The 72089-nt window shown below is 42.8% G+C and overlaps 1 protein-coding gene across 1 annotated transcript; it reads left to right on the top strand.

The window, feature by feature from the left end:
* The first annotated feature begins 16656 nt into the window (after nt 1–16656).
* wt1b (WT1 transcription factor b) lies at nt 16657–51490 on the top strand. The gene is made up of 9 exons (XM_034161540.1): nt 16657–17391; nt 19726–19848; nt 33224–33323; nt 36847–36927; nt 38202–38337; nt 38456–38603; nt 38930–39019; nt 50023–50115; nt 51223–51490. Exons 1-9 carry the CDS (start codon nt 16980–16982, stop codon nt 51342–51344), a joined length of 1305 nt encoding a protein of 434 aa, XP_034017431.1. The 5' UTR covers nt 16657–16979; the 3' UTR covers nt 51345–51490.
* The last annotated feature ends 20599 nt before the right edge of the window (nt 51491–72089 follow it).

Below are 72089 nucleotides of genomic sequence, written 5' to 3'. Positions count from 1 at the left end.
CTCTTTTTTGCTCTGTATGCACCACTCTGCATTTAATCATTAGTGATCGATCTCTGCTCCCCTCCACAGCATGTCTTTTTCCTGGTTCTCTCCCTCAGCCCCAACCAGTCCCAGCAGAAGACTGCCCCTCCCTGAGCCTGGTTCTGCTGGAGGTTTCTTCCTGTTAAAAGGGAGTTTTTCCTTCCCACTGTAGCCAAGTGCTGCTCACAGGGGGTCGTTTTGACCGTTGGGGTTTACATAATTATTGTATGGCCTTGCCTGCAATATAAAGCGCCTTGGGGCAACTGTTTGTTGTGATTTGGCGCTATATATAAAAAAAAAAATTGATTGATTGATTGAATGATCATTAATAGTAATTTGGCATTTTGTTATGCAGTATATTTGAACATTGATGAAAATTGTGCAGTTTGCTTCTCACTGCCGTGGCGTACGGACTGATGATCCTCCACCTGTTGTGAGAAGCTGCTCATTTACATAAAGCTTAAATTCAGACCTGAATGTGTTGCTGATAGTCTGTGCCTCTGAAAGATATTTGCTGTAGCTCTGTTGACTTACCTCACCTTTTCCATCCTACACAGAGTCAGTTTGTCGTGTCCACCTGGGGGGTGTTTGGCGGTGAATCTGAGTCCAGAAACGCCGAGGCTTCGATCCTTTTGGGTGCTGGAGAGCGCGCCGTCCTTCACTCCGCCAGACAAACCAAATATTTATGTTGTACACTAATTATTGCACTGGGGGGGAATAAAATCGTTTTGTTTGTGGAACCGCTTTCTGGTTATTTAGCGCTGGGTTCGGTCAGACGTTGGTCCGCTCCTCAACCTGCGTCTGCACATAACACATCCATGTCTTTAAGTCTGAAAGACATTCCTGCAGTTTAACTAATTGGTGTGTGTCCTCTGGCTTCATGGATAGATAAAGCTGGGTATCATCTGCGTAACAATGAAAATTTAAGCAATGCTTTCTAATAATACTGCCTAAGGGAAGCATGTATAAAGTGAATAAAATCGGTCCTAGCACAGAACCTTGTGGAACTCCATAATTAACCTTAGTCCGTGAAGAAGACTCCCCATTTACATGAACAAATTGTAATCTATTAGATAAATGTCAACAGTATCAAAAGCTGCACTGAGGTCTAACAGGATGAGCACAGAGATGAGTCCACTGTTTAAGTAATGGTTTAATTACTGCCACCTTAAAAGCCTGTGGTACATAGCCAACTAATAAAGATAGATTGATCATATTTAAGCTCGAAGCATTAATTAATGGTAGGGCTTCCTTGAGCAGCCTGGTAGGAATGGTGTTGTGAAAGTGTAGTGACACGGACCCACAACAGGGGGCGTTAATGAACGGACAATGGATAAGCCAAAAAATAACAATTTAATGTTGTGAATTGCACAACGGAATACAGACAATAACAATTGAGGAGTACAGTCAATCATACACAAGGTGACGTGTGGGCAGGCTCAAGGATAGAAGACGTCTGTCCAGAGAAGAGCCGGATCCCACACAGCTTCCACCACCAGTGGATCTGAAGAACACCGGAACCGCCAGGTCCCGAGTCCCAGGTGGCCACCGTCTCCAGCTGTCAGACCTGGTACTGCTGGCAGAAACAGAAACAGTTAATGGTGGGTGTGTGAAGACACACCCAATAATCCTTTCTTGCTCAGTTCCTCCGGGAGGGAGAACCTCCACCTCCAGAAACAGAGTCACCCGTGCAGCTCCTGTCAGTCACTTCCCTGGAAGGGGTGAGAGGTGAAGACATCGCGCTCACACTTTCCGCCAATCCAGCTTCCGACTGTAGCCACAGGAAAACGGCTGCGCACAGAACAACATTTAGTCACAGATAATTACCGCAGAGAAGGTTACCTTGAGTGGTAGCTGATTTCTCGGAGGGGAGGTGGAGTGGCAGTCCGGCCTTTATTGTGATGGTGATGTGTGATGAGTGACAGCTGGTGCTGATGACGAGTGACAGCTGTCACTCCCGGTTGCTATGATGCCCTCTCGTGCTTGAAGCCCGCACTTCAAGCAGGGCGCCATCTGGTGGTGGGCCAGCAGTACCTCCTCTTCAGCGGCCCACACAACAGGACCCCCCCCAACTGGCGCCTCCTGGCGTCCGACGAGGCTTGTCCGGGTGACGCCGGTAGAAGTCGGCCAGGAGGGCCGGGTCCAGGATGAAGCTCCTCTTCACCCAGGAGCGTTCTTCAGGTCCATACCCCTCCCAGTCCACCAAATACTGGAACCCCCGGCCCTTCCGACGGACGTCCAGGAGCCAGCGCACGGTCCAAGCCGACTCCCCGTCGATAATCCGGGCAGGAAGCGGCGCAGGTCCGGGGGTACAGAGAGGTGAAACGTGATGAAGTTTGATGCGTGACACATGGAAAACCGGGTGGATCCGCAGTGAAGCTGAAGCTGCCAGCTTCACTGCTGGACTGAGGACTTTGAGTATGGTGAAAGGTCCAATGTATCTGTCCTTCAACTTCTGGGATTACACTTGCAGGGGAATGTCTTTTGTGGAAAGCCATACCTCCTGCCCAGGCTGATACGTAGGGGCCGGGGCACGCCGGCGGTCTGCATGGTTCTTGGCCCTCATCCGGGCTTTGAGCAGAGCAGAGCGGGCGGCACGCCACACCCGACGGCACCTCCTCAGATGGGCCTGGACCGAGGGCACCTCGACCTCTCCCTCCACTAGCGGGAACAATGGGGGCTGGTACCCCAAACACACCTCAAACGGGGAGAGACCGGTAGCAGATGATACTTGGCTGTTGTGAGCATACTCGATCCAGGCCAAATGGTTGCTCCAGGCCGTCGGGTGTGCGGAGATTATGCAGCGGAGGGCCTGCTCCAATTCCTGGTTCGCCCTCTCTGCCTGTCCGTTCGTCTGAGGATGGTACCTGGACGAGAGACTCACGGTGGCCCCCAGTTTCCTGCAGAGACTCCTCCAGACCTGAGAAGAAAACTGAGGACCACGGTCTGAGACGATATCCGATGGAATCGGGCCTTGTGGTGGTCGGCTTTGCCCCTGGCGCAGGTGGTGCAGGCCTGGACATACTCCTGGATGTCGGCTTCCATAGACGCCCACCAGAAGCGCTGCCGGACCACTGCCACAGTCCTTCGCACCCCTGGATGACAGGAGAGCTTGGAACTGTGACAGATATCTAGGACCGCAGCCCTGGCCTCTGGTGGGACGTACAACTTGTCCTTCGGACCTGTCCCTGGGTCCGGGCTCCATGTCAGGGCCTCCCGGACGGTCTTCTCCACGTCCCAGGTGAGGGTGGCCACGACAGTGGACTCGGGGATGATGGTTTCCGTAGAGTCTGACAGCTCGGTCTTGACCTCCTCTTCGTGCACCCGGTACAGGGCGTCAGATCATTGGTTGTTCGTCCTGGGGTGGTAGGTGATCCGAAAGTCAAAACGCCCGAAGAACAGTGACCAGCGGGCTTGCCTGGGGTTCAGACACCTGGCGGTCCGAATGTACTCCAGGTTCCGATGGTCCGTGAAAACCGTAAATGGTACCGATGCTCCCTCCAGAAGGTGTCTCCACTCCTCCAGAGCCTCTTTCACCGCTAGAAGTTCCCGATTGCCGACGTCATAGTTCCTTTCAGCCGGGGTCAACCTGCGGGAAAAGTAGGCACATGGATGGAGAACCTTGTCGGACTCCCCGCTCTGGGATAGCACGGCTCCTATCCGTGAATCAGAGGCATCCACTTCAACTATAAACTGGCGATTAGGATCGGGCTGCACCAGAACTGGTGCAGTCGAGAACCGGCGTTTGAACTCCCTAAATGCGGCTTCGCACCGATCCGACCAGGTGAAGGGGACTTTTGTGGAGGTCAGGGCTGTCAGGGGGCTAACTACCTGACTGTAGCCTTTGATGAACCTCCGGTAGAAATTTGCAAAACCGAGGAACTGTTGCAGTTTCCTACGGTTTGTTGGTTGGGGCCAGTCTCTCACCGCCGCAACCTTGGCCGGATCAGGGGCCACGGAGTTGGAGGAGATTATGAACCCCAGGAAGGACAAAGAAGTGCGGTGGAACTCGCACTTCTCGCCCTTCACAAACAGCCGGTTCTCCAACAACCGCTGCAGGACCTGACGTACATGCTTGACATGGGTCTCAGGATCCGGAGAAAAGATGAGTATATCGTCTAGATATACGAAGACAAACCAATGCAGGAAGTCCCGCAAGACGTCATTAACCAATGCTTGGAACGTCGCGGGCGCATTGGTGAGACCAAACGGCATGACCAGGTACTCAAAGTGACCTAACGGGGTGTTAAATGCCGTCTTCCACTCGTCTCCCTCCCGGATCCGAACCATGTGATAAGCATTCCTGAGATCCAGTTTAGTGAAAATTTGGGCTCCATGCAAGGGCGTGAACACTGAATCCAACACAGGTAACCGGTATCGGTTGCGAACCGTGATCTCGATCAGTCCTCTGTAATCAATGCATGGACGGAGTCCGCCGTCCTTCTTGCCCACAAAAAAGAAACCAGCACCCATCGGGGAGGTGGAGTTCCGGATCAACCCGGCAGCTAACAAGTCCCGGATGTAGGTCTCCATTGATTCGCGTTCCGGACGTGAGAGGTTGTACAGCCTGCTGGATGGGTACTCAGTGCCCGGGATCAAATCAATGGCACAATCGTACGGATGGTGCGGGGGCAGCGTGAGTGCCAGATCCTTGCTGAAGACGTCAGCAAGGTCATGGTACTCGGCGGGCACCGCCGCCAGATTGGGGGGGGACTAAAACCTCCTCCTTAGCTGTCACACCGGGTGGAACCGAGGATCCTAAACACTCCCGGTGGCAGGTTTCACTCCACTGAACCACAACCCCAGACAGCCAATCAATCCGGGGATTGTGTTTTAACACCCATGGAAAACCCAAAATCACTCGGGAGGTAGAAGGTGTTACATAAAACACAATCTCCTCCCTGTGATTTCCAGATGCAACCAATGTCACTGGCTGTGTCTGGTGTGCGATTAGTGGAAGAAGGGTGCCATCTAGTGCCCGCACCGACAATGGTGACGGTAAGGCCACTAGAGGGAGCCCAACCTCCTTTGCCCATCTGCTATCCAGCAGATTCCCTTCCGACCCCGTGTCCACCAGTGCTGGGGCGTGAAGGGTTAAATCCCCGCTCAGGATCGTGACTGAGATGCGTGCAGATTTTCGGGGTCTCCCCGTGTGGGTATTGTGACCCAGCCTTAGCCCAGTCTCTAAGGACGAGTGCTGCTGTATTGACCGTTTGGGGCATTTTTTCTGTGTGTGCTCGGTTGAGCTGCAGAGAAAACACTCCCCACGGACCAGCCTCCTTTGTCTGTGATCTGGTTGCCTTTTGGCCCTGCTCGTCTCTCTAACAACGTCAGCAGGGGGAGCTGTCGTCATGTGGAGTGCCCTGGCTGTGGAGCGTGGGGAAGACGGCTCTCTTTCGGACCCGGGAGGAAGAAGGACGGCTTGTGCCTGACCACGCCCTTCGTCTCGCTCCCGTCGGTGTTCTGTTAATCGGTTGTCTAACCGTATAACCAGATCGATAAGCCCATCTAAATCCCGCGGCTCGTCCTTCGCCACCAGGTGCTCCTTAAGGACCAGAGACAGTCCGTTTACGAAGGCGGCGCGGAGCGCAACAGCATTCCAGCCAGCTTGCGCTGCCGCAATGCGGAAGTCGACTGCATACTTCGCTGCGCTCAGACACCCCTGTCTTATCGACAGCAGCACGCTTGAAGTGGTCTCGCCTCTATGAGGGTGGTCGACACCTTCGGAACTCCCTCACAAACCCAGCATATGTCGTTAGGAGCCGTGAATTCTGCTCCCAGAGCACCGTAGCCCAGGCGCGTGCCTCTCCACGAAGCAAATTTATAACGTAAGCCACCTGGCTAGCGTCTGACGCGTACATGACAGGGCACTGTGAAAAGACGAGCGAGCACTGCATCAAGAAGTCCACGCATGTCTCGACACAGCCTCCGTACGGCTCCGGAGTGCTTATGTATGCTTCAGGGAAAGGTGGGAGGGTTCGTTGAACGACCAGTGGAATGTCTGTTTCTGGCATTCGGTCAGCAGGAGGAGGTGCTGCAGCTTCCCGATCACCCCCCTCCAGGTCTGGCAACGCCAGAAAAATGAAGCATCCAGCCCCTCTCCAGGAGTTGGGTACCAGAGCCCAAGCTGTGCGTTGAGGTGAGCACGACTATCTCTAGTCAGTATCTCTCAACCTCACGCACAAGCTCAGGCTCCTTCCCCCCCAGCGAGGTGACATTCCACGTCCCAACAGCCAGGGGTTGTAAGCATGGACCGGGCCGCCGGGCCACCCACCCTCGACCGCCATCCAATCCTCTCTGCACCCGACCCCCATGGCCCCCTCTGCAGGTGGTGAACCCACAGGAGGGCGAGCCCACGTCGCTCTTTCGGGCTGAACCCGACTGGGCCCCATGGGCTAAGGCCCAACCACCAGGCGCTCGCGCGCGAGCCCCAACCTCAGGCCTGGCTCCAGGGTTGGGCCCCGGCTCCGCCATACCGGGCGATGTCTCGGTCCTTGATTTTTTACTGGTCATGGAGGTTCTGAACTGCCCTTAGACTGATCCGTCACCTTGGACCTGTTTGCCCTGGGAGACCCTACAAGGGGCACAAAGTCCCCGACAACATAGCTCCTAGGATCATCCGGGTGCGCAAACTCCCCCACCACGATAAGGTGGCAGCTAGAGGGGGAGCTGAATAATTGTTGATCAATTATTATATCATTTACTAACAGGGACTTAGAAGAGAGAGACCTAATATTTAATAAACCACATTTAACATAGGAGGTCGTTTTAACCGTTGGGGTTTTTCTGTAATTATTGTATGGCTTTTGCCTTACAATATAAAGCACCTTGGGGCAACTGTTTGTTGTGATTTGGCGCTATATAAATAAAATTGATTTGATTTGATTTGATTTAACTGTTTTAGTCTGTGGTGCAGTTAAAGGTGCTATATTATTTTTTCTTTTTGAATTTTTATGCTTAAATCCACTGAGCTACTACCTGCTGCTAACTTCAGATACAAAAACATAAATGTAAAATAAATATAAATAAATGTAAAAAGGTATTTCTTTGGTTTCTGTGCAGTTTATCATGGGGATGTGATTGTCTATTTTTCAATTTCAATTTATTTTCATTTATATAGCGCCAAATCACAACAGAGTTGCCTCAAGGCGCTTCATACAAGTAAGGTCTAACCTTACTAACCCCCAGAGCAGCAGTGGTAAGGATAAACTCCCTCTGAGGAAGAAACCTCAAGCAGACCAGACTCAAAGGGGTGACCCTCTGCTTGGGCCATGTTACAGACATAAATTACAGAACAATTCACAAAACAAATATACAGGAAATGTTGTTGGTGCACAGGACAAGAGGGTCACCAGCACAAATACTATCTCTGGATGGAGCTGCTCCTTAAATAGAGAGAAAAAACAGAATCAGGCATCAGAAAGACAAGAAATACTGTATAATTTGTCAGCATTAAACAACAAGAAAAACAGGAAATACGAAGGTGATCGCCAGCCACTAGCCCTAAGCTTTACTAAAAGACCCAGAATTTAGGTAAAGTTGAGGCTGCGGCATGCTTCGTTTCCTAATAAAATGAATTAAAAGAGTAAAAAGTGTAGAACTATGCTATACTATGCCAGTATGCTATCCAGATGAAAGGGAAAATAAGTGCATCTTCACTGGACTTGAAAGTCTCCACAGAATCTGACTGTTTTATTGACACAGGGAGATCATTCCACAGAACAGGGGCACAATAAGAGAAAGCTCTGTGACCCGCAGACTTCTTATTTACTTAAGGCACACAAAGTAGTCCTTCACCCTGAGAACGCAAAGCCTGGGACAGTACGTAAGGTTTAATTAGGTCAGCTAGGTAGGGAGGTGCCAGTGCATGAACAATTTTATAGACTAGTAGCAGAACCTTAAAATCTGAACTCACTGGGACAGGTAGCCAGTGAAGGGATGCCAAAATGGGTGTAATGTGGTCAAACGTTCTGTTTCGTGTCAAAAGTCTGGCTGCAGCATTTTGAACCAATTGGAGGGCCCTAATGCTGGACTGCGGGAAACCAGAAAATAGAACATTGCAGTAGTCCAATCTCAGCAGGGTCTCAGCATCAGTCATAGACAGGATGGGACAAATCTTCACTATATTTCGTAGGTGGAAGAAAGCAGTCCTCGTAATATCTCTAATGTGGAGGTCAAAGGACAATGTAGGATCAAAAATTACCCCAAGGTTCCTCACTTTGTCAGTGTGATATATGACACACGAGCTTAGGCTGAGCGTTAACTGGTCAAATTGATGCCGATGCCTCACTGGACCAAGAACCATCATTTCAGTCTTATCAGAGTTTAAAAGTAGGAAGTTTCTAGACATCCAACTTCTCAATGATGCAAGGCGATCTTCTGAGGATTTGATGTGAATGAGATTACCAGCAGTTATCGGCATGTATAACTGAGTATCATCAGCATAGCAGTGAAAGGTAATCCTAAAACGGTACAATATGTGCCCAAGGGGTGCTATATAAAGGGAGAAAATTAAGGGGCCTAAGACGGACCCCTGTGGAACCCCAAATTTCATGTCACTAAGGTTAGAGGTAGTGTTACTGTACAAAACATAGTGAGAACAACTGGTCAAGTATGACGTCAACCATGCAAGGGCACTCCCAGTAATCCCAAAATGATTTTCCAGCCTATCAAGTCGAATATGCTGATCCACGGTATCAAATGCAGCACTGAGATCTAACAGCAACAGAACCGCAGTGGTGTCCGAATCCATTGTAAGCAGAAGATCATTCATCACTTTCATGAGAGCCGTCTCTGTGGAATGATACTGGTCTAGTGGTTAAGCAGTGGGCTAAAGACCAGTGGATTCTTGGTTAAAATCCCTGTCAGGCTGGATAAATCCCTAAGGGCCCTTGGCCAAGGTCCTTTATCCCCAAGTTACTCCCAGTGTGTAGAGAGCACCTTGTACTGCAGCACCCTGACATTGGTGTGTGAATGAGTGAATGTGAGGCATCACTGTAAAGCGCTTTGAGCTCCTGATTCAGATGAAAAAGCGCTATATAAAAGCAGTCCAAATGCAGTCTGTCCATCATGACATTCTAACTGAAAACATTCCATGTAAAATAGCATCTTACACGTGATTCCGGAGAATGTTGCAACCTTTTTGGATTTCTTATTGAGGGTCACAGGCAGCACTGACCATTTGCCTTCGTCTCCACACTGATGTTGTTTTAAACTCAGAGTTAACCAGAGATTGATCTGAAGAATGAATGTATTTGTGGACTGTCATCCGTCATCGGGACTGAAAGCGTTTTCTCTTGGGCCGTCACCTTTGATGAATCCCTGCTAAAGACTCCGCCGGGGAAGCCACAGCCAGCGTTTGCCTTGGCTCATACATGCTGCATTTATTTTCTCTCTAGTTTTTGCAAAGATGCTTTTAATTGTGCCAGAACCTTTTGTCCAGCCAGAACATTATTTTAGGTTTTACATTCATGTTTATTTGTAGTAAGTGGACCACAGAAGGTTTTAAAATTGTTTGGGGAGTAATTAATTTTCTTTGCTACTATTTTCAAGTCCACTACATGGACATCTTCGGAATGCCTGGGCGTTCCTCGGGGATAGAGATCTGCCTTTGCACTCATTTATTTCCCAGAATAGTTAGAGAGAATTCTGTGTTTTCCGTGAACAGAAACCACAGAGTGGAATCTGTGATTGGGTCTGTATAAGTACACTGATATCGAGGTACACTGCCTTCACAAAACAAACCATCTCTGCAGAGCTCAGGCAAGTAAACCATTACAACGGAACTTAAAGCAGAAACGCTTAAAGCAGCCAAACTTGTATTTACATATTTACACGTACTTCATAAGATATTTCTGTGCAACTGAGCAATAATGACGGACAACAACAGCATTCCAAGTTATGGCAGTCACAGTAGTTTCATCACTTGAAGAGTACAGTATGATGTGCTTCTCTCTCTCATCCTATCAACTTTTCCTGTTTTGACTGCCACTTTGCGGTGTCCCTCTCCTGACCTCTCTACTTCTCTTTAAGATGAAGTAAAGGTCACTGATGTTCACCAGAATCCTCCACTAATATTCCATTTGGAGATGACAGGAACTTGTTAAAATTCTCTACTTTGCCACATTGGCTCATAAGTTGTGGATTCTTATTGACATGTAAAAAGATAAGTAAAGAGCAAGTACTTTTTCATTTAAAATTATTCTTAATGAAAGAAGTACTTGTTCTTATCTTTTTACAGGCAGTCGTTTTTTTTTAAAGTAAAGTCAACTTGTCAGGTTTTACAGTCTGGTCTTTTGTACTGCATGAAAAGCTGCTGCTGGTAGTAATACCAGAACTACCAGCAGCAGGTAGTTCTGGTGGGGAGATGATGGTCTAGAAGTTAAAGTGATGGCTTAAGACCAGAAAGGATACTTGGTTTGGTTGAGAAAAGTCCCTAATCACTGAATTGCTCCTCATGTGCAGTTTAAATTCTGACCCCTGTGTAATTTTTTAATTGACCCCTTCTTGGCCACCTATTGAACGTTCATGTGGCCACTCGGCATTTTTAAAAGAGCAATGTCTAAGGAGTATGTGTGCTAAATTTGGTGCTTGCATCACCATTTGAAGGATCCCTCATTAAATATTCACTTATCTGCTGCACAACAGTTGAACGCCTTGGCATCATTGTAAAGCACTTTGAGCATCTGCATCAGATGGAATAGTGCTATAGGAAATGCAGTCCGTTTAACATTATATTACTACAGTGATAACAAAATTGTTTTTACAGAGAAGAGAATTTCTTCTATCAGCTAAAATTTGCAACTACTTTAATTCAAGGATTCAAAGGATTCAAAGGAATTTTACTGTCATATGCACAGAAGAACATGTTCCCTGCACAATGAAATGTGTGTACTGCATTTAACCCATTCTATTTGCCAGTAGGAGCAGAAGTCGCCATTAGGCGCCCGGGGACCAGCTCCAGATGTACATCCCTGCCTTGGTCAACAGCAGGGCTGAGCAAACCAAGACCGACCCATAACAAACGACACACACACAACACACAACACACATAGGCCGGCCCGGTACATAAACATATATTGAAAAGCAAAACATGAGGGAAAACGAGAAAAAAAAAAAACCCTCATAGACGCTGCGTTACACAGCAGCAATGAGGAAAAAAAAAATCCCCATCAGCACAGAAAAACAATAAACACACAGACAAAACAAGGACGCAGGACGACAACTGAGATTTGAAAGGTCCAGTTTATCAGAATACGAATCCAACTTTAATATTTTTAATAAATACAAGCGCAATCCGAGATTTCGTCCGCCGATCCAGATCTGGATCACCTCGAAAATTCAGTGGAGTCTTCCATGTGCTAATATCTATCTGTGGTGCAAATTTGGTGCAAATCCTTCAAAGCCTAGATAAAGTGAAATCTTGACCCTGAATCCGGATCTGGATCACCTCCAAAATGTAATGGGTTCTTCCATGGCTTAATATCTATCTGTGGTGAAAATGTCGTCAAAATCCGTGCAGTAGTTTTGACATAATCCTGCTAACAGACAGACAGACAGACAGACAAATAAATAAACAAACATCAGTGATTTTATTATGTCCTTGGTGGATGTAAAAATCAGAATTACTACGTTTGTTAAAATCACAAAAACTCATGAATCTAAATAAGATAAAAGCTTGTATTATATTACCAGGAAGAGGCAGAAGCTGTTTTCCAGAACTTACAGAAAAATGTGTTCACCCACTTATTTCAGATAAACATCATCGAGGTTAGAGCCAATCCCAGGAGACACTGGGTGAGAGATGGGGTATACCCTGGGCAGGCCGCCAGTCTGTTGCAGGTCTGACACACACACACACACATATATATATATGTGTGTGTGTGTGTGTGTGTGTGTATGTATGTATGCGACCTCTGAGTGGTGCTCTGATATGTGAAAAGATTCACAGCAGCTGTGTTGAATTTATAACCATATTCCAAATGACTGCATTCCTCTGCAGTTCTACACTGTGTCAAGCCTGAGTTAAGGTCACCACCTCTATCTCCTAAGCACTTACTCACGCACGCAGGAACACACACACACACACACACACACACACACACACACACACACACACACACACACACACACACACACACACACACACACACACACACACACACACACGTCCACTCATTTCAACTCCCCCTCACCACGACCAATAAATAATTATCCCTTTGTGCGATGTGGCGTTCCTCCAAGGCCAAGCAGTTTTTGAGCAGCTTTAACGAAACAATATTTCTAACATGGGACAGTTTTACCGCCAATAGTTTCTTATTGATTTTTTTCTTTTATTGTATTTATTGTGAAATAGCTGTGTATCTTATTTAATGCAGTTGGAAAAAGTCCCACTATAGTTGTAGTACCATAATAAGCAGACACACAGGCTACTCAAAATGAACCTGCAACGAGATATACAAAGCAGTAAAAATGAAGCAGTCAACTTAAAAAAAAAAAAAAAATCCAATAGAATTGTAAAATTGAGCTTTCGAAACATGCATATTATTTCCAACTCATTTTGCTCATGTGATGAGAATATTTTCACAATTACGACAACAGCAGTGTAAGAATAAGAGAAGTGAACCAATATCCTTAAAATGATGAGTAATATTTTTTTAGTGTGCCAACTTTTAATTCATCATTATTTTGCCAGAGAATATAAGGCACCCAATGCTTGAAATGGAAAACTGGTATCCAGGGCCGCTTCAAGGCATTTGGGGGCATTACCAGGTATCATGGATCAGTTTGGATATGTCAAAATAGTTGAAGAGGTCATGTTGCCTTATGTTGAAGAGGACATGCCCGTGAAATGGGTGTTTCAACAAGACAATGACCCCAAGCACACTAGTAAATGAGCAAAATCTTGCTTCCAAACCAACAAAATTAATGCCTCGAAGATGTGAAGAAATCATGAAAAACTGTGGTTATACAACTAAATACTAGTTTAGTGATTCACAGGATTGCTAAAAAAGCAGTTTGAACATAATAGTTTGAGTTTGTAGCATCAGCAGCAGATGCTACTATTATTGTGAAAACCCCCTTTTCTACTTTTTTTTACTAATAGCCCAATTTCATAGCCTTAAGACTATGCATATCATGAATGCTTGGTCTTGTTGGATTTGTGAGAATCTACTGAATCTACTGGTACCTTGTTTCCCATGTAACAATAAGAAATATACTCAAAACCTGGATTAATCTTTTTAGTCACATAGCACTACTATTATTCTGAACACTACTGTAACTCATTGGTCTAGTGCATGCTGTGATAACATAATATGTTGGACTTGTACTAAAACTTGTACAAAAACAACAGCAGCATGACCATTTTGTCAACAGAAAACCTCACAGTGATGTTAAGGCATGTACAAGCTCCACAGAAATGTACAGAATTACCAAAATAAGCCAAAGGTTCAGACTCAAAAAGAAACATTTTTGAACATGTTAAAAATTCAGCCATAGTTTAAACAGTAACACACCATAATGATATAATGACAAGCAAATAGGCTGGTTCACCACTGCCCTCTAAGGTTTTCCAAGGTAAGAGCAAGGTTTCAAAGCTTCTTGTATGTAGTTTTGTCATAAAACACAATTTCTGAGGGAGCATGCATTTGACATGCTGACTGCAGAAATGTCCACCAGAGCGGTTGTCTGTGAAGTGAATGCTCATTTCACTACCATAAACTGCCTCCAGTGTTGTTTCCATCCAGTCTCACAACTGTAGACGTGGAACCATGCAACATATTCTCACACCGCATTTCATATATGATACAAAATGTTGAGTGCAATAGTTTGTTCGTATTACTACAAATTTCCCTGTGAATGCACAACAGTGCAGCAGATAACAGAATATTTACAGAGGAATCCTTAAAAATGGTGATACAAGCACCAAATTTGGAAACATACACCTTAGATATTACACTTTTGAAAAAACAACGGGCCACTTGAATTTTCAATAGGCGGCCACGTAGGGGTCAACTGAAGAATTACATAGGGGTCAAAATATAAAAATGCTCCAGTCATATTGAAAATTATATCACATTATTTGTCTGATTGTAAAGATTCCTAAAAGGTATAGTTTGGAGTATCTATGACTGAATTCTATAGAATTATGGGGTAAAAACAACAAGAATGGTGACAAAGTTCACTTTCAGTTTGTACAGAGGTCAAAAGTTAGAGTTGCTCCTATTTTGTTCAAAGGTGATGCAAATTAATGGTTGAGTTAATAGGGTTTCAAAAAGTAATAGTTTGCACCATGTATCATGCTTAGTTATCACGTTACGGGGTAACATATGTCACATGTCATAGAATTCAATGGACGTCAACATTATTTGACCTTTACTTTAGAGACCAATCATTCAACACAGTCAAAACTATTCCATTTATTAATCCAAGTAGCTCAATCAACAATTTGCACCATTTTTTACTAAAACTGGAGCAACTTTAACTTTTGACCCCTATACAAACTGAAATTGACCTTTGTCACCATTCTTAATGTTTTTACCCTATAACTCCATTCAGTCATAGATAGTCCAAACTATACCTTTTTGGAATCTTTATGATCAAACAAATAATGTGGTATAGTTTGCAATATGATTGGAGCATTTTATATTTTAACCCCTGTATAATTCTTCAATTGACCCCTACGTGACCACCTATTGAAAATTCAAGTGGCCCGTCAGTTTTTTCAAAAGAGCAATGTCTAAGCAGAATTGGTGCTGGCTTTGGTGCTTGTATCACCATTTGAAGTATTGTTTCAGTTATTTGCTGCACTACAATGTGTGTTTCACATTCAAAATAGCGTGTTTGTGTTTTTGGGTAACATTAGTGTTAGAATAACAGTGACAAAAAGATGTTGTTTGGCTGCCCCAGTTTGTACAGGCTCACCACAGTGGACCCAGTACAGATCCTCTTTGAGATTTGGCACAACTTTTACACCAGATGCCCTTCCTTATTCAACTCCAGTTTTACCATATTTTTTTACCGTATTCCGGTTTTACTTATATTTTGCTGCCATCCTGTTGTTAGAGACGTCATTGCTGTTTCTTGATGGAAAATATATGAAATATGTACAAATTCCAGCTCAAAAATCTGTACAAATATGTATGGATTTTAGTGCATTACTTTTTTGTACATTTTCCTCTGAATATTTTGTTAGAATAGTTTGAACCGTGCTAGCACAGGGCTGCCATGTCCATCTTATTCACCAAATAAAGACTTTCTGCACTTTTTAGAGTGGCTTTTCATTATGAGCAGTCTCAAGTGCACTGTAAACCCCAACAAGTTAATAGAACTCAAAAATATTGAGGCAGTCAATTGCCACAAAATTTTTGAGTTCATAAACTTATAAGTCAATTGGTCCCAGAACTTAAAAGTTCTGATTATATGCTACTTGTACCTCATGATTACTATTAAATTATTCATTGAGTTCCTTCAGCTGCTCCCTTGTTTTTCACTCAGGATCGCCACAGCAAATCCAAGGTGGATCTGTATGTTGATTTGGCACACGTTTTACACCGGATGCTCTTCCTGACACAACTCCACATTACATAGAGAAACGTGCCAGGGGCGGGGCTTAAACAAGGAGCCTTCTGCACCGGAACCAAGCGCACTAACCACTTGGTCACTGCTCCTCTTGAAATGTTCATTAAGTCAACTCAATTATTTTCATTTTAAGTTGTGCTTAAGTTATGCTTTGAGGTTTGCTTACTTAATATCCAATTAGTTCAAGTCAATCAAAAATTCTGAGTTTAATTTACTCCAAAAGTGAAACCATGTAACACAAACTTGAAATATTTAAGTAAGTAGAACGTTTTCTTCAAACTTTAGTTTACACGACTTCATTAATTTGGACATTCAGGTTTACAGTGTACACCTGTGCAATAATCATGCTGTTTAATCAGCATATGTCACACCAGCCATGTGGACGGATTATTTTGGCAAACGTGAAGCACAAATTTGTGAACAAACTTTAAGGAAAATGAACCTTTTGTCGGTAACAGAAGAAGTTTTACATTGTTTCCTTCAAATAATGAAAATGGGTGTGAACACACAAATGTTGTAAGTGTTTATGTTTTTGTTGAACATATTGTCAAAAGCGTAAAAGGGCAATTTACACAGTTACACAAATAATTTGTTTGCAAGTTAAAAGCTATACTTTAGCGTGGTTTTTGTTTCAGTGACTTTTATTCTCTCTCATATTCAACTTTTTGGTTGTTATGTAGGAAGTAATTGGTCAAGATGCAAGCATCAGTTTTTTGTATACTTACTCATTTTGACATATTATTCAATCTGAAAAAAAAAAAAAAATCCAAAATAAATAAAAAAAAATCCCAAAACAAATGTGATATACTGTATTTTCAGGTCATTCTTTCAGCTTTAATTTACAGATTTTTTTTTTTTTTTTTTTATCAAAATGAGCTTGTACTTGTATGTATGCATTTATACAAACATACCATGTGATCTACACTTGACCTAAGCTTTAAAAGCAACGTCCACTCATACAAATAAGACATTACTAACTCTGGTGAGAAATGTCTGTGTGCTGCAGCAAGCAGGTCATTCCCTTGTCAAACCTCCCCATAAGCTCCTCCCCAGTCCAATGAGTTTTGCAGTTTTTCAGCCTTCAGGACAGTAAGAAAAGCCAGACATGACCGAGGTAGAAGGACCAGGCACTGTTACCCTCACAGAGTCCAGACATCTTGAGGTTTGATGGCATATTTTGGTCTTCAGTTCTCATGATGCTCAACAGTGAGGACAGATAGCTCCTTAGTCTACCGTGACTTTCACGCTCAGTCTGTTGTTTCTTAATTTTTTCCCTCCTTTTTGTTTAACTGTCGGGAGGTGATTGCGGTACTGCTACTACATTTCCGCTGGGATAGCATCTCTGTTTCCGTGCTCTGCTCTGAACCACCTCCTCCATGCTGACGGAGCCGTGTGGAGCCATGGGCTCAGACATTCAAGAGCTCACCCTTCTACCTCCGGCGCCTCCCGTGCACACCTTAGCTGGCAGCGGCGGAGGTTGTGGTATGTCTGTGGGCAGTGGCCAGTGGACTAATCTGCTGGACCTCCACCCTGGCTCTCCGTACAGCTCCCTGCCCAGCCACCACTCCCTCATCAAACAAGAACCAGGCTGGGGGATCTCTGACGCCGTCGAGGACCCTCACTGTGGGCTTGGGGCCTTCACTGTGCACTTCTCTGGACAGTTTACAGGCTCGGGTCCCTGTCGGGTCGGAGCATTTGGAGAGGCAACTGCAGGACAACCCACAGTGTTCCCCGGGGGGACCTACCTGCCCGGCTGCCTGGACAGTCCCCCAGCACCCAGGAACCAAAGTAAGCACCCTCAGTACTCCACCCAGCTCACCTCCTCTCTGTCGACTCCCCCCTTCACATCATCTGAAAACCACAAGAAGCCGTTTGTTTTCACGCTGATCAGCAATATTCCGGGCAGGGTTATCAGAATGAGAGCTGTTTTTCCACATGCACTATCTTTAGTTTCACAGTGCATATTCTCTACATTTTCTTTTCATGTGTGTGGTTGGTTATACGTGCACACTGTTGTGTCTGAGCAGGATGTTATGTGCTGGACCAGGTCATTCTGTCCCATGTCAGGAAAAGACCCGACAGTTTTCTCACAGCGATCTGGCAGAGATCTCCAACACTTCCTCTCCACTCATGTTTACAACAGATTGGGCAGAAATGAATTTTTACTCACCGGGAGAATTAACACATGTATTGTTAATTCAGGACTGATCACAGATTCATTCACGATTTCATCTGGTTCAATGTGTAAAATATCTTTTTATCCCCTCTTAAAATATGATGTGCTTAATCTTGCACTTTATATTGTGAAATGGTAGATCTCATGTACATTCATCAAAATCTCAGGTTCTATGAAGTTGAAATAACATTTGAAAATAAATACATTAATAATAATAATAATAATAATAATAATAATAATAATAATAATAATAATAATAGTTCATGCAGCGCAAACCTCTGCCAACACTAGTTTTCAATTCCACAAATTTTACTTTGGAAAAAGTTAGAAGTGGCTTTTTATAAGCAAAAATGTAATATAAAATAGGGATCAAAAGGGTTTTTCAATATTAATATCAAATATCCGCTAAATCCGCAATACGGATCATATGCGGATCAAACTTAGTTTGTTACTGTGAATAATGAAAATCTAACAAAGTGAAACTGAAAGAAAACTTTGCCTTGGAGAGACACAATTAACCACAAAGGCACTTCTGGATTGAAGAAATCCTGAAATAAATTTTTTGGCGTCGTCAGGCAGAACGTTTTGGGTATTTTAATTCTCATTCTGTCTTTAATGCTTTGTTATAACTGATATGATTTTTCTACTTTAACTGCTGCAACTGGGTGTGTCAGTAACGCCTTCATTACTCAGAGGTCAGCCTGCAAGTGTGTGTTGACGTGGGTTCATCGGCAGTACACGGAGAGTCATGTTTGGGAAATGTAAGTGATAAAATGCTCAGCATAGTGTTCTGACCGTGAGGGCAGATGAGCCATTTTTCTCCAGAATGTTTCAACACCAGCCTTAACCAGCCTCATGATATAAGAGCCTGTGAACTACTGACATCATGGTTTTCATATAGCTATTACTAATACCCACCTGGCTGTTTTTCAGCGGATGTGAATTAATCATTTGTCACAAGTGGGAAGCACAGTTTGTGTCAGTATAGTCTTCATTTTTGTCTGGAGTGAATAGGAACCCTTCAAAGGTTATAGTTCAAATAACACACTTTTGCCCCTTTGGAAAAACCTCCAAAACAGACACACATCTTCACCTCTACCTGAGATAATTACATGCCAGTATAGAAAGTCTACATACCTTTCAGTTTTTATTTTTAAGTTTTTAAATTTTAATTTGTTTATGTCAATAAATTGCAAATTTGGTGAAAATCCGTGGAGTAGTTTTGACATAATCCTGCTAACAGACAAATAAATAAATAAATACCATGATTTTATTACGTCCCTGGCGTGACGTAATAAATAAATAAATAAATAAATCAGGCTTTTACATATTAAAATTTCTAAAATGATCCCCTTTAAACTCATACCAAAATTTAGGCATCTCTATATTAAAGTTTATAAAACTGTTTTTGATATAACCTTAAAGGAATAATTTTTAAAAAATTAATATATTAAATTGATTTTTTCTTTCATTTTTAGAAATGTTAAGAAATTTAAAAAAGGTAAAAGCGAAATTGTGCGTAGAGTCTCGATATCTACAGTATTCTGATAGCGCTTTTAGTTACAAAGTTTGTAATTCATACTTCCCATACTTCAGCACGTTTGACAATAGTTCTCCTCAATCCATCTGTAGTGTGTTTGCCAAATTTCTTTTTCCACCTGCCATAAATACTGCAACCACAAGGCCAACGGTAGACAGTTGGCGGGGTGGTGGAAGGAATATGTTACTGTGTTACAAGGAAAAAGGATTTTGTGGCGTGATGGATGTCTCTCTGTGGTCACCCTGCTAGTGATGATGAGCTACTGCCAGGGGATTCAGATAAAGTCAGCAGACCCCGAAGACTTCAGAATGCTACACTCATTTGTCAGACGGTAATCTAACGACTCTACCAGATCAAAAACAACATTTTAACTTCGCCCTGCTCTTCTTTATTTGCTATCTCTAAGGTTATGGAGCACTCACTTTGGACAACAACCCCACTTACGGACACACGCCATCTCATCTCAGTCCTCAGCTGTCCAGCCTGTCCTTCAAACACGAGGACTCAGTGTCCCCACCCAACAGCATGGGTAACTATCAGCACATATTCCCACTGACTGACCGGAAAGTCACGCAAAGGTTACAGTGGTGGGAACAGCTCATCTAAAAGTTAGCTTCATTAACCACAAATCCGCCCTTTCTCAAACAGCGGTCCACAGACCGCCGCTACTGGGCCGTGAGAATATTGGTAAAATACCATATTTTAAATTAATGTCATAATTAATAGCAAATCGTTCTCAAACTGCTGAAAAACAGAGACTCCAAAGTCTAATAGATAGAAGCATGTATGTATTATTTTCATTATTAACTCAAATCGTATTTAAATGACTATTGTTTTGTTTATTTTGTGAGTTAGGTGAGGTGCAAGATTTTTTCATTGGTCAAGTGGCTCTTGGACTGAAAACGTTTGAGAACCACTGCACTAATCCAAAAACATTAAACCGACAAACTGCTAAAACATTTGTTGGAAGCTATAGATAATCAATTGCTTTTTAAGTAGGAATTAGCTTTGGATTTTATTTTATTTTTTTCTTTGTTTTTTGTTTTTGTTTTTTTGTTAGCTAGAAAAACAGACCTAAAGAGGTGAAATTTTAATATGTTTAAGCATAAACACGGCGGTTCCTAAAACAGTTCAGTCTGCCAAAATCAGACTATGATGAAAATGTAGCCTACATAAATAATTAAATGAACAAATTACGTTAAACAGTAGTTTCCATACATATAGTTAATTCATAACACAGAAAGTATTAAACAAACACGAATGATTAAGAAATAAAAATACATGTAGAAAATAATTTTAATTATCAAATCCATGTATTTACTCAGGTTTGACCTCCATCTCCTGAAGGCGATGCTTGTTGCTTTTGCACGATATGTCAATTTCACTTACTGGATTAGTGGATTAGTGTAACCTCCAACAGGAATAAACATATACGATGTTACCATTTACAGACACTTTGGTTCATTAAACTTTATTTTAATAAAAATGTTAGCTGACTTGAACCTAGGGGAACGAAATTTAATGCTAATGGTCTACAGAGTTAGCTGAAAAGCTAATCTGTTAACATAGGATTTAACTTCACTAATTAGCTGCTAGCTGATTAGCTGAATGCAGCATGGGGATATCATGGTTAGCACTGTTGCCTCACAGAAAGAAGGTTGTGGGCTCGATTCCCACCTGTGGTCGATAGATAGATAGATGTATTTTATAACTTAAAAACAGGAGCGATGCTAACCCGTTAGCATGTCTATGGCATTTTCAATGTTAAAGTTAGCATTAAGCAATTGCAGATGTCATCACGTTCGGGTGCATTTGTTTTCTGTATAATAAGCGTTTGTTGTCATAAAAGAGTCAAATGTATTACAAATTCTAATATTTTTTAAATTTATTTTTGTTTATATATTAATACTCTAATGATTAGTTATTATATACAATTTTAGAGAAAGAGACAAAAAGAACCTGAACAGAAACACAACAGAAAATATAAAACCAACTAACAATGAACATACATAAATACATACATACAGAAATAAATAAGTGTTTCCTGTGAACACCTAGTGTCTCTTACACCTCCATTTCATCCCTGTCTTATTTAAGTTTAATGACAATTTGTTTCGGTCAAACCATATTTTCAATGTGTTAATTTCCGTGATTTCCTCCAGAACTATCTGCCAAACTAGAAAACTGCAGCATCCTAGTAAGAACAGAATACTACTGGAATGAATCTGAATGAGGAAAGTTGGATTTTTTTCTCACTAAATGGATGCTGCTCTCACTCCAGTTTATCGTCTGGAATAGCCCCAGATTGCATTTCAGAGCTTCTAGAATTCAAACATTTTCGTGCAGGTGGTGTTGGGGGTAATTTTTAGGTTTCAGCTTTTTTTGTTTTTCACCACTTTCATCCCTGAATATGTGAAATCATGAGTCACTTTTGTGCAGATTAAAGTCACTAACTGGGACTCCTGTGTTGTGAGAAAGAAACGAGAATCATCCTCCGTTCTGTTCACACAACTCCAAACGCTGCACGGCTCTCTGACAAGTCAAGTTAGAACGATAGAGTCCAGTCGGAATTAATAACTTCAAAGCGAAACACTGTTTTGTTTATTTTTATTTATGTCCAGAGATCAAGGATACAGTGACCAATTTCATATTTATTTACTTTAAGACTCAATGAAATACATAGAAAACCTGTAAAGCCTACTTTTAGTACAAAATTCACAAGAGGTATCGATAAGGGAATCGATAAGGAATCGGATCGATAAGCAGAATCGATAATGGCATCAATATCGATAAAATCTTATCAATACCCATCCCTACCATGACTGTATACATCTCAAGATACCGGCTGTTCGCCTGTCATCTGTCTGTCATCTGTCTGTCATCTGTCTGTCTGCATGCACGTACAGTGAGCAGCACATGTGATCACCACTTCACCTCACTTTCCAGGCATATGGTTAACAACTCTGGAAATAACTTGGGGAAGCAGCTTTATGTGACTCTGCTGGAATGTCAAAAACTGTCTGGGGACCAATATACTATATGAACCTGAACAGGACCACTGTTTCTGATAGACCTTCTTTGAAAATAACAGCCGTGCTCCCGTGTAGAAACTTACACTAGCGCAGACCTCTTTTAAAAAGCAAGCAAACTGATCATCTTTAATTTATTCATTTATGTAAGTGCACTTACAGGAGAACATTTCAGAAATATTTTCACCTTTTTTATAAAGTATGTTAGTTGTCCAGTTATGCACATGCTTAAGAAAGTTATCCTCACTTTAAGTCCAGAAGCACTCAGAGTGCATATGGGGTCTGTGGAGCCAGCGACTCAAGGAACTGCAAGGTTTGGCACTTCTGTGCTGGCTTCATTTCTGAGAAGCACCAGAGGTTCCACTTGACATTTTGGTAATCCTCTCAGCAAGCACTTGGGGACAAAATCCCTTTAAGCACATGGGTGGGAGGAGGACGCCAATAATTTATAATGTGTAAACAGTACCTCACTCCTCCATATATGGCAGCACGATGATCCAACTACTAATCACATTTTTACCACTAGAAGGCACTAAAGCACACCTAAGTCAAAGCATGTGGGCCAAGTCTGTAAGAATCGACTGGTGTCACCCCCTGCTACACTTTAATTTATCCTTTACTTATCCAGGTTAGTCCCATTGAGATCAAGATCTCTTTTACAAGGGAGACCTGGACAGTTATAAAGTTTCCAATTCACCTAACCTGCATGTCTGTGGATGTGTGAGGAAACCGGCGCACCCAGAGGAAACCCACGCAATCATGGGGAGAACATGCAAACTGCACACAGAAAGGCCAACAGTGGGAATTGATCCCATGACCTTCTTGCAGTGAGGCAACAGTGCTAACCACTAAGCCAGTGTTCTGCATCTACCACACCACTGAAATGCCTTGGATCCTGGATGGAAACCACACAGGCAGACAACCAGGCCAAGTCTCAAACAGTCACTCACTCATCTTCAACCACTTATCTAGGATTGGGTCATGGAAGTCTCAAGCAGTCTTTTATTTATTTATTTATTTATTTATTTTTGGCAGCACGGTGGATTAGTACAACCCCTGGCAATAATTATGGAATCACCGGCCTCCGAGGATGTTCATTCAGTTGTTTAATTTTGTAGAAAAAAAGCAGATCACAGACATGACACAAAACTAAAGTCATTTCAAATGGCAACTTTCTCGCTTTAAGAAACACTAAGAAATCAGGAAAAATAATTGTGGCAGTCAGTAACGGTTACTTTTTTAGACCAAGCAGAGGAAAAAAAATATGGACTCACTCAATTCTGAGGAATAAATTATGGAATCACCCTGTAAATTTTCATCCCCAAAACTAACACCTGCATCAAATCAGATCTGCTCGTTAGTCTGCATCTAAAAAGGAGTGATCACATCTTGGAGAGCTGTTGCACCAAGTGGACTGACATGAATCATGGCTCCAACACGAGAGATGTCAACTGAAACAAAGGAGAGGATTATCAAACTCTTAAAAGAGGGTAAATCATCACGCAATGTTGCAAAAGATGTTGGTTGTTCACAGTCAGCTGTGTCTAAACTCTGGACCAAATACAAACAACATGGGAAGGTTGTTAAAGGCAAACATACTGGTAGACCAAGGAAGACATCAAAGCGTCAAGACAGAAAACTTAAAGCAATATGTCTCAAAAATCGAAAATGCACAACAAAACAAATGAGGAACGAATGGGAGGAAACTGGAGTCAACATCTGTGACCGAACTGTAAGAAACCGCCTAAAGGAAATGGGATTTACATACAGAAAAGCTAAACGAAAGCCATCATTAACACCTAAACAGAAAAATACAAGGTTACAATGGGCTAAGGAAAAGCAATCGTGGACTGTGGATGACTGGATGAAAGTCATATTCAGTGATGAATCTTTAGCTTTTCCTTGACTTGATCAGGCCAAACACTCAGCAAAAACTATTATACTCTATTATAAAAACTAAACTCTATTATATTTAGCCTTGTTTAAAAAAAAAAATCTTCAATTTATTTTAATAATGAAGGGTTGACTAGTGTAGTCAGTCGAGTAGGTTTCTCACAAACAGAAGGACTGTGAGTTTGATCCCTGATGACTGTTGAAGTCTCCTTCAGACAGAGCCCCTGAATTGTTTAGCCTTGTGGCACAATGACCCTATCAATCCCAAACAACATAAGGTTAAAAAGAGTTAAAAAAAAAAAAAAAAAATATATATATATATATATATATATATATATATATATATATATATATATATATATATATATATATATATATATATATATATTGAAGAGTCAGGCTTATGAAAACTCACTGCTTTAACAGATCAAATTTACACACATTTGTCAGTCATGTTCAGTTTAATACATATGTTTCTTCGGCTGCTCCCTTGCTTTCACTCAGGGTCACCACAGCAAATCCGAGGTGGGTCTGCATATTGAATTGGCACAGGTTTTATGCTGGATGCCCTTCCTGACGCAACTCCACATTATATGGAGAAATGTGGCAGGGATGGGGTTTGAGCCAGGTCACCAAGTGCACTAACCACTTGGTCATCACCCTATGATGTGGTTGCTAAAGAAGCCTGACGCCTTATTTCTTTTAATATTCAATATTTCTTTTACTTTTTCAATTGTGCTTTTTAATCTTTTAATTCATTTTAATTTGTTTTTGGCTTGTTTTGTGTGTTGTGCTTTGGGGCAACGCTGTCGTGAGTTGGCGCTCTACAAATTGAATAAATTGAAATTGATGGCCTTCAATTAAATCTTGGACTCCCCCAAAAGAGGTTAAACAACAGTTATGGGTGGGGGGATGTCAAAAATATTTACATATACTTCATACTTTTAATTGTGTCAAGTGTCTACAAATAAATTGTTGTGTGGGCCGCTGAAGAGGAGGTACTGCTGGCCCACCACCACCAGATGGCGCCCTGCTTGGAGTGCGGGCTTCAAGCACAAGAGGGCGCCAGAGCCACTGGGAGTGACAGCTGTCACTCATCCTCAACACCAGCTGTCACTCATTCATCTCATCACCATCACCATAAAGGCCGGACGGCAACTCCACCTCCTCGCTGAGAAATCTTCTACGACTAGAGGTAACCTTCTCTGCTGTGATTACTGTTAATCTAATATTGTTCTGTGTGCAGTCGCATGCCCGTGAAGACCCAGGAGAGGGACAAACAGGAGCTGCACGAGTAAAGACGTTCCTGGAGGTGGAGGTTATCCCTCCCGGAGGAATTATTTATAAAGGTTGCTGGGTGTGAGGACTCACACTCACCACCTTCTGTTTCTGTCTGCCAGCAGTACCAGGGCCGACAACGGAGGACAGAGACCACCTGGGGACTCAGGGCTTGGCGGCTTCGGTGTTCTTCAGGCCGTTGGTGGTAGAAGCGGTGTGGGCCCCGGCTCTTCGTTCATCCGAGGTCTCCTATCTTCAAGCCTGCCCGCAGTCCTCCTGTGTATGATTGGCATCATTATTCTTGTTTATTTTCCGTTGTGTTCTTTCGCAACATTAAATTGTTACTCCTTTTCTTATCCATTGTCCGTTCATTTGCGCCCCCTGTTGTGGGTCCGTGTTACGACACCTTCCCAACAGGATTTCTCGGCCATTCGTCATGGATCCCGAGGGGCGTCAACCACAGCTTGAACAGCCAATGGGAGAACAAGGAGCACAGGCGTCAGCAGGAGGCGTGGTAAGTGATCTGCAGCAAATCCTTACCGCTTTCACTGCTCAGTTACAGCTAGTGACCGAGCAAAATGCAATCCTCAATCAGAGGATGGAGGCTCTCACCGCCAGAGTGGAAGCACGCGAGTCGAGCGTCGCTGCAGTGTCTCCCCCTGCTGGCCCGGGGCCTAATGTAGATGTTCCACTGGCCGTTCAACTACCCCCCCCACCATCCCCTGAAGCTTACATAAGTCCTCCCGAACCGTACGGAGGCTGTGTGGAAACGTGCGCAGACTTCCTAATGCAGTGTTCGCTCGTTTTTGCACAGCGTCCAGTCATGTACGCAGCAGACGCCACCCGTGTGGCTTATGTAATTAATCTGCTTCGAGGTGAGGCACGCGCTTGGGCTACAGCGCTCTGGGAACAGCAGTCATGGCTTCTGACGTCATACGCTGGGTTTATACGGGAATTCAAACATGTGTTTGATCATCCCAACAGAGGCGAGACCGCCTCGACCGTGCTGCTGTCACTGAGACAGGGGCGTCGGAGCGCAGCTGATTACGCTGTCGACTTCCGCATCGCGGCTGCGAGGTCGGGTTGGAATGACGTTGCGCTCCGCGCTGCCTTCATAAGCGGACTGTCTCCAGTACTGAAGGAGCATTTACTGGCTAAGGACGAACCGCAGGATTTCGACGGGCTTGTCACTCTGGTTATACGCTTAGACAACCGTTTGAATGAACACCGTCGGGAGCAGGCCGGGGGGCGTGGCCGGGCACAAGCCGTCCCTCTCTCTTCCGGGTCTGAAAGGGTGACGTCGTCCCCACGCTCCATTGCCAGTGGGCTCCGTGTGGCAACAGCTCCCCCTGCTGACGAAGCTATGGACACGAGCAGGGCCAAAGTGAGATCTGATATCAGACAAAGGAGACTGGCCCGCGGGAATGTTTTTACTGTGGCTCATGTGAACACATGTTAAAAGACTGCCCCAAACGGTCAAACACCAACGCCCATCCTTAGAAACTGGGCTAAGGGTGGGCCATAACATGTACACGGGGAAACCCCGCAAATCAGCATGAATCCCAGTGATAATCCTGAGTGGGGATTTAACCCTTCACGCCCCAGCACTGGTGGACACGGGGTCCGAAGGGAATCTGTTGGATAGCAGATGGGCAAAGGAAGTGGGGCTCCCTCTAGTGGCTCTGCCTTCGCCTTTGAAGGTACGGGCACTAGATGGCACTCTACTCCCGCTAATCACACACCGGACCCAGCCTGTGACCCTGGTTGTGTCTGGGAATCACTGGGAGGAGATCGTGTTTTACGTGACACCTTCTACCTCCCGAGTGATTTTGGGTTTTCCTTGGATGGTGAAGCACAATCCCCGGATCGATTGGCTGTCTGGGGCCGTGGTGCAGTGGAGCGAAACCTGCCACCGGGAGTGTTTAGGATCCTCGGTTCCTCCCGGGATCACGGCTAAGGAGGAGGTTAAAATCCCTCCCAATCTGACGGCGGTGCCAGGGGAGTACCATGATCTGGCTGACGTCTTCAGCAAAGATCTGGCACTCACTCTTCCACCGCACCGACCGTACGATTGTGCCATTGATTTGATTCCGGACGTTGAGTACCCGTCCAGTAGACTGTACAACCTCTCACGTCCGGAACGCGAATCAATGGAGACCTACATCCGGGACTCCTTGGCCGCCGGGTTGATCCGGAACTCCACCTCCCCGATGGGTGCTGGTTTCTTTTTTGTGGGCAAGAAAGACGGCAGACTCCGTCCATGCATCGATTACAGGGGATTGAACGAGATCACGGTTCGCAATCGATACCCATTGCCCCTCTTGGATTCGGTGTTCACACCCCTGCATGGAGCCAAAATATTCACCAAACTCGATCTTAGGAATGTGTACCACCTAGTTCGGATCTGGAAGGGAGACGAATGGAAGACGGCATTTAACACCCCGTTAGGTCATTTTGAGTACCTGGTCATGCCGTTTGGTCTCACCAATGCGCCCGCGACGTTCCAAGCATTGGTTAACGACGTCTTGCGGGACTTCCTGCATCGGTTTGTCTTCGTATATCTGGATGATATACTCATCTTTTCCCCGGATCCTGAGACCCATGTCCGGCATGTACGTCAGGTCCTACAGCGGTTGTTAGAAAACCGGCTGTTTGTGAAGGGCGAGAAGTGTGAGTTCCACCGCACTTCTTTGTCCTTCTTGGGGTTTATCATCTCCTCCAACTCCGTCGCCCCGGATCCGGCCAAGGTTGCGGCGGTGAGGGATTGGCCCCAACCAAAAAGCCGTAGGAAGCTGCAACAGTTCCTCGGCTTTGCAAACTTCTACAGGAGGTTCATTAAGGGTTACAGTCAGGTTGTTAGCCCCCTGACCGCCCTGACCTCCACTAAAGTCCCCTTCACCTGGTCGGACCGGTGCGAGGCCGCGTTTAAGGAGTTGAAACGCCGATTTTCGTCTGCGCCAGTTCTGGTGCAGCCTGATCCTACTCGCCAGTTTGTAGTGGAGGTGGATGCCTCAGACTCAGGAATAGGAGCCGTGCTGTCCCAGAGCGGGGAGTCCGATAAGGTTCTCCATCCTTGTGCCTACTATTCCCGCAGGTTGACCCCCGCTGAACGGAATTATGACGTGGGCAATCGAGAACTCCTCGCGGTGAAGGAGGCTCTGGAAGAGTGGAGACACCTGTTGGAGGGAGCTACAGGGCCTTTCACGGTTTTTACGGACCACCGGAACCTGGAGTACATCCGGACCGCCAAGCGGCTGAACCCCAGGCAAGCCCGCTGGTCCCTGTTCTTTGCGCGCTTTGACTTCCGGATCACCTACCGCCCCGGGACCAGGAATCAACGATCCGATGCATTGTCCCGGGTGCACGAAGAGGAGGCCAAGGCCGAGTTGTCGGACCCCATCGACACCATCCTTCCCGAGTCCACTGTCGTGGCCACCCTCACCTGGGACGTGGAGGAGATCGTCCGGGAGGCCCAGGCAAAGAACCCGGACCCGGAAGACGGTCCGAAGAACAAACTCTACGTCCCACCAGAGGCTAGGGCTGCCGTCTTGGACTTCTGCCACGGATCCAAGCTCTCCTGTCATCCCGGAGTGCGTAGGACCGTGGCAGTAGTCCAGCAGCGCTTCTGGTGGGCGTCACTGGAAGCCGACGTCCGGGACTACGTCCAGGCCTGTACCACCTGTGCCAGGGGCAAGGCGGACCATCACAAGACCAGGGGTCTACTCCAACCCCTGCCTGTGCCTCATCGCCCCTGGTCCCACATCGGCCTGGACTTCGTCACGGGCCTCCCGCCGTCCCAGGGCAACACCGCCATACTGACGATAGTGGACCGGTTCTCCAAGGCGGCCCACTTCGTGGCCCTCCCGAAGCTCCCGACGGCCCAGGAGACGGCAGACCTCCTGGTCCACCACGTCGTGCGTCTGCATGGGATACCGTCGGACATCGTCTCGGATCGTGGTCCCCAGTTTTCCTCGCAAGTCTGGAGGAGTTTTTGTAAGGAGCTGGGGGCCACCGTACGTCTCTCGTCCGGGTATCACCCACAGACGAACGGCCAGGCAGAGCGGGCGAACCAGGACCTTGAACAGGCTCTTCGCTGTGTCACCTCCGTGCACCCGGCGGCCTGGAGTAACCATCTGGCCTGGATTGAGTACGCTCACAACAGCCAAGTATCTTCTGCCACCGGCCTCTCCCCCTTTGAAGCGTGTCTGGGCTACCAGCCCCCATTATTCCCACTTGTGGAGGGAGAGGTCGGGGTACCCTCGGTCCAGGCCCACCTGCGGAGGTGCCGCCGGGTGTGGCGGACCGCCCGCTCTGCCCTGTTGCGGGCCCGGACGAGGGCCAAGGCCCATGCAGACCGCCGGCGTTCCCCGGCCCCTGCATACCAACCGGGGCAGGAGGTGTGGTTATCCACCAAGGACATCCCGCTCCAGGTGACATCCCACAAACTAAAGGACCGTTTCATCGGGCCATTTTCCATCGCCAAAATCCTCAGTCCGGCCGCAGTGAAGCTGACACTCCCGGCTTCACTGCGGATCCATCCGGTTTTTCATGTTTCTAAACTCGATCCATACCACACCTCTCCACTCTGCACCCCTGGACCCGACCCACCTCCTGCCCGGATCATCGACGGGGAGCCGGCATGGACTGTTCGTCGGCTCCTGGACGTCCGTCGGAAGGGTCGGGGTTTTCAGTACTTGGTGGACTGGGAGGGTTACGGACCCGAAGAACGCTCCTGGGTGAAGAGGAGCTTCATCCTGGACCCGGCCCTTCTGGTCGATTTCCACCACCGACACCCGGACAAGCCTGGTCGGGCGCCAGGAGGTGCCCGTTGAGGAGGGGGTCCTGTTGTGTGGGCCGCTGAAGAGGAGGTACTGCTGGCCCACCACCACCAGATGGCGCCCTGCTTGGAGTGCGGGCTTCAAGCACAAGAGGGCGCCAGAGCCACTGGGAGTGACAGCTGTCACTCATCCTCAACACCAGCTGTCACTCATTCATCTCATCACCATCACCATAAAGGCCGGACGGCAACTCCACCTCCTCGCCGAGAAATCTTCTACGACTAGAGGTAACCTTCTCTGCTGTGATTACTGTTAATCTAATATTGTTCTGTGTGCAGTCGCATGCCCGTGAAGACCCAGGAGAGGGACAAACGGGAGCTGCACGAGTAAAGACGTTCCTGGAGGTGGAGGTTATCCCTCCCGGAGGAATTATTTATAAAGGATGCTGGGTGTGAGGACTGACACTTACCACCTTCTGTTTCTGTCTGCCAGCAGTACCAGGGCCGACAACGGAGGACAGAGACCACCTGGGGACTCAGGGCTTGGCGGCTTCGGTGTTCTTCAGGCCGTTGGTGGTAGAAGCGGTGTGGGCCCCGGCTCTTCGTTCATCCGAGGTCTCCTATCTTCAAGCCTGCCCGCAGTCCTCCTGTGTATGATTGGCATCATTATTCTTGTTTATTTTCCGTTGTGTTCTTTTGCAACATTAAATTGTTACTCCTTTTCTTATCCATTGTCCGTTCATTTGCGCCCCCTGTTGTGGGTCCGTGTTACGACACCTTCCCAACATAAATGCCAAGTTAGCTACTTTCTAACTTTATATCACAGTTTAACTAACTAATTTTAGTGAGCTAAAGCTAACACTTACCTTCTCTAAGATTAGCTAACAAATATTATGCAAAGACCCTGAAATTGTCATTGTATAATTTACATTCTGAGTACACGTATCACTCAAACAGTCCAGGATTAGAGGTGTAGATCCGACACAAACATTAATCCCCACATAGCTCCAGTAGCTAAACATCTAATAAACATCGCTATCTCTGATTTTCCTGTATCATATTTTGTCACACACGTATCTACTTCAGACCGGCATCTTGCATGATGAAATATGGTAAAGTTTGTTTTTAGAAAGTTTAGCAATTCAGTGTTTACCATCTGAAAATTTAGCTATGTGGGAAACACATCTGCAGTTTCAAAGTAAAGGACCGCCGGTGACACCACAATAAAGTGGTTTTATTGTGAAACATTCAGAAAGAAATGATTTGTATGTGGCAATATATGCCGAATGTTAGAAATGTTACACCCTCATTTTTATTCAGCTCTGCTATGCAAGCAATGCACGTGCTGGTTTTGAATGTTTTGAAATAAGTGTTTCAAAACAGTACTTGATGTAACAAGGCCCCATGTTTGATACAGATTCAGGAACTATGTTGCAAAACACGTGTTGAAAAGATTTGGGTCTGCCTTAACTATTCTGCATAGTACTGATGAAAGGTTTTGGTATCATCCTGCCACACATACTCTCTATTATTTAAATGTAGTTTTATCTTCCAGTTCTGTTGTGTATTTTACCAGATGTTTGCCTATGTATTGGCTATCATGTTTGTTTTCATCACTGCTAGCTTAACTAGTTAGCTGGTGGCCACCAAATGGCAGATGGACAAAACTACATCTAAATTTAATCATAGCTGTTTGTAACTCACCATAATCCATCCAGATTCCCCTAACCATCCATGCAGGTGGCAGAAACCAGCTATCAAATGATATCAAGCTTCACAGAGCAGGTGAATCAACAGATAAGTAGTTGAACGACAGGCCCTGCCACACCTGGACGATTAACCAGCATATGCTGACAGCCAGCATATGCTGACAGCCCCGTTTCCACCAAGTGCTTTGGGTCGGTACTGTACGGTGTTGTGTGGATCATAAACAGAGTAACATTATTTTATTTTATTGTGTCTTGGTGGATCCTTTTCATTGAGATCAGAGTGCTGATGAGTCGACTGATGACTGTGGTAAACGCTACCATGAATGATTGAAGAGCTGTAACTCTTTCAACTTTTAAAGCATCAGCCCAGATTTCCTTTCTATGCTAACTTTTGTTCCTCCAACTGGCCCCATGTGGGCGGTCCTTAAACTGTCGTGAATCAGTAGCTGTGTAATTGGCTGCAAAAGTGAAGTAGGTGGTTATGAGCGGGTGTCTGCTCATGTTGTGTTCAAAACAGCATGTAAAAATGTTATAGTGTACGTTTGCGTGTTGCGCAACACATCAGAGTGTTCCATCATGTCGCCCAATTAGATGTGAATACTTTGGTTTCATCAGTTAGACATCTATAAAAAGATCAGATGGTTTTATCAATTAGACAGCTATAAAAAGACCAGATAGTTGTGCCAAATACAAGGACATTTTGTACATCAGCCATGTTGAAAAGCAGTTAGGTAGAGATCAAAGAGTTACAAGGACATTTTGGATGCTACAAAATCCACCGTCATTATGTGCGCTTTTAATTTGGTGAGTTACAAGGTGATAACATTGAATTGTTTTTGAGTTATTGTCTACAGGTTGGTTGAGATGAATGAACTCACTCACCCACTCACATACAGTACATTTTTTCCTATACAAGCCTTACGCTGTTACCGCCACAGGGGAAAATGGACTGGTTTCTCTTGTAGATTAGGTCCAACCTCATCACAAAGTTTGGTGATAGATGACTTATAATATCTTTTTAAGTAATTCTGCACCCCCCCCCCCCCCCCCCCCCCCCCCCCCTTAAAAACAGCAGAAAGCATGATTTCCTGAGGTAAAGTAACAAAAATGAAGCTCATATGAGATTATGGAAAACTGAGGTGAAAGCTTTACTTTAGGAGCTGTGATGCATTCTGGCAACATTTGAAACTGTTCTTCTTCTTTTAAATTTCTGATTAGTTGACCAGCAGTTCAGCGCTCCTCCTCCCATGTTCGGGTGCCACAGTGCCTCCGAGTCCTGTCCAAGCAGCCAAGCTCTACTGCTGAGAAACTACAACAGGTACAAATTCAGTCCTTTGTTTTTACTTTTCTATAATTACCCCCCCCCACCCCCGCCCTCAACTACACCTCCTATCACCCTTTCGACACACTTTTAACAAAAATGTTTCCTCCCTCATTTATTGCTGCTGGGTGCTTTCCCTGAACACCACACGCAGGTTATTCACTCGCCGGTAATTTGTAGAAAGCGTGAACTCTCTCTGATCCCACGTTAGGCCTGGTGTCCGCCTGGACTCTGTTTGGATTGTCAATCCTAATTTGTTCTGAGGTTAAGTGCTGCCCACTGGTGCCCAGCAGGCCAAAAACAAACACAGTGATCTACTGCTGATGGGTCTGAATGCACCTGGAGGTAAAACCAGGACGAAAGTTCAGCGAAAGTGACAGCTAGATGGGGGGGAATCTACGCTGAGTGTGTTTTTAACTTGATTCCATTGTAGGGCAGAACATCTCACAGGGTAAATTAGTAAATTAGGATTAAATTCCATGCATGCCGCTTGCTGTTGTTATTAAAGAAAAGGAACATGTGTTACCAAAATAGAAGAGCAGCCACTGATAAGACTTGAGAAGATTCCCCTGCACTGTTACTGCTCACGGCGTGAACTGGAAACCCTCAAACAAACACCCAGACGTATGTCAGATATCAGTGAGTCTTTCCACACTTTAGTTCAGAGCTGATTACAGAGCCATCACCATCCTTCCCTCAAGGACTCTCTCGGAATGCGGAGTAGAATTCCCCAGGAAATGTTTCACGGCTTGAGCGATACGGAGGACGGAGTGATGTCATGTGCCGGGCTGTGCCGTACTAGGCACGGATGTACTCACCCCCATGGAGCTCACAGTCACATTGCCAAGTGTGAGTGTGATGTGCCAAGGTAAAGAATGGCTCAGAGCCCGTGTTTTTTAATGAAGCCGTCAGGGAGTGTGTGGACAGGATGTGTTAAGAAGATGAGCATTTGGAGTTCCCCTCAATGAAACATCTTTATTATCACCACAAGGGAGGAAGGATGGCAAGAATGAATACACATTAAATGCAATATTTTAAGATTTTCACAAAACAGCAACAACAACAACAAGTGAAACCAGTTACACAGACTATGGCCCACTGTGTGCCACAGCTGGAATACTGATTTCATCTAAATACTGTAGAATTTCAACTTTCTTTGTTCCCAGAGCAATCATAGACTCCACACTATGTACAACAGGGTTTTTACTAGTATTCCGACCATGTTACACTGCATTTATGTTGTTCCATGGGAGTGAATTAGCAAAATGCTAAATGCTAAAGGAGCTTCCCCTTGCATATTTAATGTGGAAATTGTCAGTTTGATGATAGAAATTCAAATTAGTATCTGCCCAGAGTGGTTGTAGAGTTCACACTAGGCACAAAGGTTTTAATGCTGATTTTACAACCATGATACGCTACGTTTACACTGCTCCATGAGAGCCAATTAGCAAAATGATTGAGTAGCTTCCCCGCCGTAATTAAAGTACAACTCGTCATTTTTGCTGATAGAATTTCAACTTTGTACTAAAACTCCACATTATGCACAAAGGGGTTTATTCTGGTTTTCGACAGAGTTACTCTGTATTTACGCCTCCACATGGGAGCTCACTTTGGAGTGCGGTGTGTGGACATTTTTATCCTTGTGTAGAGCAGTGATGGTTTTAATAAATAAGGTGAGTTATCTATGTATTAAAAGGCAAGTGGCCTCTGTGTACGTGTGCATACATGCATGTGTATGTCTTCGATCACAGAGAAACTGGGGAAAGCTGACAGTTGGCGTTTGGTATGCTTATATATTTTTGGTCAAAGATGAACGTTCCCTCAAAGCGGAATGTTGATAGGACTAATATTTTTTGAGAACTTAGGGATAGTAGCTAACAACGGTGAACAATGGACATTGATAATTACATTGTGGACTCACACACCATTCCAAATCATTATAGACACTTTACATGGTAATAAATTACCACCCTTGAAAAATGTCAGCTACCTATTTTATAAATACTACCCAAATCTAGAGCCCATGGATCCCCACAGGCAATGCACTAGTCTATATATACGGGGGCTGACTTCAGAGCTGTGTTACTTGTATGCACACACCACCGCTAAAATGTCCCAAGGACCTAGCCCTTCAACAGACCGAGCTACACTAAAAAAAATGGTGGTTATAGTTGCACAACTAAGGGAGGTGATATGAAACAAGATGATAGCTGAATCACTTGAACCACTTGATGAAGTGATGAAGTGGTTTGCCTCATACTTGGAGGAGAGGACCTTTAGTGTGTTGGCTGGCCATAAACTATCGAAAAGAGCTGCTTTACAGTATGGTGTCCCGCCAGGTTCTGTTTTGGGGCCACTGCTGTTTCAGTTGTATGTCCTTCCCCTCGGCCAGTTGATTCGGGGCTTCAGAGATATTTCCTACCACCTGTTTGCGGACGACTTACAACTGTACTGTTCCTTTAAGATTTCAGAAGTCCACAAATTGAACTCTTTATTTGACTGCCTGTCACAGGTGAAGAAGTGGCTTAATGGAAACCGTCTGCAACTGAACTCTGAAAAAAACTGAGACACTTATTGTTGCCCCTGACAGTGCTGTTCCTGTTATCAGGAGCCTCCTTGGTGACTTGGGCTTAACGGCAAAAACAAGCCTTAGAAACCTTGGTGTTATTTTCGATGAAGGAATGTCTCTTGCTCAGCACGCAAGCAAGCTTGTGAAGAATTGTTTCTTTCAACTGTGAAATATCGCCAAACTTAAACAATTGGTGTCACAGAAAGAATTAGAGGAAATCATCCATGCCTTTGTCTCCACGCGGTTGGACTATTGCAACAGCCTGTTCACTTGCCTGGGTAAGAAGGAGATAAATCGGTTGCAGTATGTCCAGAACTCTGCTGTGAGGCTTCTGACCTGCACCAACAGGAGAGCCCACATCACGCCTATCTTGGAATCCCTCCACTGCCTCCTTGTTGCCTCCAGAATTAATTTTAAAATCTTGGTTTTGACTTTCAGAGCACTACATGGTCAGGCTCCTGATTACATTGCTGACTTGATTCAGCCCTACACCTCAGCCTGCAGGCTCAGATCTTTAGGTCAGAACCTGTTGATGGTTCCTCGAACCTCCTTTAAAACTCGAGGAGACTGATCTTTTAAAGCCGTAGCGCCTCGTCTCTGGAACGAACTCCCTCTGTCCCTGCGATCCCTGGACTCAGCTGAGATGTTCAAAAAGCAACTAAAGACTCTACTTTTTAAACAGGCTTTTCATGGCCAATAATCTTTTAGTACTGAGTGTGTATTTTTACTGTATATTTTTATTGTTTTACCTTGTAAAGCGCTTTGTGACCCCTGTCTGTGAAAAGTGCTATATAAATAAAGTTTACTTACTTACTTACTTAGTTGTGGCCATAATATTTAGCTGTTTTTTTTTTCCTCAGAAGTATGCAAAACAGTTGCAGCTTTAAAAGTTTGTGGTCTAAATGCTACAGAACTGATGTCCTATTCTAACGACTGTGCTGTGCGTTCCAGTGACAACCTGTACCAAATGGCATCTCAGCTGGACTGCGTAACATGGAACCAAATGAACAGCCTGACATCGTCCATGAAGAAGTGAGCTTTTGTTTGTTTAACCTAATGCTTTTTGCGCATCTATACAGAGGAGGGAAGCCATCAAGGCACTCTCACCACTCTGGAAGGGTTCTTTGGCAGTGTGTAGAAACAATGGAACAGGCAAGGATTTCCTTAAAAAGAAGACATGAAGTTTCAGCTACAGTTTTCCAGAAGGCACATGGGATACTCAAGCCTAGATTTATTTTGTTTTCCTGTTTTAAAATCCTGCTCTGCTCATTCCACCAGTAAGTTGTGACTAGTGATGCAAAGACAAACATGAACTCCAAACGCAGCCAAGAATCCTATAACTACTTCGGTGTTGTCATGTGTGCCTTGGTGGCTTCCATCACTAGTTTTCTGCTTGCACTCTGTTTTTGAAAACTGCCTACTCCAGGCAGATTTATCTTACAGTACCATAATGGGTTTTTTTGTTGTTTGTTTGTCATCTCAACCCAATCTCACGGCAATTTGTGGCAACATTACGAAAAGTACATTAATCTATGGGTTTATGAAAATTCAGTAAAGTATATCTTATATATTATATTCCAGTTCTAAGGTGGAACTATGCCAGTATACAAAGGTATATCTAAATATCTAAAAAGGAAGAGTAAAATAGGAGAGTAGAAAAGAGTAGAGTAGAGCCACTTAAGTGCCTGGTCTTGAGAACCAGGGATGGGGGAGGAAATGGGGCACTTTTCGTGACGGGGCATGAAATGTGGGGTGATGAGGGGTCTGGGGGGTTATGGTTATGGTTAGGAGAGGGTAGACACGTGCTATGGTTATGGTTAGAGTTAGGAGAAGGGGAAGATTCTAAATAGCAAAATAAAAAAAAAACATATCACGAAAATGGGGCGCTTTTCGTGACGGGGGCATGAGAAAAACAAAAGCAAAATCTATATCTTTAAAGTTTCCCTCATGAGTCTACTTTATTTGCCATTACCGTTTTTGAAGTAAATTTGCTCTAAAAAAAAAAAAAAAGCACTTTAATGTTTCTGTTTATTACCAATAGATTTAAATTAATTCCAAGAGATTGTCAGTAAATTGAAAATCCTCTTGTTTCCATCCAGATTTGTCAAAAAAAACAAGAAAACAAACAAAGTGGCTGTAACAGTGATGATATAGATGTGTTATATTAAAGTGTATGTATTATTGTACTGACATCTGTTGAACTGAATCCTTTGAGGCCTCTAGTTGCATCATAGTCTTTCAAAAGTATTTGTTTCTGATTGTCTATCTATCTGTCTAAGTTGTGTTTGGTTTCTGTCCCTCCCCAGCAGTGTCTCTGGGACCAGCTACGACAGTGACCCAGCTCCTCCTGCTCCTGCTCCTGCTCCTGCTCCTCCTCCTGTGCTCCTCAGCTGCAGTGCACAGTACCACATACACACACACGGGGTCTTCAGAGGGCTTCAGGTCAGTCAGATTTCTGCTTTCACCAGCACGTTATAACACAAAATTAAACACAATCACAAGCAGTAAAGTGCAGATGTCAACTATGTACAGAACTCTTAAGCCTTGTCTTTTTTTAAAGGACGTCCGATCGCTGCCTAACGTTGCGTCTCCAGTTGTGAAGTCATCAGAGAGCGGTAAGAAGCGCCCGTTTGTGTGCGCTTATCCCGGCTGCAGCAAGAGATACTGCAAACTGTCACATCTGCAGATGCACGGCCGCAAACACACCGGTGAGTTAATGCCAGCTTATATACACTGCTTACACTTATTAATCGTGGCCATAAATCCAGTCACTCTGTAAGAGTTTAGGGGAAAAAAAAAAACACTGATAGCACCACATCTTCAGTGTATTCCTAGGCAGACGTACACCAGCAGCGATTACTACGGAGCTGCCCTTGAAGAAGGCAATTCATGGTGCTGAATGTTTGTAGCTGACACAAGTGGATTAAGAGGGAAAGTTAATACAACAGTTGTGCATGAAACCGTAAAATCTTCTTGACAGCATTTCGTGTCCATGTGATGATGATGATGATGATGATTGTGGGGGTTGTTGCAGGAGAGAAGCCTTATCAGTGTGATTTCACCGAATGTGGCCACAGTTTCTCACGTTCGGACCAGTTAAAGAGACATCAGCGCAGACACACAGGTAGGACCAGCTCAAGCACACCACAAGAGTCTGCTTTCACATCTTTCACTCACTCACTCACTCACTCACTCACTCACTCACTCACTCACTCACTCACTCACTCACTCACTCACTCACTCACTCACTCACTCACTCACTCACTCACTCACTCACTCACTCACTCATCTTTGGTCCCTCGGGCCATCAGACTGTACAACTCCTGACTCGGGGGGAGGAGGAGCAACAGGAAGACAGAGGTCGGGAATGAGATGAACAGTAGTAGCCAGTAAACCAGTATTGATCAGTATGTTTGGTATTTATATTGTGTAGTTGTACTTATATTTACGAGGTCTGTTAGAAAAGTATCCGACGTTTTTATTTTTTGCAAAAACCATATGGATTTGAATCACGTGTGATTGCATCAGCCAAGCTTGAACCTTCGTGCGCATGCGTGAGTTTTTTCACGCCTGTCGGTTGCGTCATTCGCCTGTGAGCAGGCTTTGAGTGAGGTGTGGTCCACCCCTCTCATCTATTTTTTATTGCGAATAAATGTCTGAACGATTTGGAGCTTTGCTGCATCAATTTTTTTCCAGAAACTGTGAGAGACCTCCAGGTGGACACCATTCAGAAAATTAATATGGCTTTCAGGGACGATTTTATGGGGATTACACAGATTAAGGAGTGATCCAGATGGTTTAAAGACCGCCCACAACTGCTGAGAGCGCAGCCCCCATCGACAGGCTCAAACCCCGCTGGAACAACCAGATCATTTCCAACGTGAAGGCTTTGTTGATCTGGGACCTCATCTGACTTTCATAAAAAGGCTGAAGATGTGGACATCAGCACTTTTTTGGCACATTCCACTGTTACAGGAGTTTTTTTCATGGAAGGAAAAGCGGAGAGACGCACCACGGAGCCGTTCATTACGCGGGACAAACACAGGACGGCTTAAAGGTGGATTTCAGACGGATTCAGGTTGCTTTCCAATCGTGTGATTATCCGATTGTGATTGTGCATGAGCTGGACATGCTAGAACATGTCCTGTGAGGCTTCATCATGGCGTTTCTTTGCACCATGCAGCTCCACCGCGACGCGTGGAACTCCTCCGCACGTCTGTCTCAATGTGCCAAAAAAGTGCTGATGTCCACGTCTTTTCACAATTCCTGTGCTAGTCAGATGACATGCCGGATCAAGACAGCGTCCAGTATAGAAATGAACGGCACATTCCACTGTTACAGGAGTTTTTGTCATGGAAAGAGGAGCAGAATTCCGCGCGTCGCGGTGGAGCTGCATGGTGCAAAGCAACGCCGTGATGAAGCCTCACAGGACATGTTGGGGCAGGTCCAGCTCATGCACAATCACAATCGGATATTCACACGACTGAAAAGCAACCGACAGCCGTCTGAAATCCACCTTTAAGCCGTCCTGTGAGACCAACACCGAGGTGGTTTTGTCCCGCGTAATGAACGGCTCCGTGGCGCGTCCCTCCGCTTTTCTTTCCATGAAAAAACTCCTGTAATGGTGGAATGTACTGAAAAAGTGCTGATGTCCACATCTTCAGCCTTTTTGTGAAAGTCAGACGAGGTCCCGGATCAACAAAGCCTTCACGTTGGAAATGATCTGATTGTTTCAGCGGGGTCTGAGCATGTCGATCGGCGCTGAGAGCGGTCTTTAAACCGTCTGGATCACTTCTTAATCTGTATAATCCCCATAAAATCGTCCCTGAAAGCCATATTAATTTTCCAAACGGTGTCCACCTGGAGGTCTCTCACAGTTTCTGGAAAAAAATTGATGCAGCAAAGCTCCAAATCATTCAGACATTTATTCGCAATAAAAAATAGATGAGAGGGTTGGACCACTGCTCACACAAAGCCTGCTCACAGGCGAATGACACAACCGACAGGCGTGAAAAAACTCATGCATGCGCACGAAGGTTCAAGCTTGGCTGATGCAATCACACGTGATTCAAATCCATATGGTTTTTGAAAAAACTAAAAAGGTCGGATACTTTTCTAACAGACCTTGTATATTTGCAAACTGTATTTCTTTTTTTTTCACTTTTGATACTCTGTGTGCTTCTTACCCTGTGTGCTGCTATACAATGCTGCTGGAACCTCAGTTTCCCTGAGGGAGTCTTCCCAAGGGATCAATAAAGTTCTTTCTAATCCAGGGGTTAGCAGACTTTTAATGAGCCTTTCATTGGATTCAGGTGTGTTGGAGCAGGGAGACAACTAAGAGTGTCAGGAAGGTGGCTCTCGAGGACCGAACTTGGCCACCCCTGATCTAATCTAATGTAATCTTCTAATCCGATTAAGGGTCACGGGGAGCTGAAGACTATCCCAGCAGTAGCGAGTGAGGCAGGGTACAGCTTGGACAGGACTACAGTCTGTCGTAGAGCCACATATAGACAAACAAACACATTCACACCTCCAGACAATTTAAAGTTTCCAATCCACCTAACCTGCATGTCTTTGGATGTGGGAGGAAGCCGGAGCACCTGGAGGAAACCCACACAAACATGGGGAGAACATGCATGGTTTCCTTTAATTGAGCCCTCGAATTATAATAAAACGTGCACACATTTTCCTTTCGTTCAAAATGATATGAACTAAATTGTCATCCTCACGAAGGGGAGACACTTCGCCCTCAGCATCCTTTTTAATGTACTTAAACTCCAGATGATGCCATGTTGGGTAGCTGGAGTTCTCTGTGCGCGCAAACCATGATGATATGCCCTGACCACATCCATTTCTAATGAGGAAATATATTACAGTGTCTGCTGGTTTGTTGACCAATAGCCAACATTTATGTGTCAAGACAATATTGAGTGCACGTTTTACAAATTGTGGCCATGTTTAAGTAGATCGTGCCCTTGTTTTGCACACACTATAAAAACGTGCGCACAATATCATAAAACGAGCGCACAATATCATAAAACGTGCGCACAATATCATAAAACGTGCGCACAATATCATAAAACGTGCGCACAATATCATAAAACGAGCACACAATATAATAAAACGAGCGCACAATGTCATAAAACGTGCACACAATATAAAACGAGCGCACAATGTCATAAAACGTGCGCACAATGTCATAAAACGTGCGCATAATGTCATAAAACGTGCGCACAATATCATAAAACGAGCGCACAATGTCATAAAACGAGCGCACAATGTCATAAAACGTGCGCACAATATAATAAAACGTGCGCACAATATAATAAAACGTGCGCACAATATAATAAAACGTGCGCACAATATAATGAAACGTGCGCACAATATCATAAAACGAGCGCACAATATCATACGAGCGCACAATATAATAAAACGTGCGCGCAATGTCATAAAATGAGCGTGCAATGTCATAAAACGAGCGCGCAATGTCATAAAACGAGCGCACAATATCATAAAACGTGCGCGCAATATCATAAAACGTGCGCACAATATCATAAAACGTGCGCACAATATCATAAAACGAGCGCACAATGTCATAAAACGAGCGCACAATGTCATAAAACGTGCGCGCAATATAATAAAACGTGCGCACAATGTCATAAAACGTGCACGCAATGTCATAAAACGTGCGCGCAATATCATAAAACGAGCGCGCAATATCATAAAACGAGCGCGCAATATAATAAACGTGCGCACAATGTCATAAAACGTGCACACAATATCATAAAACGTGTGCACAATATCATAAAACGAGCGCACAATATAAAACGTGCGCATAATATCATAAAACGAGCGCGCAATGTCATAAAACGTGCACACAATATAATAAAACATGCGCACAATATAAAACGTGCGCATAATGTCATAAAACGTGCGCACAATATAAAACGAGCGCACAATGTCATAAAACGTGCGCACAATATAAAACGTGCGCATAATGTCATAAAACGTGCACACAATATCATAAAACGAGCGCACAATGTCATAAAACGAGCGCACAATGTCATAAAACGAGCGCACAATATAATAAAACGTGCGCACAATATAATAAAACGTGCGCACAATATCATAAAACGAGCGCACAATATCATAAAACGTGCACACAATATCATAAAACGTGCACACAATATCATAAAACGTGCGCACGTCATAAAACATACGCACAATATAATAAAACGTGCGCACGTCATAAAACGTGCGCACAATATAATGAAACGTGCGCACAATATCATAAAACGAGCGCACAATATCATACGAGCGCACAATATAATAAAACGAGCGCGCAATGTCATAAAACGAGCGCGCAATGTCATAAAACGTGCGCGCAATGTCATAAAACGAGCGCGCAATATCATAAAACGTGCGCGCAGTGTCATAAAACGTGCGCGCAATATCATAAAACATGCGCGCAATATCATAAAACGTGCGCGCAATGTCATACAACGAGCGCGCAATGTCATAAAACGAGCGCGCAATGTCATAAAACGTGCGCACAATGTCATAAAACGTGCGCGCAATACAATAAAACGTGCGCGCAATGTCATAAAACGTGCGCGCAATATCATAAAACGAGCGCGCAATGTCATAAAACGTGCGCGCAATGTCATAAAACGTGCGCATAATGTCATAAAACGTGCGCGCAATGTCATAAAACGTGCGCACAATGTCATAAAACGTGCGCACAATGTCATAAAACGAGCGCACAATGTCATAAAACGAGCGCACAATAACATAAAACGAGCGCACAATAACATAAAACGTGCGCACAATAACATAAAACGTGCGCACAATATAATAAAACGTGCGCACAATATCATAAAACGTGCGCACAATATCATAAAACGAGCGCACAATATAAAACGAACGCACAATGTCATAAAACGTGCGCACAATATAAAACGTGCGCACAATATAAAACGTACGCATAATGTCATAAAACGTGCACACAATATCATAAAACGTGCGCACAATATCATAAAACGTGCGCACAATGTCATAAAACGTGCGCACAATGTCATAAAACGTGCGCACAATGTCATAAAACGTGCTCACAATATAATAAAACGTGCGCACAATATAATAAAACGTGCGCACAATATAATAAAATGTGCGCAGTCATAAAACGTGCACGCAATATCATAAAACGAGCGCGCAATGTCATAAAACGTGCGCACAATATAAAACGTGCGCACAATGTAAAACGTGCGCACAATGTCATAAAACGTGCACACAATATAATAAAACGAGCGCACAATATCATAAAACGTGCGCACAATATCATAAAACGAGCGCACAATATCATAAAACGTGTGCACAATATCATAAAACGTGCGCACAATATCATAAAACGTGCGCACATTCTCTCCACATGCAAAACATTTTGCGATGACACTTCCAGGGCACCGTACTATTGTAAGTGAGCCTCAGAATTTCACTTCATTTCCTGAAAAAAAAAGGTTTCATTTCCAGGCTTGCTGTTTATTTATGTATCTGTAGCAAAATTAATCAGTTTCCATTTTAGGTTAGACTGAACATTTTCACAAAATTTCTTGAAAATCTTTTTTCTTTACTTTTTAATAAGTATTGAAGCGTAATTCATCTTTGCAGTTTTTTCACTATTGTTTTTTATTGTTGTTGCTATTGACTTGTGTGCATCTTGATAGAAACACTGAATAATATATTCACACTGAAAAAACAACAACCAGAAAACAATGAAATTGTTTTGTATTTTCCAAACTATGAGTCACACTTTTTTTTAACTTGTTTGGCTGGTCCTGCGACTTGTATCACATTATAATCTATAGCCTCAGGTTGGCACAGTCTCCACACATTACATGCTGCTCTTGTATAGTATAGCAGTATAGCAGAAGGTGGTGGTAATGTACCATTTAACTGGATGACAACCACCATAAAACAAGAAGAAGAAGAAGATCGAGTTTGGGTATTAGAGAACAAGTGAAACTAATAAATTATGCTCTCAAACTGAAAGACCACATTTTTCATTAGAGTATAATCCTCATACATTCTTGAATAAAGATAAGGAATAACCTTGATTCTAATCGTAACTTGATTTTTTTTTTCACTTTGTGGAACAGCCAGAAACGTAGCAGAGGAGGATGGTAAGGCTGAGCTAAGGCTAACTACAATAATTTAACAGTATGTAGTTGTTTAAAAACTGATTACATGTAATGAGATAAATGTGCACATTTAACAACTTGACATTTTTCATCTCTGTTCAATGGCAACAAGAAGCAGTTTACTCTTGAGTTCTTTGTGCTTCATCCAATAACATTAATTAGCCCATTAGCTTCTGCTTTCTAATGCAGTATTTGCATTATAAATAAATAATTTGCTAATTAAATTATTACATGATTTTTATGACATGAAATTTATTACTGGTTACATGAAGCGGTAGCACCATGTTTCAAACTAAATGTGACTTATAGACCAATATGACTAATATGTTTTTCCTCACCATGACATATTTTTGAACGGATACAGTGCATCTGGAAAGTATTCACACACTTCAATCTTTCCACATTTTATGTTACAGCCTCATTCCAAAATGGATGAAATTCATTTTTTTCCTCAAAATTCTACACACAATACCCCATAATGACAATGTGAAAAAAGTTATTTTTTTAGATTGTTTACTAGACATTAAAAAAAAAAACCTAAGAAGTCACATGTACATATGTATTCACAGCCTTTGCCATGAAGCTCAAAATTGAGCTCAGGTGCATCCTGATTCCACTGATCATCCTTGAGATGTTTCTACAGCTAATTGGAGTCCACATGGGATAAATTCAGTTGATTGGACATGATTTGGAAAGACACACACCTGTCTACATATAAGGTCCCACAGTTGACAGTCAGAGCACAAACCAAGCATCAAGTCAAAGGAACTGTCTGTAGACCTCCGAGACAGGATTGTCTCCAGGCACCAATCTGGGGAAGGGTACAGAAACATTTCTGCTGCTTTGAAGGTTTCAATGAGCACAGTGACCTCCGTCATCTGTAAATGGAAGAAGGTCTGCTGTACCAGGTCTCTTCCTAGAGCTAGTTGCCTGTTTACAGTTTTTCTCAGTCGCTTTGGTGCATTTCTCACCACACAATTTACATTTGCACCACTGCTAAGATGTTTCTCAAAACAATTAGTGCAAGCTGCAAAACATAGTAGATAACCTGCAAAAGTGAGTCACTTGATCAAAATAGGTTGTCCGTCCCTCAAAAGCAAGTCATTTGCTCAAAATGGGTAGTTCATTCTTCAAAAGCAAGTATTTATTTCAATGAAAGGGTCAGTGTTGTCAAAAACTCAAGTCCTGACACCAGCATCTTTGAACAATCAAGCCAAATGGCTTGAACATGTTTTCATTGTGACAGTTCACTCTGGAAGTGTTTCCTAATGCGAAATAAAAAGTTACATTTTGGTATTTTTACTTGAAAATGCTCAAGGCTGCATTACATACCATTTATGGCATTTTGAAAAAAGTAAAATATACAAGACACTGAATATGCATTTTTCACATTTTACTTTACAGTATATGCCCTTTGCAATTCTACTGTAATGTGTTCACATTATGTTTACAACAAACATAAATTCCCTTTGGGAATGTGCATGGGCACATTGTACAGTTGTTTCATGTACATTTCAGTCCTTCTAAGGACTCGGTCTATGGTTGCAATTGATATGGATTGAATATTTCCAAAAATGTTGTCATTTTCTACCACAGCACTTTGTATTTCTTTCAGTCTTATGGCACTGTTCACAACCACCATTGCACAAATGCCTTCTTCTTGCTGCAGAGTAAAAGGGGGACTTCTTCCACCTCTGCCAGGTTGTCTTGTAGTCCTATGTGGTGCAGAATAAAAGTATAGTAAATATGGCAAATCTTTACAGTACTATAGTACAGCAATACTGCTCTACATTATGACACTACAACACAATATACTATGCTTCAGTTAAGTTATAAGTCTACATGTAAATGTTACATGGTTATGTCCCAGTGCAAGCTTCATGTATGACAGAGTGCAGAGCAAATTGGTTCATCAGTCATTGTGAGGCCGTGATTGACAACATGATCCACAATTGTTGCCCTGATTTCATCAGGAATCTGCCTATGTGGTTGACCTCTTCTTCCTTCTTCCCTGGTTCTGTGCCCTTCCTCCACGCATCCTCACCCTTCTTCCATGAGGCTGACCTTCCATGTGTTGCCATATTGTAGATACAGTATGCACCTTGTGCCTATCACGCCTCTTGGTTTATACATGCTTGTAAGGTGAGGGTTCATGGGAGTGACTGTGAAAAAGTGTCTCATCACTGGTTGCAACTAATGCTTCACACACCCCTCTCATTACAGTTTTTTACAACCGCTATGACCCGTTTGTCAGAACCTTAAATACTTTTTCAAAACTGTTAATGCACATCACACCTGAAACACACAATTCCCTAAACAGGCAATTTCATGCTCAAATTCATACAGTTTAAATAAACACAGACACACACTTCCAAAATACAACAATAAAACAGTTCACCAGATCTACCAAAGCACTGACACACATTGGCTTCCAACAGAAACATTTAGTCAGTCACAGCACAGTGTCATAAAAACACTGGCAACTCAGGTGGAAAACTCTAGCTTCAGCAAGTAAAAGTCCAACCACATATTTGTTTCATTTTCTTAATAAACCAGCTGACTGTAATTAGTTCAACTCTTCAGGCAGGTGGATGAGCTAATTATTGAGATCACGTGTTTTAGGTGCACAGGTAGAAGCAACACATGAGAGGTCTTTTACTTTCTGAAGCCCGGGTTTTCCCCCACTGGTATCGAGCTAAGGTGTGAATACTTATGCATGTTATTTCTTAGTTTTTTATTTTTAATAAATTTGCAAAAATTAAAAAACTAAACAAAATGTTTTTCATACAGTATCATACAAAAACCTTTATTTCACCATTGACATATCTCAGAAACAATAAAAACACGCAGGATATGATAAACCATTGCAGAGTAAAAATATAACAAAAATACAGTATGAATATTATGTAAAATATAACAAAAAATTATGGAGTTGGTAAGGTTAGACCTTAGGGCCCTGTCCCACTGGCGTTTAGGAGGATTTGCGTATGGACTGCGCACAAAATTGGCCCATATTCGCCAATCATCCGCAGTATCTGTGTAACATGCCTGTATGAATCGGCCGTCATCCGAACACGCCCGTGATCATCCTCAGAGGCACGTATGTCTGCAGCCAGGATTTTTGAGCTGTTCAAAAATCTGGATGCGGACGACATCCGCCTTACATACTCCATACATACTCAATTCATACACAATACATACTCACTCTATGCACTGTATATCCGCCCTTAACCGCTGATCTCCGCAACTGACGGGGATTTGCGGCTTGACAGCGGACCGGGACAGTGTGTAAAACAGATATATATCGTGCCCATCATGTCCACATCACAAACTAAAATAAGTTGTAGCGACTGCACACAAATTGGCCACGAATAAAGTGTTTTTATTACATCTGCTTTGCAGCTGATTTGCGGACAATCTGTGAATGCATAACAAACACATCACGTAAACCCAAAGTGTGGCAGAAAGCGACATACCTGCCAGTCAGTGCCGGTCCGGCTGTGTAAATCCACAAAGACGTAATAGCTGCTGCAATCCAGGACTTTTATTTAACACCAACAAAAGGAAGAGTTGCTGTAAACTCACGCTGAAGTCTGTTTTCTGTGAGACTCTCTCAAAATAAAAAAAAACACTGTCTCACACCCCGAGCGGCTTCCTCTGTCCCACACCCCAAACTCATGAACAGTTAACCCTCGCATGACAACATGAACATTGACTCTGTGATCAACTTGTCCAAGTCCAGCAGTTGCTCCAGACACTGTATTGTTGGTGTGAATAGTGATGCCGACGGCCCGAGTGCGCTTCTTTTATGACCGCAATGCAGATGCCGTGCACGCGCAACAGGTGCGCAATGCATTCATAATACACCCATAATACTGCCGTGATAATCTCAATGTGTCGGATCAGTTTCCTCACTACATGCGTTATATAACCATGATTGTTCATCATATATTCGCTATATATTATTAATATATCCGTAATTCATACTGGGACATTTGTCATTTTTGGCCATTTTTGTTGTGGACGACAACGAACGCCTGCAATTTGTGTACTCAATTCATGCACAATTAATCCTCTCCCCAGTGGGACAAGGCCGTTACTTGTGTGAAGCGCCTTGAGGCAACTTTGTTGTGATTTTGCGTTATATAAATTAAATAAATAAATTATGACTGCATTTCAAGTACCGTAGCTGTGCAGTCATCATGCATTCAAAAGTGTGTGATGTTGTCATTATGGGATGTTGTGAATACAATTTTGAGGGGGGGAAAATGAATTTATTGCATTTTGGAATAAGGCTGTAACATAAAATCTGGAAAAAAAAAATGAAGCACTACAAATACTTTCTGGATGCACTGTATGACTACTACTCCTATGCAACACGTAGTCTGGAAAATATGGTAATTCTCAAGTGAATTAGGTTGCTCCACAATAACTTAATAATTTTTACACCAACTTGTTAACATAATTTGGACAAACTTATTTCATTTGAGTACTACCAATTGAATTACTTTTTAAATGTGGTTCAACAATTGTGTCTTTTCAGTGAACTGCAAATGTGGAAATTAAAATGCTTCTGGTGCAACAAACTAATCGGTTTATGTTACTGATGTGTCTGTCACAGTACCATTTTGTTGTGTTCTCTCCATTTTCATCCCTGAGTTTTGGACATTTTTTGACAGTCTGAGTACGCTGTCAGATGAAGTGGACTTAGCCTGCTTGACTCAGTGAATTGTTCTTGCAGTAAATCATTTTGAATTCATACAGATTGAATTCAAAATGATTTATTGCATTTAAGAAGTGAATTTTGTCATTCCACAGACCAGACATTTTAAGTTTTAACCTGTCACGTTTACGAGTCACCATTGCGTGTGCATCTTTTGAACTCTCATCCTCCTCCTTGTTTCTCTCTGACACTGGTGTCTTGGTGAAGGAGTGAAGCCTTTTCAGTGTGAGACGTGTCAAAGAAAATTTTCACGGTCAGATCATCTTAAGACACACACACGGACTCATACAGGTAAAACAAGTGCGTATAACTTTATTTTCTTTCCATATTTCTCACATTAAGTTAGTGAAGTTGGTTGGTCTGAGTGGGACTCGTATTTAGGGATGGGTATCATGAGGACCTGATTGATGAGGGTGGTGGTCAAGTGGTTAGTGCGCTTGGCTGCAGTGTGGAAGGTTCCTGGTTCAAAACCCACCCTGCCACATTTCTCCATGTAATGTGGAGTTGTGTGAGGAACGGCATCCGGTGTAAAACTTGTGCCAAATCAATATGTAGATCCATCTCGGACCTGCTGTGGCGACCTTGAGTGAAAACAAGGGAGCAGGCAAAGAGGCCTAAGTTCATGAGGACTTTATTGATACCAGTAGGGATATTTTTCAATACTTTTGCAGATACTGATCTCCAAAATTTAACTGCAAAAATCAGAACATTTTAAGAAGTGAATTAAATGAAGGAGTACTGGCCTTGCACTGGTGTGTGCATAACGCTCCTTAACTAATGTCACAAAGGGTCAAGCAGGTCTGTCAGCATGTGTTGGTTCCACGAGCTGCCTCATCCAGCACGCCGTAGAACCACCAGCTGGTCCAGTGGTGATACTCCACCAGTCGTGGGTGATTTCGTCACTACCGCCACCAGGCTGGAAATGAGGACTGCATTGGTCCTCCTGTATGTGGTAACTAGCAGGGTTGGGTAGGATTACTTTGAAATGTAATCCAAAAGTAATCAGATTACAAGTAATCCAAATGTATGTACATACATACATGTAATCCACATGTATTCTTTCAAAGTAATCCTACCCAACCTTGGTAACTAGCGAAAATGGCTCATTGCGCCATTACTTTGCAAAACCATCAGGACCTATGAGGTAGTAGATTCTGGTTCAAATGTCTGGACCCACACTGTTTGACATTGTATTCTCAGAGCAAATAAGTTAAAGAAATACTAGAATATCTGAAAAATTACCCATATTTTGATTCTATTCAGGAACAAGTTACAGTTTAATAAAGGTTCTTGATGCCCATCCCTATTTATACACAATTAAACACAACCTCGAATGGCCAAGAGTTGAAGTCCTTCTAAAGCAGTGATTTTTCTCTTGCCTTCCCTGGTTTGTTCCCTCATTGTCAGGTGAAAAGCCTTTTACCTGCCACTGGTCCAACTGTCAGAAAAAGTTTGCCCGCTCCGACGAGTTGGCGCGCCACCACAGCATGCACCAGAGGAATCTAACCAGGCTGCAGCCTGTCGTCTGAGCAGGGAGAACAGGATGAGGACAAAGACGTAGGGGACAGTACGGTCTGCCAGCTGGTACAGAAAGACACTGGAGTCTGGTCAGCGGTTATGGTGGCTTGTCAGACTTGTTGCAGTGGTGAGCATCACACGTTTCCCTCAGCTGATGCGCCCCAGTGTGCACTCATTCCAATTATTGATCATTACATTTTTATTTTTATTTTTTTTTTTTTTTGGGGGGGGGGGGGGGGGGGCAGTGCCATACCACAGTAATTCTGAGCCATGATAACGCTGACAGAAAATGCTGATACCCTGTTTGTACACTTTACTTAGTGGAACACTTGCACTGGTTTTGTCTTTTAATATTAGAATAAAGTCCCCACAAAAAGGTGCTGGATCCTGTCAACTGGAGCAAGAAAACACACAATTTATCCTGTTCTGTCCATTCAGTGGAACACAGAATGTTTGCTTTTGGAAATGTGAACTTTTTTTTTTTTTTACATTTGATTACTATATAATTCATTTACCAACTTTATACATTCCTTTTGTGTTTTGTAGAGTTTTTTTTTTTTTTTTGCAGATTTATAAACTGCTGGTTCACATTGCTGTCTATTGGTTTGTTGTGTTGTTTCATTAAAAAGTCACTTATACTGAAGTTTTAAACTTGTTCCCAGTGGTATATTTACATGAATATTTCCTAAAATGCATATTGCCTGATAGCTAATTAGAGTTAATCTTTTGGTAAGTGCCTGTTCATATTTTGATACAAAGAAATGCACAGACATCTGTGGAAGAATTGCAAATAATTTCATGAATAGATTACGCTGGAGAGCTGTTGTGGTAACTAGTCCAATCTGGCTCACGCAACATCGACTCATTACAAAATTAACAATTACTTGAAGATATTATAATGGTGCTATCCAGTGTTGTCTTAGAAGTGACTGCAAAATACTGTTATTGTGTTTTTTTAACAGTGTGTACGATGAAAGGGCAGATTTGTGGATTGTCTATTCAGTGTGAGAGCCACACCACGGTACTGAAAAGACCAAAGCTTGGACGTAGCACAGCATACACCCAGTGATAAATGAACAATTGTATATGTAACAGAATGTATTTGTATGTAGTACAGTCATACCACTCTTTGCAAACTATGCTGGCCACTTGACTGGGTACACCTTGCTAGTACCAAGTTGGAAACCATTTTGTCTTCAGAACTGCCTTAATTCTTTGTGGCATAGATCCAACTAGAGCTGCGCTTAGGGAGCGCAAGTACCTCTGCCAACAAAGTAGTTATGTTTGATGTCGCACTATCAAATAACGTTGACCAAACTGGAACTTCACAATGGTACACAACTTTCAAGTGATTATTGACCAAAATGACCCTCCAGAATGGAGAAATTGAAGTCAAATCAAACATTTCTGAAAGAGTTCCAGCATGGAGCCAATAATTTCCTGCAAGTGGTTCCACTTTAAAATTCCAACTAAACGTTGACCAAAATGTTCCTTCAGAATGGTGAAATTCATGTCGGATCTAAATTGATTATATATTTTTCATAATTTGCATGACCTTGACCTTGAAATTTGAACTGTGACCTTGAAAAGTGAACTCACTGTATTCTAGGACCCAATACACAATTTCCACACATCACATTTAAATACAAAATACATTTTTTGGGGGGTCAACTTTGACCTTGACCAAACTTTTGAAGGTCAAGGTGGAAGGCCAGGGTCAATCAGACAGCACCTCCCTAAGAGGAACAATATGAGCCCAATTGTAAGTTTCTATGGTGAGTACTTCCGAAGTTATGGCTGATTATATGATTTTCACTTTTCACGTGACCTTGAAACTTGAGATATGACCTTAGAAAAATGAACTCACTGTATTCTAGGATTAGCTGAACAGTATGTCCAAATTTTATGATGACAGATTTGCCTCTACTGGTGGTTGGCTCTCACTGCGGTATTGTATCACTTCCTGTTCTGGAGCACAGCGGTGTTTTGCTGTATCTGTTAGCTGTTTAATCTGCGCAGTTAGATTGATCTAGATAACTAGATAACAATTTATTTCACAGTGTAATCTTCACGTGCCTTAACTAAAGCACTCCCTCTGCTGAATCACCTCTAAATTATTTACACATTATTCACTTTGTGTTTAGTTATTCCTCGGCCTCCTTTAGCAGTAACGGTACTTGTAATAAGTGTAGCTTATTCGTAGCTTTGGAGGCCAGGCTGGGCGAATTGGAGACTCGGCTCCGCACCATGGAAAATTCTACAGCTAGCCAGGCCCCTGTAGTCGGTGCGGACCAAGGTAGCTTAGCCGCCGTTAGTTACCCCCTGGCAGATCCCGAGCAGCCGGGAAAGCAGGCTGACTGGGTGACTGTGAGGAGGAAGCGTAGCCCTAAACAGAAGCCCCGTGTACACCGCCAACCCGTTCACATCTCTAACCGTTTTTCCCCACTCGGCGACACACCCGCCGAGGATCAAACTCTGGTTATTGGCGACTCTGTTTTGCGAAATGTGAAGTTAGCGACACCAGCAACCATAGTCAATTGTCTTCCGGGGGCCAGAGCAGGCGACATTGAAGGAAATTTGAAACTGCTGACTAAGGCTAAGCGTAAATTTGGTAAGATTGTAATTCACGTCGGCAGTAATGACACCCGGTTACGCCAATCGGAGGTCACTAAAATTAACATTAAATCGGTGTGTAACTTTGCAAAAACAATGTCGGACTCTGTAGTTTTCTCTGGGCCCCTCCCCAATCAGACCGGGAGTGACATGTTTAGCCGCATGTTCTCCTTGAATTGCTGGCTGTCTGAGTGGTGTCCAAAAAATGAGGTGGGCTTCATAGATAATTGGCAAAGCTTCTGGGGAAAACCTGGTCTTGTTAGGAGAGACGGCATCCATCCCACTTTGGATGGAGCAGCTCTCATTTCTAGAAATCTGGCCAATTTTCTTAAATCCTCCAAACCGTGACTATCCAGGGTTGGGACCAGGAAGCAGAGTTGTAGTCTTACACACCTCTCTGCAGCTTCTCTCCCCCTGCCATCCCCTCATTACCCCATCCCCGTAGAGACTGTGCCTGCTCCCAGACTACCAATAACCAGCAAAAATCTATTTAAGCATAAAAATTCAAAAAGAAAAAATAATATAGCACCTTCAACTGCACCACAGACTAAAACAGTTAAATGTGGTCTATTAAACATTAGGTCTCTCTCTTCTAAGTCCCTGTTGGTAAATGATATAATAATTGATCAACATATTGATTTATTCTGCCTTACAGAAACCTGGTTACAGCAGGATGAATATGTTAGTTTAAATGAGTCAACACCCCCGAGTCACACTAACTGTCAGAATGCTCGTAGCACGGGCCGAGGCGGAGGATTAGCAGCAATCTTCCATTCCAGCTTATTAATTAATCAAAAACCCAGACAGAGCTTTAATTCATTTGAAAGCTTGACTCTTAGTCTTGTCCATCCAAATTGGAAGTCCCAAAAACCAGTTTTATGTTATTATCTATCGTCCACCTGGTCGTTACTGTGAGTTTCTCTGTGAATTTTCAGACCTTTTGTCTGACTTAGTGCTTAGCTCAGATAAGATAATTATAGTAGGCGATTTTAACATCCACACAGATGCTGAGAATGACAGCCTCAACACGGCATTTAATCTATTATTAGACTCTATTGGCTTTGCTCAAAAAGTAAATGAGTCCACCCACCACTTTAATCATATCTTAGATCTTGTTCTGACTTATGGTATGGAAATAGAAGACTTAACAGTATTCCCTGAAAACTCCCTTCTGTCTGATCATTTCTTAATAACATTTACATTTACTCTGATGGACTACCCAGCAGTGGGGAATAAGTTTCATTACACTAGAAGTCTTTCAGAAAGCGCTGTAACTAGGTTTAAGGATATGATTCCTTCTTTATGTTCTCTAATGCCATATACCAACACAGTGCAGAGTAGCTACCTAAACTCTGTAAGTGAGATAGAGTATCTCGTCAATAGTTTTACATCCTCATTGAAGACAACTTTGGATGCTGTAGCTCCTCTAAAAAAGAGAGCTTTAAATCAGAAGTGCCTGACTCCGTGGTATAACTCACAAACTCGTAGCTTAAAGCAGATAACCCGTAAGTTGGAGAGGAAATGGCGTCTCACTAATTTAGAAGATCTTCACTTAGCCTGGAAAAAGAGTCTGTTGCTCTATAAAAAAGCCCTCCGTAAAGCTAGGACATCTTTCTACTCATCACTAATTGAAGAAAATAAGAACAACCCCAGGTTTCTTTTCAGCACTGTAGCCAGGCTGACAAAGTCAGAGCTCTATTGAGCTGAGTATTCCATTAACTTTAACTAGTAATGACTTCATGACTTTCTTTGCTAATAAAATTTTAACTATTAGAGAAAAATTACTCATAACCATCCCAAAGACATATTGTTCTCTTTGGCTGCTTTCAGTGATGCCGGTATTTGGTTAGACTCTTTCTCTCCGATTGTTCTGTCTGAGTTATTTTCATTAGTTACTTCCTCCAAACCATCAACATGTCTATTAGACCCCATTCCTACCAGGCTGCTCAAGGAAGCCCTACCATTAATTAATGCTTCAATCTTAAATATGATCAATATATCTTTATTAGTTGGCTATGTACCACAGGTGGCAGTAATTAAACCATTACTTAAAAAGCCATCACTTGACCCAGTTTAGCTAATTATAGGCCAATCTCCAACCTTCCTTTTCTCTCAAAAATTCTTGAAAGGGTAGTTGTAAAACAGCTAACTGATCATCTGCAGAGGAATGGTCTATTTGAAGAGTTTCAGTCAGGTTTTAGATTTCATCATAGTACAGAAACAGCATTAGTGAAGGTTACAAATGATCTTCTTATGGCCTCAGACGGTGGACTCATCTCTGTGCTTGTCCTGTTAGACCTCAGTGCTGCTTTTGATACTGTTGACCATAAAATTTTATTACAGAGATTAGAGTATGTCATAGGTATTAAAGGCACTGCGCTGTGGTGGTTTGAATCATATTTATCTAATACATTACAATTTGTTCATGTAAATGGGGAATCTTCTTCACAGACTAAGGTTAATTATGGAGTTCCACAAGGTTCTGTGCTAGGACCAATTTTATTCACTTTATACATGCTTTCTTTAGGCAGTATTATTAGACGGTATTGCTTAAATTTTCATTGTTATGCAGATGATACCCAGCTTTATCTATCCATGAAGCCAGAGGACACACACCAATTAGCTAAACTGCAGGATTGTCTTACAGACATAAAGACATGGATGACCTCTAATTTCCTGCTTTTAAACTCAGATAAAACTGAAGTTATTGTACTTGGCCCCACAAATCTTAGAAACATGGTGTCTAACCAGATCCTTACTCTGGATGGCATTACCCTGACCTCTAGTAATACTGTGAGAAATCTTGGCAGGCTTACTTGTAGTTCCTAGGGTTTTTAAGAGTAGAATGGGAGGCAGATCCTTCAGCTTTCAGGTTCCTCTCCTCTGGAACCAGCTCCCAATTTGGATTAGGGAGACAGACACCCTCTCTACTTTTATGATTAGGCTTAAAACTTTCCTTTTTGCTAAAGCTTATAGTTAGGGCTGGATCAAGTGACCCTGAACCATCCCTTTGTTATGCTGCTACTATAGACTTAGACTGCTGGGGGGGTTCCCATGATGCACTGAGTGTTTCTTTCTCTTTTTGCTCTGTATACACCACTCTGCATTTAATCATTAGTGAGTGATCTCTGCTCCCCTCCACAGCATGTCTTTTTCCTGATTCTCTCTCCTCAGCCCCAACCAGTCCCAGCAGAAGACTGCCCCTCCCTGAGCCTGGTTCTGCTGGAGGTTTCTTCCTGTTAAAAGGGAGTTTTTCCTTCCCACTGTCGCCAAGTGCTTGCTCACAGGGGGTCGTTTTGACCATTGGGGTTTTTCCGTAATTATTGTATGGCTTTGCCTTACAATATAAAGCGCCTTGGGGCAACTGTTTGTTGTGATTTGGCGCTATATAAATAAAATTGATTTGATTTGATAGATGTAGAACTGTCCATGTAAGACTGTTAGCTACTCAACAAACAAACAAAGAAATGCAGGCGATCACATAACCTCTGTCCAACTTCGCTCGTGGAGGTAACAAAATGTTAGAAGCATTCCTCAGAGATGTTTGTTCATATTGGCATGATAGCATCATGCAATCTGCCCATTCTCCTCTGACCTCTGACATCAACAACATCAACTGCTGCTCACTGAATATTTTCTCTTTTTTGGACCATTCTCTGTGGACCCTAGAGATGCTTGTGTGTGAAAATCCCAGTAGATCAGCAGTTTCTGAAATACTCAGACCAGCCTGTCTGGCACCAACAACCATGCCATGTCCAAAGTCACTTAAATCCCCTTTCTTCTCTATTATGATGCTTGGTTTGAACTTCAGCAAGTTGTCTTCATCACATCTAGGTGCCTAAATGCATTGAGTTGTTGCCATGTGATTGACTAATTAGCTATTTGTGTTTCCAAGCAATTGAACAGGTGTACCCAATAAAGTGGCCAGGGAGTGTACTTCTAAATTTGGAGTGTTTTTAAAATTTGTGGTACTTTGTGTAATTTACCATTATTTGTACATTTGTGTTCTTTTGATCCATTTTTTATGGTTGAGTAGTATCTTAGAAAAGTGCATTTTCCATCAAAATGAGACCAAAACAAGACAGTATTTACACGAATAAATGGAAAATTACTAAGAATGTTCATAGACTCCTCCGATCCGATCCAACAACCCTGAACAAATATGCTGTAAATTCACAATTTGGATACAGCATCCACGAGTCTTGTCACCAATTTATCATATAATTTCAAAAATCAACATGTATTAAAATGTAAAACCCATTTCATACGTCAAATTAAAAAAAACAAACCAAACCAACCTGGTTATAGTACAAATGGGCATCTAGACACTAATACCCCCGTCACACATAGCCAGAATCATGCACAACGGCGTCAGAATGACGAATCGGTGCACATCTGAAAAGTGTGTGATTTCAGTTCCAAAATGTTCTGACAGCCATCTGCGGAAGTCCACACAGTTGGTCAAAAACGACCGGCAACCCTGAGTGTGATGTACATGTTCAAAACCCTCCGGGTGGCATTGAGATGGGACACCTATCCGACTGCAGTCCATGTGCAGTCTGAGGACCATCTGACCGCTATTTACATATTCCGATGGCGGCAAAATGGGATCCGAAACAATTTGAGCGCATACAAGGGAACCTCGAGATGGATCTTGCATGGTAAAGCCTGCCGGTATGACCTGCACGTGGCACTTATAATAATGTCCACCCCACCAGAGCGCAACAGAACTGTTGAAATGTATGTGGCACACTTGATCATGATAATAATTATGAATTATCATCATGTACAGTGAATGTGAACAGTGGCTATCAAACCAAAAGCACCGCGCGCTACTGTGCGCACGCCGCCGCAAATCTGAACAGGCTGTTATATCCACAATAGACCTTACAGTACAGATATTTGTCCATTCCTTCTCATGGGCGACGTAATATTGTCTCCATCACAACTGTATATAACACGGGCAGCTGCGCCTATCTGTGGTGCGCAGTAACGCGTCATTGCACACGTCGGTCTTGAAGCTGAATGGCTCTCATGCTGTAATAAATGATCAACTTCTAACTCTGTAGGAGATATGACATGGAACTGTTGTGCTAGGCTGTAACAGCATTAATAAACATGAATCTCACCTCCAACAGCGATCCAGGAGTGTTTCACAGAGCGGGCGTGGACATGGAGCTGAAACCGCAGCCTGTGGTTAAATTCCTCTCACCCAAACACACACAGACACACGGCTGACTGATAACTGCAGCCCCATGCATGTGTGCTCTGCACACATGCGCCATGCACATACACACACTGCGCACTCGCACGCACGTGTGCATGAGGAACACAGCGCTCCAGTCCTGTGTTTGCTATGCAGACATTTGGACATTGGGCAGTCTGCAGCAGCTTTTATGGCCGTGTAACAGTTGTGTCATTTGCCTGTTGTCTACATGCACTTTGGATGCCATCGTGCAGGTGTGGACGAGGCGATATGGATGCGTTCTGACACGGCTGACCACGCCTCTTTTCCTCCTGACTGCGTCGGATAATGGCAATGTTTGCCGTGTCGGGCATAGTTCCTGAACATTCTTGCTATGTGTGACAGGGGCTTAAGGGTGACAGCAGTCTGATATCTGACCCCAGTTACCTTAACCTTCACCCAAATGATTGACCCCTTGCCAGTACAGTTCTGTAACCAGCCTAAGTATGTGCCACATTTAGTCAAAATAGGTTAAAAATCTAAATTCTTGACTTTGACCTTTGCCAATTTGGTGACAACCATCACTGACATGCCAAGTTTGGGAGGAATCAGTCAAAGGATCTGGGAGGAGTAGGCCAACAGACAAAGAGGCAGACATGACCTTCACTCCAATGACAGACCTTGTGCAAATTTGACTTCACCTGAGCAAGTCTGGATTCCACACCCATACGTGTGCTGTGTTTAGTGTAAATTAGAGTACAAAACTTAAATTTTGACCTTTGACTCCAGTGACTTTGACCTTTGGTAAATTTGATGTCACCTGGACGATTCCAGAAACCACCTAAATAGTTGTACAAAGTTTGGTGAACATGGGGTGACACAAATCATAATTTTGATCTTTGACTCTACTGACCTCGACTTTTGCCAAAGCAGATCCCTTAAGGGTAGTTTTGGGGTCAACCTACATACAGTGGTGGGTATAGTTCCGCTAACCCGCTAACCATTAATTAGCAAAGTTGACATTTTAGTTAGTGGATTAGCTTTTCAGCTAACTTTGAAAATCATCAGCGGACCAATTATCTCCTGCTACATTTATTTCGGTTAACTTTTTTGTTGTTGTTTTGTTGGTAAAGTGAGTAAATTTAACGGTCATAAACGTTTGCAAACCCTAAAATCATACGTGTGAGTTCCTGTTTATGAATGCAGAGAGCTATCTTAACACTTCCGGTTCACAGGTCAAAGCACACAAGCACTGCTGTTGTTGCAACCATGGAAATATAGACCTGGATTGGACGTGCGCGCCTCAATCTATTAGCGTCGCTCAGGACAGGAAGGCGCCATTACTAAGGGTGGCAATGTGCCGATCATCAATAATAAACTGACCGCTTTTTTGCACTAGCGTCGCTATTTCTTAACAGATTTTAATAAATGTAGGCTTGTTTTAAATCCCTTTAATTGCTCTTTCTAATGAACCCATACATGTCTGGGTCGAAAAAAATGTTTTATGTAAAGTGTGGAAGTTTGGGGAAAATATGCCATTCTGTTCATTTACTGTGATGGTTTTTTCCTGTCATCATAATTCTTGATGTATTTTTATAAATGAGGCCTTGTAAGTTGTATTCAAGCTGATTAAAAGCTCTAATGAACCCATACATGCCTGGATAAAAAAATCCTTATGTATTAATATATTAATCTGAAGTATGCCTTGCCATTGTGCTCATTAACCTTTCTGCTTTTTCCACTGTAATGTTATTGCTAGTCTTTTAATGACAACAACATACAAGGGCTGTCAATAAAGTATAGGTCCTTTGTATTTTTTTTCAAAAACTATATGGATTTCATTCATATGTTTTTACGTCAGACATGCTTGAACCCTCGTGCGCATGCGTACGTTTTTCCACTTCTGTCGGTGACGTCATTCGCCTGTGAGCACTCCTTGTGGGAGGAGTCGTCCAGCCCCTCGTCGGAATTCCTTTGTCTGAGAAGTTGCTGAGAGACTGGCGCTTTGTTTGATCAAAATTTTTTCTAAACCTGTGAGACACATAAAAGTGGACACGGTTCGAAAAATTAAGCTGGTTTTCAGTGAAAATTTTAATGGCTGATGAGAGATTTTGAGGTGATAATGTTGCTTTAAGGACTTCCCACGGAGCGAGACGTCATGCAGCGGTCCCAGGTGCCGTCGTCAGCCTGTTTCAAGCTGAAAAACCTCCACATTTCAGGCTCTATTGATCCAGGACGTCGTGAGAGAACAGAGAAGTTTCAGAAGAAGTCGGTTTCAGCATTTTATCCGGATATTCCACTGTTAAAGGAGATTTTTTAATGAAAGACGTGCGGACGGGTCCGCGCGTCGGGACGCAGCCGGCGCGGTGCGGCGGCACAGGAAAAACACCTCCGTGTTGATAACCATTTGTAAAATCCAGGCGGCTTTTGATGGCTTTCAGTGGAGTGAGTATATGAGAAATTGTTTAACAGCTGGACATGTTCCAACTTGTCCTTAAGGCTTCCAACAGAGGTGTTTTTCCTGTGGCGGAGCGTCGCGGCGGCTGCGAGCCGACGCTGCAATCCGTCCGCACGTCTTTCATTAAAAAAAAATCTCCTTTAACAGTGGAATATTCGGATAAAATGCTGAAACCGACTTCTTCTGAAACTTCTCTGTTCTCTCACGACGTCCTAGATCAATACAGCCTGAAATGTGGAGGTTTTCAGCTTGAAACAGGCTGACGATGGCGCCTGAGAGCGCTGCACGACGTCTCGCTCCGTGGGAAGTCCTTAAAGCGACAGTATCACCTCAAAATCTCTCATCAGCCGTTAAAATTTTCATTGAAAACCAGCTTAATTTTTCAAACCGTGTCCACTTCGATGTGTCTCACAGGTTTAGAAAAAATTTTGATCAAACAAAGTGCCTGTCTCTCAGCAACTTCTCAGACAAAGGAATTCCGACGAGGGGCTGGACGACTCCTCCCACAAGGAGTGCTCACAGGCGAATGACGTCACCGACAGGCGTGGAAAAACTCACGCATGCGCACGAGGGTTCAAGCATGTCTGACGTAAAAACATATGAATGAAATCCATATAGTTTTTGAAAAAAATAAAAAGGACCTATACTTTATTGACAGACCTTGTATATATGATTTTTACTAACATTTTATTACAAGTAGATATAAAGCCATTCAGAATTTATGACTTTTGACCCTCAGTCAGGGTAAAAAGTACCTCCTCCATCTCCTCCAACCACACGGCTAAAATTTAAATGCCGCCTGTGCCCACCATGTACATATCATATTAAAGAACACTGCAAGTATATATATACTCTTATTTAAACATTTTTGTTTCTGTATTTGTACGCATGTGAACGCAGCTTAATGAAAAGAACTTATGGTGTTGAGTTATAGTCTCAGTATATTGATATTAAATTGCGACATAATGACTTTAAAATAGACATTTGTTTTACATAATTACATTAAGGCTCTTGTACAGTTCATTTTAGTATTGGAGAATTTGTTTTTGTAGTTGGTGCAGTTGATGGTGAAGCACTGACTGCCTTTTTTCCCCTCATTTCACTTCTGCTTAACAGGTGCCTTAACTGGCTCAAGGCACTCTCTCCACCCTTAGTAATGGCCGCCATGCGGCACACCGCTAGTCACGTGAAGTCCATTCCAGGTCTATATTTCCATGGTTGAAACATAGAGCCAAAAGAAGATACACTGTGGAAAAAAACAGGATGTAAGCAGCTCAAAAGTCTGTATTTTTATTTATCTATTTTTCGTGCATTTGTTTTGTGTTTGTGAATGCAATGCGGGGGGGCCGTAGCTCTATAAACAGTTTATAAATATATAATTTAGAGCTAAACTGTGACTTGTAATACTGCAATTTACTGCTTTTGATAAAGATGATGACAGTGTTTGGGGTTTTATTTTTTATTTATTTTTCGTGAGTTCTTTTTGTGTTTGTGATCCTGGGAATGCCCAGCAGCCCCTGCGGCGCTTAAACTTGAAACTGGCTTATCAGCAGACGACAGTGTAATCTGATGTGGCCATGACCAAGTCACTACTAAAAGTTAGCGGTAACTTCCACTAAATGTTTTAGTGGTTTATTGTTATAAAAGCTAACTTTTCAGTTAGCAGTTTAATGGTCATCAAAGCTAACGTTTTGGTTAACTGTGCCCACCATTGACTACATAGCACACAGCAAATTTGGGAGAAACTGGCCTAAGCACCTTGGTCAAGTAGTTAAAGAAAGAAAGAAAGAAAGAAAGAAAGAAACCACACCCACATGCATGCACACTGAGCAAACTATGTGTTTGTGCATGTATTTGTCCTATTGAGCTATCCCATAATCCTTGCGCGCCAGAGATTCACTATCAATCAATCAATCAATCAATTTTATTTATATAGCGCCAAATCACAACAAACAGTTGCCCCAAGGCGCTTTATATTGTAAGGCAAGGCCATACAATAATTACGTAAAAACCCCAACGGTCAAAACAACCCCCTGTGAGCAAGCACTTGGCGACAGTGGGAAGGAAAAACTCCCATTTAACAGGAAGAAACCTCCTGCAGAACCAGGCTCAGGGAGGGGCAGTCTTCTGCTGGGACTGGTTGGGGCTGAGAGAGAGAACCAGGAAAAAGACATGCTGTGGAGGGGAGCAGAGATCAATCACTAATGATTAAATGCAGAGTGGTGCATACAGAGCAAAAAGAGAAAGAAACACTCAGTGCATCATGGGAACCCCCCAGCAGTCTAAGTCTATAGCAGCATAACTAAGGGATGGTTCAGGGTCACCTGATCCAGCCCTAACTATAAGCTTTAGCAAAAAGGAAAGTTTTAAGCCTAATCTTAAAAGTAGAGAGGGTGTCTGTCTCCCTGATCCGAATTGGGAGCTGGTTCCACAGGAGAGGAGCCTGAAAACTGAAGGCTCTGCCTCCCATTCTACTCTTACAAACCCTAGGAACTACAAGTAAGCCTGCAGTCTGAGAGCGAAGCGCTCTATTGGGGTGATATGGTACTATGAGGTCCCTAAGATAAGATGGGACCTGATTATTCAAAACCTTATAAGTAAGAAGAAGAATTTTAAATTCTATTCTAGAATTAACAGGAAGCCAATGAAGAGAGGACAATATGGGTGAGATATGCTCTCTCCTTCTAGTCCCCGTTAGTACTCTAGCTGCAGCATTTTGTATTAACTGAAGGCTTTTCAGGGAACTTTTAGGACAACCTGATAATAATGAATTACAATAGTCCAGCCTAGAGGAAATAAATGCATGAATTAGTTTTTCAGCATCACTCTGAGACAAGACCTTTCCAATTTTAGAGATATTGCGTAAATGCAAAAAAGCAGTCCTACATATTTGTTTAATATGCGCTTTGAATGACATATCCTGATCAAAAATGACTCCAAGATTTCTCACAGTATTACTAGAGGTCAGGGTAATGCCATCCAGAGTAAGGATGTGGTTAGACACCATGTTTCTAAGATTTGTGGGGCCAAGTACAATAACTTCAGTTTTATCTGAGTTTAAAAGCAGGAAATTAGAGGTCATCCATGTCTTTATGTCTGTAAGACAATCCTGCAGTTTAGCTAATTGGTGTGTGTCCTCTGGCTTCATGGATAGATAAAGCTGGGTATCATCTGCGTAACAATGAAAATTTAAGCAATGCCGTCTAATAATACTGCCTAAGGGAAGCATGTATAAAGTGAATAAAATTGGTCCTAGCACAGAACCCTGTGGAACTCCATAATTAACCTTAGTCTGTGAAGAAGATTCCCCATTTACATGAACAAATTGTAATCTATTAGATAAATATGATTCAAACCACCGCAGCGCAGTGCCTTTAATACCTATGGCATGCTCTAATCTCTGTAATAAAATTTTATGGTCAACAGTATCAAAAGCAGCACTGAGGTCTAACAGAACAAGCACAGAGATGAGTCCACTGTCTGAGGCCATAAGAAGATCATTTGTAACCTTCACTAATGCTGTTTCTGTACTATGATGAATTCTAAAACCTGACTGAAACTCTTCAAATAGACCATTCCTCTGCAGATGATCAGTTAGCTGTTTTACAACTACCCTTTCAAGAATTTTTGAGAGAAAAGGAAGGTTGGAGATTGGCCTATAATTAGCTAAGATAGCTGGGTCAAGTGATGGCTTTTTAAGTAATGGTTTAATTACTGCCACCTTAAAAGCCTGTGGTACATAGCCAACTAATAAAGATAGATTGATCATATTTAAGATCCAAGCATTAAATAATGGTAGGGCTTCCTTGAGCAGCCTGGTAGGAATGGGGTCTAATAGACATGTTGATGGTTTGGATGAAGTAACTAATGAAAATAACTCAGACAGAACAATCTGAGAGAAAAAGTCTAACCAAATACCAGCATCACTGAAAGCAGCCAAAGATAACGATACATCTTTGGGATGGTTATGAGTAATTTTTTCTCTAATAGTTAAAATTTTATTAGCAAAGAAAGTCATGAAGTCATTACTAGTTAAAGTTAAAGGAATACTCGGCTCAATAGAGCTCTGACTCTTTGTCAGCCTGGCTACAGTGCTGAAAAGAAACCTGGGGTTGTTCTTATTTTCTTCAATTAGTGATGAGTAGTAAGATGTCCTAGCTTTACGGAGGGCTTTTTTATAGAGCAACAGACTCTTTTCCATGCTAAGTGAAGATCTTCTAAATTAGTGAGACGCCATTTCCTCTCCAACTTACAGGTTATCTGCTTTAAGCTGCGAGTTTGTGAGTTATACCACAGAGTCAGGCACTTCTGATTTAAGGCTCTCTTTTTCAGAGGAGCTACAGCATCCAAAGTTGTCTTCAATGAGGATGTAAAACTATTGACGAGATACTCTATCTCACTTACAGAGTTTAGGTAGCTACTCTGCACTGTGTTGGTATATGGCATTAGAGAACATAAAGAAGGAATCATATCCTTAAACCTAGTTACAGCGCTTTCTGAAAGACTTCTAGTGTAATGAAACTTATTCCCCACTGCTGGGTAGTCCATCAGAGTAAATGTAAATGTTATTAAGAAATGATCAGACAGAAGGGAGTTTTCAGGGAATACTGTTAAGTCTTCAATTTCCATACCATAAGTCAGAACAAGATCTACGATATGATTAAAGTGGTGGGTGGACTCATTTAAATTTGGAGCAAAGCCAATTGAGTCTAATAATAGATTAAATCCAGTGTTGAGGCTGTCATTCTCAGCATCTGTGTGGATGTTAAAATCGCCCACTATAATTATCTTATCTAAGCTAAGCACTAAGTCAGACAAAAGGTCTGAAAATTCACAGAGAAACTCACAGTAACGACCAGGTGGACGATAGATAATAACAAATAAAACTGGTTTTTGGGACTTCCAATTTGGATGGACAAGACTAAGAGTCAAGCTTTCAAATGAATTAAAGCTCTGTCTGGGTTTTTGATTAATTAATAAGCTGGAATGGAAGATTGTTGCTAATCCTCCGCCTCGGCCCGTGCTACGAGCATTCTGGCAGTTAGTGTGACTCGGGGGTGTTGACTCATTTAAACTAACATATTCATCATGCTGTAACCAGGTTTCTGTTAGGCAGAATAAATCAATATGTTGATCAATTATTATATCATTTACCAACAGGGACTTAGAAGAGAGAGACCTAATGTTTAATAGACCACATTTAACTGTTTTAGTCTGTGGTGCAGTTGAAGGTGCTATATTATTTTTTCTTTTTGAATTTTTATGCTTAAATAGATTTTTGCTGGTTATTGGTGGTCTGGGAGCAGGCACCGTCTCTACGGGGATGGGGTAATGAGGGGATGGCAGGGGGAGAGAAGCTGCAGAGAGGTGTGTAAGACTACAACTCTGCTTCCTGGTCCCAACCCTGGATAGTCACGGTTTGGAGGATTTAAGAAAATTGGCCAGATTTCTAGAAATGAGAGCTGCTCCATCCAAAGTGGGATGGATGCCGTCTCTCCTAAGAAGACCAGGTTTTTTTTTTATGCTTTATGAGACCCTGAAAACTTGTTCAAACAAATATTCTAAATAACACTATGTAACACAATTTTTGTTCCTGTCTTCTAAGTGTTATATTTCAACTGCTTATGTCTAAAGTCTATGGAAAAATGACTACATTCAGCACAAACTTTGATTTTTTTTTTTGTTTTTTTTTTTTACCTTCTAGAAAGTTCTAAAAGTTTCTTGAAATTTCTAAATAATTCTGGAAACTTCTAGAAAAATTCTGGACAGTTCTAGCAGTTAAAGAATATTCTAGAAGACTACTCAGTAGTAGTGAAGGCGAATCGAGAATATTCTTGAAAACAGACAAATTTCAAAATATCATTGTCCTGATCACAGAAGCAAAGTTTCTGTGGAATAACAGCTATTTTCTATTTATTTCATGCATAACAGGTTAGGAAAACACACTGTGTACCCAGGAACAAAACAAAAATAAAAATTTGTTACATAGTGTTATCCATGTCTGCTACATTTAACCTGCGTGAAACTTCATAAATGCGAACTGAATTTCAGACATCTTATATATATTACTCTGGAACAAACTGGACAAACAGAGTTGTAAAGGACAATAAGCAGGATGTTAAAGAGTAAACTTCACTTTCTCCCAGAATGACATGAACACATTGAAAATAATGGAGAAACGACCTGAGCTTCTCACATGTTAACATAAAACAAACACAATGACAACATCTAAAAACCTAGAAAATATATTCACAAGAGCTTAGGCACAATATTGTTGTGAAAGTGTAATGACATGGACCCACAACAGGGGGCGTAAATGAACGGACAATAGATGAGCCAAAAATACAACACTTTACTGTTGTGAAGCATGCACAACGAAATATAGACAAATACAGAATTTGGACAGAGTCAAATGTACTAAGGTGACGTGTGGGCAGGCTCGAGGATAGAAGACATCCGTCCAGAGAAGAGTTGGATCCCACAAGATTTCCACTGCCACCGAACCCGGAGAATACTGGAGCCGCCAAGTTCCGAGTCCCCAGGTGGCCACCGTCTCCGGCTGTCAGATCTGGTACTGCTGGCAGGAAGCAGAAACAGTTAGGTGTGGGTGTGTGTACACCCAGCAATACAATCAGCAACAGTTCCTCAATGGTGGGTAAAACACCTCCACCTCCGAAACAGGAACACAGTAAGAATTAACAGTAGCACCTATTACTTAACTGAATACGGCTGAGAAAATACCTCGAAGGCAAACGATATCTCGGCAGCGGGGTGGAGATGTCGTCCGGCTTTTATGGAGTGGTTGATGAGTTGGTGATAGGTGACAGCTGTCAGGAGTTAATGAGTGACAGCTGTCACTCCCGGCTGTCCTGTGAGGCGGCAGCGCCCTCTCGTGCCTGAAGCCCGCACTCCAGGCAGGGCGCCCTCTGATGGTGGGCCAGCAGTACCTCCTCTTCAGCGGCCCAAACAACAAATATACAATGTTGCGATGTTAATGCTGTTGTCCGTGTGCAGTGGTTAAAGTGCAGCCTGATCAGAGCGGCTCAGTGTTACTGACATCTTCCAGAGCGGCGACCTCGCTGAAGTTTTGCGAGATTTTGCGGGAATTGAAACCAAGGGCGCAATTTGGTGGGGGATGGGGGGGACATGTCCCCCCACCTTTTCAACCAGGGGGGGACAGAATATGGTATGTCCCCCCCCCCCACCTTCTAACATATATGTGTGTACTTGAAACATGCTATGCCAGTCTTATGTGCAAACCATGTTAGAATAGTATCTTTGTTTCTGCAAGTTTTTTTTTTAGCAGCATTGACTTGTTTACAACACCTGTTTCTTGTTTGTCACATTCGGAATTTTCTGGGACTGCATTTGCCCAGATTTGAAACCAAAAATAGTTGCCTCTAGGGACTAGTGTCTACACATAAGTATCAATGGACCATATGCTAGTTTACTAAATTCTGAAAGTTAGAAAAGGAAATCAGAAAATCTATCTGGGACCTCAGAAAGCCCATCTGCAATTATTGCTTGATCTCCAAAATCAGTCTATGCAAGCGAAATTATGTTCAGTATGAGTGTTGTCATTAGTGCCACTTCGAAAATTAAATTCATGATAAGTAATTTATCCTAAACGTATGATCTGTTGTTTTTCAAACTTATGCAAAAACAAATCTTGAGAAAAAAAATACAGTATGCAATAGTTAATAATTATTAAGAGCCTGTTCTTTCATATTTATGAATACGTTTTACCACATTGCAGTTGTTTTTTAATGAAAACTCAACCTATCATTCTTTTTGAGTTGTACACATGTGGTGATGCCTTATTTACACCAGAATGTTAATAAAATCAATGTTGGCTATTCTCAGAATAAAGTACTTATATCCACAGTTTGAAATTGCATAAGTCAAATGCTGTCCACTTTATGGTCTTCTGAAAACATTAAAATTACTATCCTGGATGTTCAGAATGCATCTGAGCTTATTTAGAAACCGTTGGCTTCTGGGGGCCTAAAGCGGCCCCCAGACCCCCAGCCTATGGACTTCAGCCCTGCGGGCCTCGCACTTTGTCCCCCCCAATTTCTAGTTCTAAATTGCGACCTTGACTGAAACCTCAATAGGGCAAATAGACTCTGCCTTAACTGTAGCCTTTAAATAGAAAATCCATCCAGCAGATGTCGGTGTTTACGGGCTGGCAGCACAGCACGCGATATCTTCCTTTGCATGCAGATTCTGGAACAATGATTGAAACATGAGTGTTCCAAAGGTTTCGGAATGTTTTAAAGCAGTGTTTCAAGTTAGCCATCAGTAATTTGCAGTACTGATGAAAGGTTTTGCACCATTGCCAGCTGCACATTGTTTTTTCTTTAATTCTGGTTTTACTTTCATGTTCTTTTGAATATTTTGAACATATTCATCCACGCACTTGGCATCATGTTTCTCCCCTGCAGTTGCAAGCTTATGCCGCTAGATTGACACTGAAGTGTGTGGTCATGGTCGTAGCGCACTGATGAGTACACAACGTGATCATTGATTCAGCAGGTGCCAGACAAACTGGATGTATTAAGTACAGTATTTATAGTGTTTATAATTTTCCGTACATCTGGCATTCACTAAACATCCAGCAGGTGCCATTCAAGTCCAGACTGGGAGCATGCACTGGTGCTGAATTTCGCCGCATCCACGACACCATGAACCTGCCTTGGGTACCATGACAACCACCTAAGGAGACAGCCGGTCCATGCCCACTTTTCTAAAATAACCATCTATCTGCCTCAAACAGGTGAAACATGGACGTCCCCTTGGACTTCTCCAGCTACTGGGGTCCTCAAGACTCAGGCACCTACACGCTGGATTACACCTAGAGAAACACCCCACATGGCCAAAACAATCAACGCTGGTGCTCCCTCACTATGTCTGTAGCATAATTTACATTTAGGAATGATCTCGGGTATCAATGCTCACCACAAACTAATAAGGTCAACATCATTATGTACTGTTATTGTATTTGGTCAGATACATTCATAGATTTTTTTTTTTAATGCAAATTTCAGTCTGTTTTTGTAACAGTTTATATTTTGTTAGGTTGAATTTTAGAAAATCAGATTACGTGTGAAAGCTAGTTAATAACAGCCGCTACCAGCAGCTCTCATCTCATGGAGAGCCGCTATATGTGACTTGGCTACATTAGCTAATTAGCTAGCACAGCTGCCTACCAGATTACAAATAAATACATAAGTGAATAAAAAAATACAATTAGCTACAACAAGCAATTTTTACAGAACAGTCCAAGAGCTGATTGCAAACTATTGTTGATGTGTTTTAAAAACATTTTATACTTCAGTCAGGAAGAATATTATGAATGTAAGTGGTGTGGCTAGCTAATCACAACTTTGGATGCTATTTATTACTTCTACCAGGTTGATGACAATTACCGTCTTGTTTGTCAGCCTGTGGGACTTATAAAAAGGATAACAGCATGTCACACGACCAGACACGACTTTCAAACTTCTTGTCGTTGGGGGATAAGTTATGTTTGCTGTGAGGGTGAGCACAGGGATGGTGGGAGTGTGGGGAAGGGGTCAGACAGTAAAACAACAACTCTTAAATCTCTGACACACCTCATCTGGAGCCCAATAATCTCTTAAAAAAATACACATATTTCAGTGTCATCTGAAGGACAGTGGTCAAAGAGGCCACAACACGTCTAAATTAAGACAACACAAGCCGATGCAAAAAGCACGAACAATCCTCAATCAGTTCTATAACAGGCAGGTGCATAGAAATGTCTTGCAAACATAGAGAATAAAAACAATGTAACCTGCAGCACATGCAACAATTTAGTTTGATAAGTTCCTGCAAATTCATGCAACATGCACAAAAAAACAGATGCAAATATCTGCAACACAATGAAAACAGAGTCAGTGTATCATGTATAAACAGCCAAAGACAAACATATAGCTATCTTAAGAGTAAAATCATTAAAAAAGTAATAAATTTACCTTTGTCAAACCACATATGCAGTATAGCCCAGAGAAAATACAGTATTGAGATCATAGAGTGGACTGTCCAAGAACGTCCTCTCAGCAGCAACCGTTTTTTGTGTTGTTAGTTGTACTCAAGAGACACTTTATCTAATGAGACTGTTGCGTGTGCTATGGGTTATATTACATGAGTAGAGGCAGGCCCAGAATTTCAGTTTTAATTAACCCAAGAGCTAAATGGACATAACTACCTTAGTTGAAGGGCCTTGATTTTGTGGAAAAATCATGTGGCAGTTTTTGCTACATAACTTTGAAGACATTGATGTAATTCATGACTGAGCAGTATTTTGCAAGGTATTATTGGTGTATATGAAACATCGAGCCATACATAACAAATAAAATAACGCAATGCTAAAATACCCAGGACTGTATGAATATAAAAACAGAAAACAGAATGTGACCTTTTTGTTGTGGCTGGCGTGCCTGGCTGGCTTTTGTTTGTCTTTTGTTTCTGTCTTTGGTT

This window comes from Thalassophryne amazonica, chromosome 2 (genome assembly GCF_902500255.1).
Source record: "Thalassophryne amazonica chromosome 2, fThaAma1.1, whole genome shotgun sequence".
Classification (NCBI taxonomy): domain Eukaryota; kingdom Metazoa; phylum Chordata; class Actinopteri; order Batrachoidiformes; family Batrachoididae; genus Thalassophryne; species Thalassophryne amazonica.
This window is presented reverse-complemented; position numbering and strand designations above follow the sequence as displayed.

What these genes read in the sequence shown, in the direction of transcription:
- wt1b (XM_034161540.1), top strand. Translation starts at nt 16,980, where the DNA reads ATGCTGACGGAGCCGTGTGGAGCCATGGGCTCAGACATTCAAGAGCTC. An exon ending in CCCAGCACCCAGGAACCAAA is followed by an intron (nt 17,392 to 19,725) that starts GTAAGCACCCTC and finishes GCTATCTCTAAG; the next exon opens with GTTATGGAGCACTCACTTTG. An exon ending in GACTCATACAGGTAAAACAA is followed by an intron (nt 50,116 to 51,222) that starts GTGCGTATAACT and finishes CCTCATTGTCAG; the next exon opens with GTGAAAAGCCTTTTACCTGC.